General features: G+C 45.7%; 1 long non-coding RNA gene across 1 annotated transcript; it reads right to left on the reverse strand.

The window, feature by feature from the left end:
- Positions 1-29,159: 29,159 nt before the first annotated feature.
- LOC147711244 (uncharacterized) lies at positions 29,160-37,722 on the reverse strand. The gene is made up of 3 exons (XR_015295674.1): positions 37,562-37,722; positions 32,316-32,372; positions 29,160-29,480 (listed from the first exon to the last, which is right to left on the reverse strand). It is a non-coding gene; the product is annotated as an uncharacterized LOC147711244 (long non-coding RNA).
- Between the last annotated feature and the right edge of the window lie 34,367 nt (positions 37,723-72,089).

Raw genomic sequence — 72,089 nt, forward strand, 5'->3', positions numbered from 1 at the left:
GCTTTGTGGACATGTTGAGAAAAATTCATGCCAAGAAGGAGATCTGAGAATTCCACCGAAAGGTTGATTTCATGGGTATCTGTGGGCCAGTATTTGAAATCCCCAATGATGATAATCCTGGCATGATTAATTACTAGTTGTGAAATTAGGTCGCCAAAGAGCTGGGGAAACAAAGGCATATAGTTGGGGGGCGGTAGAAAAGGGCACAAACAAAGGAAGACTTTCGAGAGGAGAATTTCAAAATAAGGCTGTCGACCTGAGGAAGATTGACCCGTTCTAGAATGGTGAATTTATATTGTTGGCGAATAATAGCTGCGACTCCACCACCTGATTTGCCCTGCAGCCTGTTAGTTTGAAGTATGTAATACCCAACGGGAATCGCTGCTAGGATGTCGGGGGTGGAGTCGTCTGTCAGCCAGGTTTCCGACAGAAGAAGTATGTTGATGTTGTTGGCGTCTAGTAAATGAAATATCTCAAGTTGGTGCTTCACCATAGAACGAGTATTGAGATAGGTGATGACAAGAGGGTCTATATCCGAAGATTTAGGGTAGGAGAGTAACTGGGAGGGCTCATGAGGCAGGTAGGGGACGCAGGGCGCATGTGAGATGGAAGGGACAATACAAGGAACAAAATGCCAGATTTTATAGCGGCCCACCTGGCGCTAGGGTTAATGGGCCCGTTGTGCTGTAGCTTATAGAGGTCAGAGGAGGTATAGGTGGTCAATTGAGCATTATGACTGGCCCCTGGTCCCGGCTGGGCGCGGACGGGCTAGCCTTTGGCGCGCCCGCTGCGCCCGTCCGCTGCACCTCCGTCTAATCTCCATCTTAAATAATCCCAGTGGGGGAAAAAACTAGCCCGCTAACCAGCGGAAGTGAGGGAGCAGGCAGGAAGTTGTGGAAGTAGTGGCGGTCCCTGTAGGACCCACCACTCAATCAGCACTTTGCTGCGGCGGAACGGGGTCAGGAGCGAACAGTGCAAAGGTTGCCAGGTAAGTATTTTAAAAAGTACACAAAAATCACACAATTAAAATAGCGATATTACTCAGGCAATGGTTTTAGTCAAATGATCAGCAGAGCGCTATGCGCACGTCATGCGGCCAAAATCGCCGCGTCCGCAACACAGGCGCTCAAACAAATGTCTTGAATAGACAAGATTTCATCAACAACTAGCCCGCTAACCAGCGGAAGTGAGGGAGCAGGCAGGAAGTTGTGCAAGTAGTGGCGCTCACTGTAGGACCCTCCGCTCAATCAGCACTTTGCAGCGGCAGAACAGGGTCAGGAGCGAACAGTGCAAAGGTTGCCAGGTAAGTATTTTAAAAAGTACACAATAATCACAAAATTAAAATAGCAATTTTACTCAGGCAATGGTTTTAGTCAAATGATCAGCAGAGCGCTATGCGCACGTCATGAGGCCAAAATCGCCACGTACGCAACACAGGCGCTCAAACAAATGTCTTAAATAGACAAGATTTCATCAACAACTAGCCCGCTAACCAGCGGAAGTGAGGGAGCAGGCAGGAAGTTGTTGAAGTAGTGGCACTCACTGTAGGACCCTCCACTCAATCGGCACTTTGCCGCGGCGGAACGGGGTCAGGAGTGAACAGTGCAAAGGTTGCCAGGTAAGTATTTTAAAAAGTACACAAAAATCACACAATTAAAATAGCGATATTACTCAGGCAATGGTTTTAGTCAAATGATCAGCAGAGCGCTATGCGTAGGTCATGCGGCCAAAATCGCCACGTCCGCCTGGGTGTTGCCTATACTCAATTCTATTACGAAATATGAACCACAAAAATATCATGATATACAAATATCAGTTGAAAATATTGAGTAGCACAATATCAATGTTCCATTAAAAAAGGCTTCATCTAGTTCCAGAGCTCTGAAGGAATAGTGCTTAAAGTCTACGTGCATAGAATACCTGCTCACTGTACAGCCCAAGTACCCTCTGAACCAATTTTAAACAGAACAATATTGAGGAAAAGAGGAAGAGAAAGAATAGTTATCTCAACACCAAAATCTTTTTCAGAGCTAGATGTCACAAATGTCTCATTGTAACCCACACCAGAGTGTATGTCATACCATATGGTAAACTCAAAAATACAAACATAGCAATCATGGCTCATGAATGGAAATTTTAAGACAAGACCACCTCTGTTTGCCAGCAATACACCATCCATGGGCAATTACAAGAAAACAATAAAGCCCCTCGTACAAAAATATACGATCCTAAGTACAGGATACAAACTTAAGAAGCATAATTTTGGCTCCATCCTATTACATTTGACTAGGCCATATATATATTTACATTGGGCCTTATGTGCTCTTGTGATTCACTAATACTATGGAGATATGGTGCACCAAAGATAAAGAAAGTGCATAAATGGTGTTTTATGACATTTGTGTGTGCATATTAACATTTTCTTTTTCAGAGACATCTGGTTTGTTGATCTTAATTTTCTATAGGTTTAGATTATTAAACAGAGTGCTAAAATGCAAGTAAAAGAGTGCATTTGCCAAGAATTAGTACGAAAGTTTCATATGTGTGTTTCATGCTTTCTTTCTAAATTGTGAGCAGTTGTTGTTTTTGGTTAATAATACATGTATTAGTATATTGTGCTGCATATAAGAGTACAGTATAAAATAGTTTATTTATTTATGAAAGATTTAATTTATTGGATTATATGTAGGTTGTAGAAATAATATGCATTTATTGAGAATTAAGTTAGCACGATTGTCCGACTTGAACTTACAGTCGAGACTTTTATCATTAACATGACAGTTGTTTTTCTGTATGGTTTTCTTCTCTGCAGGTGCAGACCAAAGGCATGAATTAGTCAGTGGAAATCACATTGTATTTCGGAGATAGTGAGACATGGAAAAACTGGCAAGGTCAATTGATTTTAATGAAGAACAAAGTAAGTGTTACCAGTTGGTACTATCTGATGAAGAAAGGAATCCAAGGACACCTTGAAGGCAGAGACTGGAATAAAGGAATGTAGTGTTCAAGGTGCCAAGTTCATTCTTGGGAACTGGAAAATTACTGTGAAGTGTATGAGGATATATTTATCGAATGTGCTTTGTCAATTTTAATGAGTGAACCCACCATGGGTTAGTAAGAATCCCTCTAGACTTGGAGAGATACATACCTCTCTTGACATCTCTGATTGTGTGGCTTAATGCTATACTTGACCCTTTACTTATAAAACGTCTGCAGAGGTTCTGATTCTGACGCCTTTCTGGCTTCCTTGATTCAATAGGGTTTCACCTATAGTTAGGTTAGTGTAGGGTTTAGTGGATGCTGCAAATCTTTTCCATGTATGGCGAGATCCATATATATTCTTTGCTGTTGAGGACCAATATTGTAAGACACTTTGGTCTCCCTTTGGTTATTCTATACTTTTTTTACTATGTTTTTGAGATTGATTTATATTAATCTGGCTTTGAGTTTGTGATAAACCTGCTTGACTGAAAGTTACTGATTCAGATTTTACTGTGTGGTCTAATGAACACACTGTACTTTGAGATGTAAATAGTTTTTAACCCATCTTCCTCTTAAGCTACAACAAAGCTCTTTTGACCAGAGTTGATTTGGAGGAAACGGCCCCAGACTTTCTAATTACAAACAGCACATTTCACTTCCAACTAAAAACCAATTTGCTCCGGCTTTGAATTACCGAAATAAGTGATGAGATACTATAATGTAATAATAGGAATTTTTCTAGATTCTTGCAGATTCGAGTACTTTCCCTCCCAAAAAATGGGAGGGAAATGTGGGTTTTGGGCAAACATTTGAAGTTTACATTCCATTGTGGGTAAAAAACCTAGTGGGGCCATGCAAGTCAGATTATCTTGCAATCCTCTGGGTGTTAGAAATGTCTGATTTTGGTAGGTTCCCCTCAGTGGCATCCAAGTCCAGACCAAAAATTCCACAGCTGTCCACATCACCAAAAAGAATAGTTTTTGAAGCCTACAATTTTATGTCTACCAATTGTGTTTTCGGGTCTTTCCTTTCATGGGCACTAGATCCAAACCCGCAAGAGGGATACTGCTTTCATTGGATGAAGAGTGGATGTGCTGGGTGGTAGGAAGTTTGCATAACCTCACAGATTCCCGAAGTTTTCCTTAAAGAAATATGAGCAAAATGTGCAATTCTATCAAAAGTCTGAGGATTGTAAGGCATTATCGTAAGAGAATGTAGTTGGATCCAGACATGCCAGAGCACTATTGACATCCCTGGGAGCCAGTTTTCAGAAATGTCTGGGTTTAGTAAGTTTCCCTGAATGGGGGCCGAGATAGGGTCCGAATGCCAACGCTAACCACATTGCCAAAAAGGGTCATATTTGATGCCTAACATTTGATGTCTCTGCATTATGTGTTCAGGCCTTTCCTGTGTATAAAAGGGGGTGGTGATGAACGGAGCATCTGAACCAATCAAACACTCACACCCAGTCAACAGATCTGGGTTTAATCCATCACCGTTCTTTAGCCCACTCTGCCACCCCAGTTTAGACATGACCATATGCATATCAGTCTGACCCTGTGCCTCATGGGAACAGTCCAGCCCGAACTGCCAAGCCATGCCTTCCCTGGACCGGAAACAAGCTTCCTAGGACCAGTTTGTGGCATTTCAGCCGTCTTCAGCCAGGCTTGCTTGAATCCATTGGCAAAGTGAGCAAGGGACTCACGTCTGAGCATGCCCTGCCAACTTAAGGCGAACAAAGCAGTTCAAAAGGGGGTGGCGATGGACGGAGCATCTGAACCAATCAAACACTCACACTCAGTCAACAGATCTGGGTTTAATCCATCACCATTCTTTAGCCCACTCTGCCACCCCAGTTCAGACATGGCCATATGCAAATCAGTCTGACCCTGTGCTTCATGGGAACAGTCAAGCCCGACTGCCAAACCATGCCTTCCCTAGACCGGAAACAAGCTTCCTAGGACCGGTTTCTGGAATTTCAGCCATCTTCAACCAGGCTTGCTTGAATCCAGTGGCAAAGTGAGCAAGGGACTCACGTCTGAGCATACCCTGCCAACTTATGGCAAACAAAGCAGTTCAAAAGGGGGTGGTGATGGATGGAGCATCTGAACCAATCGAACACTCAAACCCAGTCAACAGATCTGGGTTTAATCCATCACCGTTCTTTAGCCCACTCTGCCACCCCAGTTCAGACATGGCCATATGCAAATCAGTCTGACCCTGTGCTTCATGGGAACAGTCCAGCCCGACTGCCAAGCCATGCCTTCCCTGGACTGGAAACAAACTTCCTAGGACCGGTTTCTGGCATTTCAGCCATCTTCAACCAGGCTTGCTTGAATCCAGTGGCAAAGTGAGCAAGGGACTCACGTCTGAGCATACCCTGCCAACTTATGGCGAACAAAGTGGTACAAAAGGGGGTGGTGATGGACAGAGCATCTGAACCAATCAAACCCTCCCACCCAGTCAACAGATCAGTGTTTAATCAATCACCATTCTTTAGCCCACTCTGCAACCCCAGTTCAGACATGACCATATGCAAATCAGTCTGACCCTGTGCCTCATGGAAACAGTCCAGCACGAACTGCCAAGCCATACCTTCCCTGGACCGGAAACAAGCTTCCTAGAACCAGTTTCTGGCATTTCAGCCATCTTCAGCCATGCTTGCTTGAATCCAGTGGCAAAGTGAGCAAGGGACTCACATCTGAGCATACCCTGTCAACTTATGGCGAACAAAGCCGTACAAAAGGGGGTGGTGATGGACGGAGCATCTGAACCAATCAAACACTCACACCCAGTCAACAGATCTGGGTTTAATCCATCACCGTTCTTTAGCCCACTCTGCCACTCTAGTTCAGACATGGCCATATGCAAATCAGTCTGACCATGTGCCTCATGGGAACAGTCCAGCCCAAACTGCCAAGCCATGCCTTCCCTGGACCGGAATCAAGCATCCCCGAGTTGTTATTGCATCTTTCTTGTGTATGGCACTCTTAGTCCAGATATGTAAGTGGGATACAATTTTTAATGGGAGACACATGGGAACGCCAAATAGTGAGGAATTGTTATTACCAATTGGATTTCTCTTTATTTTTGGCTTCCAAACATAAGCCAGTGTGCAAGAAAGAAAAGATTTTGCAAAATGCCTTCAAAATCACCTGGTGGCATGCGTAGGTGTACCATATTCCTCAACTCAGTGTCTAGTGCACATTTAGAAATAATATATAGCTTTCCATCATACCTTTTTTAAATTCAGTTGATTTTGCTATATGATACAATATGCATGGTTGGTACACATTGAAAATAATCATCTTACTCTGTATCTTAGTCATTGGCTCTGGGCCGAACTGCCAAGCCATGCCTTCCCTGGACCGGAATCAAGCATCCCCGAGTTGTTATTGCATCTTTCTTGTGTATGGCACTCTTAGTCCAGATATGTAAGTGGGATACAATTTTTAATGGGAGACACATGGGAACGCCAAATAGTGAGGAATTGTTATTACCAATTGGATTTCTCTTTATTTTTGGCTTCCAAACATAAGCCAGTGTGCAAGATAGAAAAGATTTTGCAAAATGCCTTCAAAATCACCTGGTGGCATGCGTAGGTGTACCATATTCCTCAACTCAGTGTCTAGTGCACATTTAGAAATAATATATAGCTTTCCATCATACCTTTTTTAAATTCAGTTGATTTTGCTATATGATACAATATGCATGGTTGGTACACATTGAAAATAATCATCTTACTCTGTATCTTAGTCATTGTTTATTTTTGTTTCTGGAAAACTATGAACAATCTACAGAAATGAACCCTTGCTGAATTTGGAATGTACCTAGTTTTCAGAAATGTATAGTTTTCCTATCCCCCCCTTTGGCTTTCATATCTGTTTTCTAGTAGGTCGAGACTACAAAAAATAGGAAAAATGGCCAACAGAGAAATGCAAAATACATATTTTAAATATATGTATACTGTCTGGCACAGCAACTTTCTCCTATGATATCCAAAGAAAATACAATTTTGTGACATTTTGACTATTTTCTCAGTTCTCTCCAGGAGAAGCACCAAATACTGGACATTTTTAGAATGCTCTACATGCATGGAAGAAAGACTTACATTTGGCTTGGGTACCTTTGACGGAAATGCGTCAGGACTGCCGTGCTGTTCTAAAAATTAAAAGTTACTGACAGCCAGTTTGCGAGTGCAGCTCTCTCATTTCTAAACGGGGAGAATGGTTTGATATTTAGCGTCTTGGTTCTGCTGCAGAGCGATGCACCACCAGCAAGAGCGCCTCAATTGCCCACCTTGGAACCATCTGTGTGGCTCGCGAAAGCGGTGAATGGCATTGGGCTGCGCTGAAGACTTTCTATCGTATGGGTCCCAGCAGCCTTGAAAATGGGATTGTACATGGAGCAATGGTGAGCTCAATACTTGAATTTTTAAAATATAAAAAAACTGGAACGGAAAAAAAATTGCACCGTTCAGTGGAGGGATTAACAGCCCGATTCATCATCGGCATGTTTTGCGAGTCTGTAATAGCGAATAACAAGGAATCGCTATTACAGACTCGCAAAACGGGATTCATGTAGTACACATTCCTTATTTGCGATTAGCAAATTGTTAATCGCAAATAAGGAATAACTCCCCATTCATTCCTATGGGCCCAAAGGCCCATAGGAATAAATGGGGAGTTATTTCTTATTTGCGATTAGCAATTTGCTAATCGCAAATAAGGATGCGATTTCAAGTGTGCTAGGGGTGTCCAAAGGACACCCTGTAGCACCCCTGAAATGCAAACTACATTGGTGTTGCGCACACACATGTCCAAAGGACATGTGTGTGTGCAACTTAGAAAAATGCATTTAAAAGCATTTTTCTAAGTTTTCGCTATTTACCACAAGGTTTGACCTCGCGGTAAATAGCGGCCCGAAATTGTGATTTCGCAATTTAAAAATGGTTATTGAATTGCATTTAAGGAATCTCAAATAGAGATTCCTTAAATGTAATTCCTCGCAATTTAGCGAATTCGCAATTATCGATTTTTGCATTTGGGATGATGAATCCCAAATGCAAAAATTGTGCTCGCAAAGGGCCAGATTCTCAGAATCTGCAGCCTGATTCATGTACATGCCGTTTTGCGTGTCCCTATTAGCGAATAATAGCGACTCGCAATTGAGGAAACGCAAAACGGCATTCATGTACTTTTCGGGGAAAAAATAGCGACTCGCACGCGGGCGCTAAACCCGTTAGCGACCTACAAAAATCGCAGAATAATCGCAATTTCCGGCCACCAGCGATCGGGATTGCGACACGCAATCCCGATCGCACGGGATTGCGACTCGCAATCCCGTGCGATCGGGATTGCGAGTCGCATTCTCGCGGGATCCGGAAATATGGGAAGACGCATTCCGAGCACCGTGATGACATCACAACCAGGAAGCAGCCAAATCCCACCCCCAAACACCACAGTGACGCTACCATACGAGTGAAGACGACGGAAAGCTGACGCTAAACCTCCGTAATCGACTCTCGACCCGGGGCAAATAGCGACCGCCATGTCGGACGAACCTGAACCTCAGCCTGGCCCCAGCAACAGCGCTGGCCGCAAGCGCAAACTCAAGTTCTCCGAGCAGGAGCTGGAGAACCTGATAGAGGGGGTGGTGGCCAAACACGACCAGCTCTTTGGTGCCAACTCCAAGAGGGTCCCAGAACAGGAGAAGCGGAGGATCTGGGTGGGGATTGCCTCCAGCGTAAACTCTGTGGGCGTTGCGGACAGGTCGTTGGGGGAGCTTAAAAAGCGCTGGTATGACCTCCGAGGGCGTGCAAAGGAGAAGGTGGCGGCGCGGCTCGGTGAGACATCAGGCACTGGAGGTGGTGGACCGACTGTCCCACCCAACACCCCACTGGAGGACCAGGTAGAGGACACCTTGGAGAGGGAGGCGTGTGTTGGCGTGACCACTCTGGACTCCTCCCGCCCCACACAAGACACCCAAGGTAAGTGGCATGCGACTGCGACCCTGTCCCCTATGACCGTCCCTGACCAAATAGGCTCACTCATTGGCCCTTAATCATGCCTATGTCGTGCATCAGGAAATGCCCTGAGGCATTGTGGGAGACGTAGTATGTCCACAATGTAGTAGTACCACAATGCGGCAGGAAAGGCTCCTAAGTGCGCACATCCACAGCCATCCAGGGAATGTCACCCAGCATGCATGTAACATCTGCACGTCTGACAGTCACATGCACCTAATGAGTATCCACTTACCCTCACAGGTGCGGATGACAGCAGTGACAGCGAGAGGCTGGTGATCAACGAGGAGGCCCAGGAGGAGGAATCCCTACCCGCTACTCAGCCACCAGCCCCTGCTGCAGCGCCAACAGCAGCAGCCAGGCCCCCCACCTTACCTGCTGCCAAATCTGCAGGCCCACCGGCTGCCAAGGCCAGGCGCCCCACCTTACCAGCTGCAAAATCTGCTGGACCACCGGCTGCCAGGGCCAGGCCCCCCACCAATGTGCCACCAGTGCCTGCCGCACCTGCTACACCAGCTGCAACAACACCTGCAGCTGGTCCTACACGATCTGGGCCAGCCACATCCGCCACACAGCGGCGGCACAGCAGGAGGGGCAATGGGCATCGCTATGCCTGCATGAGCGTGGAGCGGCGAATGCTCCGTCTACACCACCGCCAGTCGCAGCAGCAAGGAGCCATCCACCTCCAGCTGCAGAAGATCGGCCGCAATGTGGCGGGAGTCGGCGAGCGGGTGGACCGCATGACGGCGGCCATGGACCGCATGACGGCGGCAATGGAGGCCAATACTGCAGCGCTGGGGAAGCAGCGCAGTGTTGCACGCAGGCGCCACCACCAGCTGGTGAGCCAGCTGTCGACCTATAGTCGATCAAATTATGTGGCAGCAAATGCCACCACCCAGCTGTTGCGACGCTCAATGACCCAGCAGCACCAACTGGTCCAGTGCTGCGAGGAGATCACCCGGGTGCTGGAGCACTTGACCACCGCCGTGATCCCACTGCTTGCACCTGTCCTACCGGCCATCGTAGGGGGAGATGATGCGAGTGAGGCTGCCTCCAGCGTGAGCAGCAACTCTGCTACGCAGGCCCCCCACCTAGGCGCAGCACCAGGGCTACGCCTGGTCCAGCTGCCCAGGATGAGGAAGAGCCTCAGAGGCGCCTGGGAAATGTGCGCCGCAAGCACCAATGACATTGTGTCAGGGACACAGGCCCAGGCTGATGGTAAGCCTGCCATGTACCTTTCAAAGCAGTATGCTGGAATACTGGATTTTGTAAATAGTTTGTACCATGAGCCTTTTTTCTTGTGATTGAAACAAATACATTTATTTTGCAGCAGACATTTGCCTTGTGTAATCATTACATTCTGCATGCTATTGTGATATGTGGGGTGGGGGAAGGGGGTGGGCTAGAAACTGTTCACTGTGATGTGGTTGCGACGTCTGTGGCCTTCAGCTGGGTTCTCGCCGCGTGCATGGTGCGCATGTGCTGGTGGCCGGTCGTCCCCCTCAGATTCACTGCCTGAGATGTCAACTGGTATCCGGCGCTTGGTTGCGATGTTATGGAGCATTGCACAGACAGCCACAATGCGGCAGCACACTGCAGGACTGTAATACATGGCCCCACCTGTCTTGTGCAGTATACGGAACCTGCTCTTGAGCAGGCCAAATGTCCTTTCAATACAGTTCCTTGTCCGGATGTGCGCAACATTGTATCGCCGTTGCTGAGGTGTGGCAGGGTTGAGGTAAGGGGTCAGGAGGTATTCCCGTAGGGCGTAGCCACTGTCACCTGAATGAGAGGAGCAGATGTTGATTGCCTGTGCAGCGCAGTTACTTCATAGCAATGTGACATTGTCGACAAAGTGTACTTACCAAGTAGGTGTCCTTCCCCAAACTCTCCCCTGATCAGTCGTGTGTGGAGTCCGCTGTGCCTGAAGATGAAGGAGTCATGGGTACTCCCTGGGTACTGGGCCACAATGTCAGTGATGATGGTCTTGGCATTGCAGACCATCTGTATGTTGAGGGAGTGGTAGCACTTCCTGTTGCGGTACATATACTCCGTGCCAGCTGGTGGGCAAATGGCGACGTGGGTACAGTCTATACAGCCGAGGACATGGGGAAAATGGGCAACATTATAAAATTGTAGTTTGGTGAGGTCCAATTCCTGTTGGCTCGTGGGGAATGTGATGTGCCGGTGGAGCTGGCTGAGCATGGCGTCAACAAAAGTGTGGAGGCAGCGTGACATGGTGGGCTGGGATATCCCCCCAGCAGCGGCTGCTATGCCCTGGAAACTGCCGGAGGCCAGGAGGTGCAGGCTGCACAATACCTGCACATGTGTGGGCACAGAATTGTTTCGCCTTGTTGGGTGCTGCATGATGGGGTGGAGTTCTTGTATCAGCCAGGTGATTATTTCCCCATTCAGCCTGTATTTTGCATAAATCTGTTCTCTGGTTTGGCCCAGCAAGGTGACCCGCTGCCGGTAAATCCTTGCCTGCCTCATGCGTCTCCTCCGTGCTGCTCGCTGTAGCCTTCGCCGCCTCACCACCATGTACATCCCAGGCATTGTGGAACGCCTAATGCTGCTGCTGAATGTCCTTATGTGTGATTGGTCAGGCCTGGACCTGTTGGTGATTGGCTAACAGTTTTTCAAATTTGGCTTCATCATGGCTTTTATGGTTACCACCTGCTTTGAGTTGTCCTTAAATTGCGCCGCGCAAACGTGCGATTTTGCGCTTTTTCGCAAATGTATTTCTTTCATGAATGCCGATTGCGACAATATTGCGGTTCGCTAATCATTTCGCAGATTCCGTGGTTGGTCGCTATTTCCGTGTCGCTAATGCTCGCCTTCCCGGAGTCTGCGACTATTACTGCGTAATCGCTATTCCAATCGCTATTATTTTTTAGCGATTTCGCTATTTCGTACTGGAATGCCGATTCCGTGTTTTGCTACCGCAATAGCGTTTTCGCAGCCATTGCGGGCGCTATTTCGCTCCATGAATCGGGCGGCTGGCCCTTTGAGAGCCGATTTTTCAATGATGAATCTACCTGTTAATGTACACTGCCTGACGGATCACATGTCCCAGCATGCCATTTAAAGACCTATCAGGGTGTCCACTAGAAGACAAAAAATATCAATTTAGGCAATTGTTTGTGGACGCTAGCAGTGTTAAAAAGGACTGCCGTGCTGTTCTATAAATAAAAAGTTGCTGACAGCAAGTTTGCGAGTGCATCTCTCTCTCTTCTCTAATGGGGTGAATGGTTTTATATATATATATATATATATCCAAAACACCTCCTCCCTAGAAAAGAGTGGAGGCCACACGGGGGTCGTTCAGGAAACACTTTAATTGAGTAAAAACGGCATGATGCATTTCGGCCGACACTGGCCTTCTTCCAATGCCTTAATGTTCAGGCGGCTTTGAAACACCAAATATGCAGGTCCTGCCACTTCCCCATTGGTGGGGATCTGCTCCGCCCCTTTCCTCATGACTGCTCACCAAACCACAATTTGAAGAAACTGCAGGTCCCAGGATGCACCTGTAGTTCAGGTAGGTGCTGCATGGGGGGGGGGGTTTCTGACCACAGTGGAATAGAGGGTGCAGGTTCAGTCCACGGTGTGTCAAATGCCAATTTCCTGTGGATGATGGTCTCGCCGTGTCTCCTTATGTCCCCGAACACCGCTGCAGCCCCGTGCTCCAGGTCACGATGCAGGCAGAGGCAGGAGTGTGAAATACATCCCGCCCTACATATCGCTGCCTCCCAATGCTCCTGGATGTAGAGGCGGGCCACGGACTTACCAATACCTCGGACACACACAAAACCTGCCGGAGCAGCTGCCAATAATGTCCGCGGCCAAGCTTGCGCAGCGGGGGCCTCCAAAGCACGTTGCTGGCAACCGTGAAATATTCTGTGTGGCTCGCGAAAACTGTGAAGGGCAATGGGCTGCCGCTGAAGACTTTCTACGGTATGGGTCCGAGCAGCCTTGAAAATGGGATTGTACATGGAGCAATGGTGAGGTGATTACTTGATATGTTAAAATATACAAAACTGGAACGGCAATAAAATGGCACCGTCCAGTGGAGGGGTTTATTGTATAGTGCCTGACGGATCACATGTCCCAGCCTGCCATTTTAAGACCTATAGGGGTGTCCACTAGAGGACTAAAAATATCAATTTAGGCAATTGTTTGTGGACTCTAGCAGTGTTAAGTAGTGCTGAGGCTTACCTTTGAAAAAGGACTGCTGTGATGTTCTATAAATAAAAAGTTACTGACAGCAAGTTTGGGAGGGCATCTCTCTCTCTTCTAAATGAGGGGAATGGTTTGACCACAAGCCCTAAGCTGCCCTGCGGTAGGAAGCCGCTCCCGGGATTTTTCGCGCCAGGAGGCGCTTGAATTTGAGTACACTCCCGTGTCGCGGGACAGCGCGCGTGCAGCGCCGGGCTAAGCCCGGGCTAAGGGCGGGCCCGTTTCAGCCCGTTCCTGACCGAGCCGGACCGGACCGGGCCCACCCTCTTACGCCTGTGGTATTCTTATCTTATTACATCTGCCCACAGTAAGTACTGTTGCTGGGGAGTCGCCTACTATTACAATGGCTGCTCGGGAAACAAGAAGTAATACCATGGCCAGTAGAAGACAGATTACTGGTACGCTGGACAACTTAATTATTAGAGCGAACTCAGTTATCGACCAGGGCATTACTCAAATGGAGCGCAGGGTATCGCAGGGCCTGGCAATGGCTAAGCGCTCTTCTATGGGCCACCTTGCCAATGCACAGACGCCTGTACAGGATATTTGTGCTAACATCACCTGCGTCCCAGTCCTTGTACACGCCCCATCGTCTCCTCAGGACCACGACTATACCTCAGCAATCATAAGCTCTCCAACACCTGAGGCAATAGTGGTCCTCGATGCTCCATCTTTGCCCAACTCACCGGAAAAATTACCGATAAATCCACCGAGGGGTAAACGAAGCGGGGCAAAAAACAAGAGGAAGCGAGTTGTCACCACAGTCACTGGACGCAGGAAGTACAAACCAGCAAAGGGGCTGGACTGCAGTGCTATACCATCAAAACCCAAGGAGTGCCTCGCTCTGAATGACTCGATTGGTCCAAACCCATCCCCATCATTAGTAGTGTTACAAGAGTCTCCCTCTGTAGAGCTAGTCCAGTGCACGAGGGGGGCAAATGGGGAGGAGGATCTTTTACTTGAAAGACTAGGGGCCCTACTAAAGACCTCACTCGATCCATCTGTTTGCTCGCTGGACCTGGCTGGAGCTGTTTGCTGCTAAGGGCTGCCTTAAACCCACGACTTGCGGAACCCGCTCCGCGGGTCCCGCTGCGGATTTCACCTCACCGTTTGCTGTTGGTTCGTGGTCTCCTGCCTGGCTGCTCTGTGGGGGCGTGTGAGGCTTCAGGGCTGCGAGCGTGAGGCTGAGTCACCTGGCCCCGCTCTCCCTGAACGCCCCGCCCCCACCTTCCTACAATCAAAAAGGCACCTGGACTCTCCCCTCGTGGGACGCTGTTTGCTCGCTGGACCTGGCTGGAGCTGTTTGCTGCTAAGGGCTGCCTTAAACCCACGACTTGCGGAACCCGCTCCGCGGGTCCCGCTGCGGATTTCACCTCACCGTTTGCTGTTGGTTCGTGGTCTCCTGCCTGGCTGCTCTGTGGGGGCGTGTGAGGCTTCAGGGCTGCGAGCGTGAGGCTGAGTCACCTGGCCCCGCTCTCCCTGAACGCCCCGCCCACACCTTCCTACAATCAAAAAGGCACCTGGACTCTCCCCTCGTGGGACGCTGTTTGCTCGCTGGACCTGGCTGGAGCTGTTTGCTGCTAAGGGCTGCCTTAAACCCACGACTTGCGGAACCCGCTCCGCTGGTCCCGCTGCGGATTTCACCTCACCGTTTGCTGTTGGTTCGTGGTCTCCTGCCTGGCTGCTCTGTGGGGGCGTGTGAGGCTTCAGGGCTGCGAGCGTGAGGCTGAGTCACCTGGCCCCGCTCTCCCTGAACGCCCCGCCCCCACCTTCCTACAATCAAAAAGGCACCTGGACTCTCCCCTCGTGGGACACTGTTTGCTCGCTGGACCTGGCTGGAGCTGTTTGCTGCTAAGGGCTGCCTTAAACCCACGACTTGCGGAACCCGCTCCGCTGGTCCCGCTGCGGATTTCACCTCACCGTTTGCTGTTGGTTCGTGGTCTCCTGCCTGGCTGCTCTGTGGGGGCGTGTGAGGCTTCAGGGCTGCGAGCGTGAGGCTGAGTCACCTGGCCCCGCTCTCCCTGAATGCCCCGCCCCCACCTTCCTACAACACGCCCCATTGCTCTTGGCCCATAAAAACCAGAGAGAGACGCTGCGCGGGAGCGCCCGGGGCTAAGACCGGGCAAAGAGCGGGCCGTTTGAGGCCGTTCGAGGACTGAGAGGACTGGACTGGCCCACCCCTCTTGGCTCAATATTTATTGGTAGCTAAAATATCAATTGAGGGGAAACAGACCCATCTTTGTCATAGTGCTACAATGCTATGGATCCAAGGGTAACCCGTAGCAAGTCTTCTAAACGTGGGTCACAAATCAGTGGCCCCATGGATTTCATAACCCGCACCAACATAGCCATAGACGGCGAAATATCTAAGCTTCAAGCCCGGGTCTCGCTTGAACTAGATGCCGCAAGAAGACTGTCCCAAGTAATTGCACTTTCCAAGAAATCCTCCCTAGGCCACATAGCCACTTCTGTTACCCCTGAGCGCCTAGCTCGCCCACATTGCATAGTCGCCCAGGTAGATGTCCACCACTCACCGACCCCGGCTATTCTCCAACCTGCCTTAGGAAGCAAGGATGAGGAGACTTTATTGACACCTCTTAGTGTGCACATCCCTGCTCCCATTGTATCCCTCCCGAATCTGTCTCACAATATCTCCAGTGGCAAACAACCAAAGAGGAAACGCAATTCTCGCTCAGCTTATTTCCGTAAGAAAGCGAAAATTGCTGTTCCAAAAGATCTGCCCACGAATAACATCACAGCATCTAATGCTGGAGCTGAATTCACCCCTAATACCCAGTTATGTAGTGAGGGTCAGGGAAATAATCCATCTATTCCCCTCCTTAATACCACAGCAGGCGAGGACCTTGAAGTAGGTGGGCTAACCAATACCAATAAAGAATTTATTGAGGTGGTTTGGGACACACTTAAAAAACTTTTGTCACCTCTGGACCTAAGACTATCAAGGATAGAAAATAACTTGTTAGAAATGGAGAAGAGCATTATCGCGCTGGCCACTCTTGGGTTAAAAAGTCTGGAAAACCAGGGCATTATTGCAGCTGACCCAATGCCACAACCTACCGCACCCCAAATCAATCTAGCCTCCTCTTCAGTACCATCTATAATAAAACCTGTTCCCAAACCTAGGACAGTCACGGTGGAGCAAGCTCGCGTTAAACCAAAGGCTTCTCCACGAGGCTCCACACGTACCTCGCAACATCCTAAACACGAAACATCAATTAGACCGATTCCTAGTGAAACCCACGTCCCTCCAGCTAAAGACAACTTTAGAGGTGGCTACATTGACCTTCCCCCAGAGGCAAACGACTATGTCGTTGTCTTAACTGGAGTTCCAACGTTAGGTAATGGCCAATCTGAAAATCACTGGTCACTTAAAAATAAAATAATGCACTGGTTGAATGTCAACAGACCCATCCCCAATGGCAGAAGAAGTAGGGTATTGATGGTTCGCAGAACTCCCTGGGTAGGGCCAACGCTGAAATCTAGTCCAGGGGACTGCATAGTAGTGACCTTCGAAGATCCACACACGGCGCACCACATTTGTAGTTGGCCCAGTAATGATGACTCCTTAGTCAAACCCAAGCTACTATCTTTTTTCTATCCTCCTCGACCAAGTTGTAACCAGGGGGACAATTGGACATTGGTCCAGCACCACCAACGGCCAAATAAGTCCTGGGGCCACAGGGAGACCCTGCTACATTGGAATGGGCTCTCTACCTATAATAGATTTGGTGGTTTAGAGGAGGTGGATTGACTCCCTGTGCAAGTAGCCAAGCAACCCCGAAGGGAATTCTTAACTTTCCAAAGGCATTATTCCATTGATTGTCCTGCCTCTGAATCCGTATCAAGCCGTGTAGGACGAACCAACAACGCAAGGATTGATGGGGTGGCTACATTTTCGGATATAATAGCAAATAGTGACAGGGAAGATTGGCCAAACCCTCTCTGTGTAACCCCCCTTGCACCTACTTCCTTTGAACAGTCGGATCCTGTTTGCCTTGCTCCCTATGTGACCTCGAGTCTCCAGCAAATCGAGCCACTTGTGAGGTCTACAAAACCTGTGGGTGCGATTGTTCCTTCTATGCCTAAGCCTATTGACCCCACCAAGGTCTCTCCATCAGCTGACTCTGTTTTAAAAATTCTATCTTGGAATGTGGCTGGTCTTGGTCGTAACTTTGACATCCCCGAATGGAACGACTTCGTGGAATCCTTTCACATCTGCCTGTTTCAGGAAACTTGGTGCTTGGAGCCAAGACACCGAGTGGGATTCTCCACCTTTTTTATCCCCGCAGTCCAGGAACAAGGGTCCAAAGGTCGCCCGTCAGGCGGCCTTATTATATGGATTAGTATTGCTCTGGGCCTCAGGGTAAAAGAAAGAAACACCCAATCCTCGGATCTCCAGTGGCTAACGATAACACACAAAGGGGGAAGAAGTATGGAAGTCTTTAACATCTACCTGAGGGGTGCCAAAGGCGGTGCATCTCACCTACCATCTACAGGTCTAAACCACAACCTGGCTGCCTGCGATGCAGATTCCCATATAATGCTTGTAGGGGATTTCAATTGCTGCTTTGAGCCTTTGGCCAGTGAAGATATCTTGGACACTTTTGAGGAGGACACCAGGAGAGGTATTCCCATTCTGAATCTTGACCCGATTCCCAAATGGTCGCAAAATGCAATAGAGATCAATGCCCTGTGCATGGAGCATAATTTGCGACCGACAAATGGCCGATCTAAATCTGACCATATGGGCGCTCACACCTACAACAGACAAGACCATACGTCTAGGATTGATTATATCATGCTCAATTACAACCTCTGGCAACACCACCTAGATATGGAGGTTATAGTATCAGGCGATAGCGACCACAACCCCTTATCGCTATCTATTTCATCTCCTTGGCAGGCTGGAAGGCAAGGCCTAACCAGCCATAAGTGGAAATCCTCCCATGAATTAGTCCCCGCAAATTGTAGCAGGCGCTTAAAGTGGGCAAAAGTCTTAGCCGATGATACAAGGATGGCCCAAGCCGGGACAATTTTGGAAGAGGTGGAGTCCCGGATGACCACCTTAAGCGAAACCGATAACAAGATCCTACCTCTATTCATTGAGACTGTACTGGCGCTGAGTGACTTATTTATTGTTCCCCAAACCACTCGAAGGGGTCTTTTGAAATCATTGCCCAAACAGTCAGACAAGTGGTATACTCCAAAATGTCGTGAGGCTAAGAAGGAACTTGTTGCGGCATTAAAGTCCAAAGACGCAGTTGCTATTAGGGCTGCCAGAAAATTCTACAAAAAAACCATAATTGAAGCTAAGCAGATTTATGATTTTAATTTTTGGGGAGATCTAGTAGAGGCCAGTACTAGGAAGGATGCTAAGAGGTTTTGGGACCTATTAAGATCCAGGGAAAAGCCCATTGACCAGCAGCTAACTTGTAACATTATAGGGGGTGCATGGTTCGACCACTTTTAACAACTGTACTCTGCTCCCTCAGGCCCAGTCCAGGTAGCTTGCCCACCTATGGGTCTTACAACCAATTTCCCGTGCTATGATGGCCTATTTACCAACTTAGAAGTAGAAAGAGCAATCCAATGCATTGTCTCGAACAAAGCAGCGGGTCCTGATGGAATCCCAGGAGACCTAATCAAGAAATATCCATCTCCTTGGAGTAGATTAATTGCCTCGCTTTTGAATGAAGTGATGTTGGGTGGAGTCTTTCCTGACTCATGGAGGGGCGCTGAGGTCGTACCTATTTTTAAAAAAGGCTCTAGGGACGACCCAGCGAACTACCGCCCAATAAGTTTATTAGACTCTTCTCAAAAGGTAGCAGGGAAGGTGGTATTGGGCAGGATCATGGAGTGGGCAGATGAAAATCACATCCTGTCAGATCTCCAAGCGGGCTTCAGGACAGGAACAGGCACAATCGAGCAGACGTTCCGCCTTTTAATGATCTATTGGAAGGTGGTGGTGCTGGGAGGGGGCAGTCTGTATTTAGTCTTCATTGACCTGCGGACTGCCTTCGACCTGGTACCACGCGCGCTTCTATGGAACGTCCTCGATGGGTTAGGCCTCCCCCCCTATTTACTGTCGCTGCTTGTAAAATTCCATGAAAGGAATTTTGCCCAAATTAGATGGGGTACACAGGGAGAGAAAACACCTCGTATCCCCGTGGACAGAGGCGTCCGCCAGGGGTGTGTGCTTGCCCCCACTCTGTTTTCTCTTTATATTAACGGAGTGGTGGAGCATCTTTTACAACAACCATCAGATGCACCCACCCTGGCTGGAAGGAAGATCCCAACGCTTCTGTTCGCGGACGATACCCTTCTAATTTCAAAATCGCCGATGGGTATCCAATCACTGCTTTCCAGCTTTCAAACCTTTTGTAATGAAAGGGGTTTGGCCATAAATATAGGCAAAACCAAGTTTTTAGTCCTCAACCCGCCAAAAAAATCTGTTTATCCCCCGGTCCTAGATTCTGTCCCACTTGATTGCGTGAAAGAATTCGACTACCTGGGTATACGCATCAGTGACACTATGAGCTGGAAGGCACACCATCAAAAAGTTTTTCTTACACACAAAAGGGTGGCAGGTGCGCTGCTCAAGGAGCAACGAGCGTCATCATTAAAACCTATTGGGGCTCCCTTAGATATCTATAGGGCTAGGGTTGTAAGCGCGGCACTTTATGGTGCTGAGCTGTGGGGCACCCAAAAAGTTGACACTCTGGCCCATCTTGAGAACAACTTCCATAAAGACCTAATGGGTTTGCCCCATAGTACGCCAACAATCCCATTATTGTTAGATGCAGGTACCCGGGCAATCTGTGACCAAGCGAAACTACGCCCACTCCTGCTATGGTCCAGAATCTGGAATGTGCAGGAATTAAGTAGTTATGCAGATGCCTTGAACGATATTTTGTCATTACCGGGTTCTCACAAAATCATCTGGCTCAGGGAGGTTAAAAAGTTGCTCTACAAATTAGGCCTAGGAGAGGCTTGGTCCAACAAATCTGCACCCACGAAACATCAGTTAAAGAAGGTGTATTGGGCATGGGTAGACAGCGAGAGGGCCCGAAGCACAAACCATTGTAGATCTGCAGCCCTGTTTTTGTCAGCTAAAGAGTTACCGTTAAGGGAACCTTATCTAGACACCATTCAGAGCTCAAGGGACAGAGCACTGTATATCAAGTTCAGGTTGGGGGTGCTTCCATTATGTGAGTTCACGTCCACTTGGAAACCGCCCGCTCAAACTGTACCCTATTGCCCTTTTTGTGATCTAAGGGTAGAGTCTATGTCCCACATGTTGTTCGAATGTAGTGTCTATGTAGCCCCGAGACGTAGGTGGTTGAAGCCCCTTTGCAGAAGTCTGGGAACTCGCTCTCACTTGGAAGCCCTGCGTATTTTACGTACAGATGCTAGACCCTTCTTTTCCACTTGCATGGCAAAATTTTTGGGTTGGGCTTGGCGCCTAAGAACTGCACGAAAACTGTTAATCCAGTGAACGAGCCCACCCATCCAATAAGCTGTTCTGGATATGAAATGTTTTTATGCTTATGATTGTTGTTAAAAATGTTTTTTTTAAAGATGTGTAAATGCTTTTATGATATGTTTTTATCGAATAAAGCTATTACTACTACATTAGAGAAGAGACTTGTTCGTATGGAACTCCAACTTTCTCAGTTACAACAAGCCGTGACTGGGAACGCGGGCAAAAGAAAGATAAAAAGCCTGTATTCGGACATAGCTCAAGCCAGTTCTGCGCCCACTGGGTCTTCAAGCCTTGTTCTTCCCTCCACTGCCGGACCTTCTACCATAGTTGCCAACACGATAGACAGGGCCGAAGCTGTTGGTACTGGGACTGTATTGACTGATAATCCGAGTATGCCCATTCTATATCCGGCAGTGAAATCATCAGAGAGGGGCCAGTCTCCGTCCGGTCCAGCAAGTAGTAGTAAGAATTGATCTACCGACTGAAACGAGCCCATATCTGGTTGTTTTGACAGGTATTCCTGACATCAGTAATTTAAGACATGAATCATTTATGTCATTAAAAAATAAAGTGACCCATTGGCTCAACTATAATAGGCCCCTACCGCATAATGTCAAAAGTGAAACATTGATGGTACGTAGGATCTCTTTGGTTGGTCAGAGTCGGAAAACCATTAAAGGCAACTGTGTCCTGGTCAATTTCAGGGACCCTCGCACAGTGGAGTACATCTGCAACTGGACCCACGATAGTGTAGGGTCAATGATCCAACCTTATCCTCTGTATTTTTTTTACCCTCAACCTGTAATGTCAGACTGCGCATCGGACTGGTCCTTGGTGATGCATAGGCGGAGGGGAGGGTAAACAGGGATGGGTATGGAGAACCAATTAACCAGAGCTATCCACTGACCCATAAGAGGTTTAGCACCCTGGAAATGGTGGATTGACTTCAGATTGACAGGGAGAATAGGATGGGCACCTCTCAGCATAGGAACCTTGCCAAGCCCAGTGAAAGGGTGGAGTTGCTTGGTGGAAGTCCAGTAAGACCCTCTTCAATTGCGCAGACCCATACCCAGGAGCTAAACCCCATAAAGGGGTTTGCCAAACATGGAAGTGTGGTGCTGCAACTGCTAGCTCCACCACACGTGCGACACAAAGTGAAGGTGAGATATTGGGGAGCGTCGCAGACACCAAAGTTACCACTACATCGAAGTCAATCCCAATATTATCATGGAATGTGGCAGGTATAACACATAAGCTAAATTGTACTGAGTGGGGATCCTTGGTAGACCCGATAGATTTATGTCTCTTTCAGGAGACCTGGGCCAGGGACGAACACTCCAGAGCGGGATTTGCCACATTCCATGTACCTGCGAGGTGGGGTGGAAAAGGAAGACCATCAGGGGGTCTGGCTATATGGGTTGCTCTTCACTTGGGTTGTGCCGTGGAAAATGTGGCCACATATTCAGAAGACGTCCAGTGTCAGTCCTAAAATGGCCGAATGGGTTCAAACTAGCTATTGTTAATGTCTACTCCCGACCAGTACGGTTGGGTCTTGAATCATCTACAATTGATGACCTATCCTGTTTTCTGAGCACATTGCCCGGGGATTGTAGGCTTTTGGTGGCAGGGGATGTGAATTGTCAATATGATCCATTTTTTGGAATAAGTGAAGGTCCTCTAATGGGAGAGGACGATTATTGGGCCATCCCCCAATGTCAGTCCCCACGCCCAAACTATGGTCCCCGTTGGCAACCCAGATTACATCCCTTGTATTAAATAATTCCCTTAGGGCTAATAACGGACGTACACCGTCCGACAGACCATCGATGTGTACCTATAATAAAAAGGGGCAGGAGTCTTGAATAGACTACATCATGGTAGAAACCCGGATGTGGTCGAAGGTTATTGATTTTAGGGTAGTCCAGAGGGCGGATAGTGACCACAACGCACTATGTCTGGAGTTGGCGTTTCCAGGCCAAAGGATTTGGATTTACATAGCACTGAAAGGGATAATGAGGGCATTGGTCTTACACTATCAAACAACAGACGTAGGGTAAAGTGGGGGAGAATAGCAGAATCCGAAGAGGACCTAGCAAAAGTATACAATATAGTTTTACCTCGACTTCTGGAGGTTGAAACTTTAATTTCCCAAGCTTCTTCTCCGGATCTCAATGGAGAAGTTAGTTTGACCCACTCAGATCTGGTTAAAAACTTGGCTGATGTCTTTTACCCCCAGGTACCTATGAGAAGGTCAAGACAACCAGTTTCATCTTGGTATCATTCGGCATGTAGGAAAGCAAATTCCAGTCTTGTTACAGCGATTAAGGCTGGGTCTCGCAAAACTGTGATCCAAGAGCTCAGACTTCAGTACAAAGAGGTAATGGGCCATGCAAAAAAAGAATGGGACATGGAAAGGTGGCTGAATCTAAACTTAGCCTTGGCAACTAAAGACGATCGTAGATTCTGGTCACTTGTTAACTCTGGTTCGGTGAACCAAAATCAGCTATAGAACCCAATATTGCGGCGTCAGCATGGGAGGCTTATACGGGGATGAGCCTGTTCTGGGCAGCATATTGGAACTATCAGTCCCAGAAGGGCAGCATGTACCTCTGGAGTTTACCTTAGGGGAGGTGACAAGTGAGATAGGTAAATTATTAGTGGGCAAGGCCCCAGGACTTGACAAACTCCCGGGGGATCTCTTCAGACATCAACCTGGAATTTGGGGCCCTTACTTGCTTGTGGTATTTAATGCCATTTCGAGAGGCATGGAAATACCCTGTACTTGGCTGGGGGCAGAGATAGTCCCGATCTATAGGAAGGGGTCGCCTCTGCTCCCAGCCAATTACAGGCCCATTAGTTTAATAGATGTTCAACAAAAAATATTTGCGCGGCTGGTCCTGGACCATTTGTTGACATGGATGGAGGAACACAAAGTACTGAGCCCCTTTCAGGCGGGATTCAGGAGGAATAAGTCCACAATGGACCACATTTTCCGACTGATTCTGCTGTACTGGAAAACGGCAAAGGTAGAGGGTGGCAGCCTCTACATTGTCTTCGTGGACCTCCGGTTCGCGTTCGACTTAGTGCCCGGGGCAAATTGTGGGCTGTTCTCCAGGATCTGGGTGTCCCGTATCAGATTCTAGCGTTACTGATGAGGCTACATGAGGGCAATTTTGCCAAGGTCCGATGCGGTAAGAATGGGGCGCTGTCACCAAGGTTCCCCGTTGGCAAGGGGGTGAGACAGGGTTGTGTTTTGGCACCGACCCTGTTTTGCCTCTACGTCAACGGGGTAATCTCTCATTTGGATAGTGTCCCTGACAATGATGCACCAAGGCTGGCTGGTAGGAGGGTGCCGGCGATATTTTCGCAGACGACACCCTCCTACTCTCCAAATCCCCTATTGAGATTCAGAGGATAGTGAATGGTTTTGGGGACTTTTGTCGCAGCAGAGGTCAAGACAAAATTCATGATATTTAACCTGCCGGCGTGCACTCGCTCAAATCCGACTCTGGGCAGCATGTGTTTGGAAAGGGTTATGACCTTCCAGTATCTGGGGGTCACTATTCATGAAAATCTGTCATGGGGTCCACAGAAGGCAAAATCTCATATGAAACTTTCACAGTGGTCAGGTGCCATCTTAAAAGTCTCAAATACATCAAGTTTCAGGCCAGTGAGCCCTGCCCTGGAGGTCTATAAGACCCAAGCAAGGGCAGCTGCTCTCTATGGGGGGGAGCTCGGGGGTCATTCTAACGCCTCTGAAATCGTTAAAACTGAGTCTAAATTTTTACGGCGACTACTATCGCTTCCTCAGAGCACCCCTCTAACACCACTGAGGCTAGACTTGGGACTGTCACCCATTTTGGACGAGCTAACAGTAAAGCCCCTTAAGTTCTGGCATAGATTATGGTCTACCCCAGATCTTTTAAACTACAGGGAAGAACTCAAACCGATTCTTAGTTATAATTGCATAGGTAAAATTCCCTGGTTGTCGTTCATCAAACGTGAACTGCTAAGTATAGGACTGCAATCTATGTGGGAAAACCCGGATAGGGCCTGTGGTCAGAGATCCCGCAAAATGTTCACTAAAATTTATAAAGAAAAAAAGTTGGAATCCCTAATTTCTTTCTCTAATCCTGGTACCTTGACCAATTCTTTTTTAGAATTCAAAAGTTCTTATTATTTCGAGGACTTCATGGATGTTGTCTTCCCAATTTTAGCGAGGAAACTTTTTATTCAATGGCGACATGGCACTTTACCTCTCAAAGTTATAACAAGCAAGTGGTCGGCCTCTTCTAATAAGGCGTGCCCTGGTTGTAGCTGTGACACAGAGGATGAGCTTCATGTACTCTTCTTCTCTCCAGCTTACACCTAATCAAGAAAATATTGGCTGTTACCACTGTGCAAAAATGTAGGTTTTAAACATTGTTTAAATGCTTTTAGAATTTTTAGAACTAATACATCGAGTCCTGTTGTCTTTGCACTTTCTAAATTTTTGTTAGCTATGTGGTGCAAGCGGCGACAACTAACTGATATTGATTGCTAGCTCTAATGTCATGAATTGATTGTTCTGAATTTACTGTTATTTTAAATATCTTAAAATGAGATGGTAACCTGTCTGTATGAAATTACTGCCATGTGCATGTAAATAAATTTTACATAAAATTTTTATTTTTTCCTATTTTCATGTTTTATTCTGTACTCTTTTATGGCCAAATTGGCCGAAATAAAGAAATTTTGAATTGAATTGAATATATCCAAATGAGTTTGACGCCAAAAGGACGCCCTTCCTAGCAGATCTGGGCTCTTGAGCAGAACATCACTAGCCCCATTAACATGATACATACGATTAAGAGCCAGAAGGCTCGAAACGCGTTATGTAAAGAACTCTCTGCGAATTAAAGATGTTTTGCAAGCTACTCACTGGCTGGTGGGCTCGATTGATCCTTGGATGCAAGGGTTTTCTCTTTTGGAATATTTTAGCAGTCACGCTCTGCTCACAAGCCCCGATCCATTAGAAAGAGCATCCTTTTAGCATCAAGCTCATTTGGATTTATATGGCAAAGGAGGCCCGCCGCTGAGGAGTGAAGACAATGACAATCATTGGAAGTAAGGCTGTGTCAAAAGTAGAAATGTTGACTTTGGAAAACACTTTCTATCAGCCAGGATTATGGGTAACTGACCTCCATACGTGCCAGGAGCTTTAAAAGAATAATATTGCGCAGAGGTTTACTTGGAAGAAAGGTAAAGCTCTCTGAGAGAACCAACAAACAACTCCAAATGCACAGACAGAAAAAACAAATATTTTGAATGCAATAGGTCTCTCATTTGCAAGAGTTTAAGATACTAACATTGCAAATGACAATGCCTTTTATGTGTTTTAAAAACCAAAACATGAATAAAAGACATTGTAATATACAATGCAAATAGCTCAAACTTACGTAAATACGAGACCTATTGCATTGCAAATGCTTGTTAAATCTTACTACCAATTTAGTTTTCTAAGAGTCTGGAACCACTCCAATTTATGAACATTTGACATGCAGATCATTCCAATATCTAGATCCCTGGAACTCAGAAAAGTCTCTAGTGCCTCCGTCTCCTAGTAAAGTCTATGGATTCGCAAGAGAACCTATATAAAATTGTTCAATTCAAGTTACGTCACCTGTTGTTTGAATAATGCCTTGCATAGTTCTTCCCATGCAAAGCCATTTACTGCGTTCCAGGAGGTTCCTTCGTCATTGAACAACTGAATATTTTCCTACTAAAAATACCAAAATCTAAAGGAGGAACTCTTTGGTGCCTTATGTATGTCAAAAGTAGGTCTGTAATGTTACACATCGTTCACATAGAACACTCATTCATTGTGCATTATTGCAACAAGGGCAGTAGTAAGCAGACTGGATGCCTTGTGCTGTGGTGCTTCTAAATAGATTCAAACTCTCTGTGGGTCACAAAGCGCTTGGATTTCCCTTGGGCACCCCCCTGTGCGTCTATTTCAGAGTGCACATTTGAAAGTGTCAGGTCTGTCAAGTGTGCACTTTGCATCAAAAAAAAGTCTCAAGATAAGAGAGCAGGCTAGTTTGCATGGAAAAGGTCAGGCTGAGGGGCATTTCCTGCTCAAAACATTCTCTTGCTCGTACATCTCAGGACTGTTAGGGGTCCACTCACTTAAAAATTGAAAATCATATGACATACAAGCAAACCATATGCTGGCCTGAAAACATAATTTCATAAAACACAGAGCGACCCATAATGCTATAAATATAGAATTAACTTGTTTTCTTGTGCTCAGACCACAGGTGGGAAAAAGAGTGGTGCTTTTGGCTGAGCACTGCCTACACAACATAGGACATCTTGAACTCCACTCCAGGCCGACTCCGAGCCCTAGGCTTGTGTTTGTTTATGCCTTTGTCCAATTAGCCAACTTGCTACAAACAGGTTTGTTTTCTAATTGCCACGGCTTGTGATTATTTGGCAGCTTCCCGAATTGGGCAGCCCACCAGAAATATTGTATATTTGCTAACAGCTTTACAATTCCATTCTTTTTTTTAAAAACATTTTTATTAACTTTTCATATTGCAGCCACAGAACAAGCATGTCAGTTTCATACATCACAATCCTCCTTGCCACTCCCCACCCATCCCCCACCTCCTTCACTGATCCAACATAATCTTCCATATCCCACGCTGTCCTCCACCCCCCTACCCTAAGGCGGTAGAGATAATTTCTGCAATAGCTAGCCGTCAGCATATCTTGTCCATTACAATTCCATTCTTGAGTGAAACGTAGAATCAGAGGGATGCACAGGTCTGGTTACTTTCCCTTAACAGGATGGTTCTGGGCACTCCGCTGCCGACAGCAACAACAGACTGCTGCATTTCTCACTGTTGCGACTTTCTTCTTTTGACGGAAGGCGGGTAGGGGACTGGTCGCTGCTCTCGGGCATAGACCGAGATCGAGAGAAGTAGGGTCTATGGTTTTAGGAGTCGTTGATATTCATTGTCGCTTTTTGACGGGGTGCAATAGTTTGCCCCATCATACCTTTTTTTATGTACGTTTAGCCATACATTGCATTTCAAAGCCAGACATCAAGGCCCATCCCACGCCCCTCCACCCACATTCAACAGATTGGGTGCACCATGAGACTCGAGGGCCCCTTTATACACGAGAGAAAAGGCGCACTGCCTGGAAGGCAACTGGTCCTTTTCATCCCTGCCACGGAAGTGCTGCAGTTAGTGTGTTTTAGCGTGGGTGAGGGCACCACAAGACCCAGAAATGCAAGGCCTGGAAAAACACAAACCTCAAAATAGCCAGGGTGGTTCCGTCAAACACTAACAGTGGTATCCGCAGCGCCCGCTCTGGCTAGCATCGAGCACAGGAAACAAAGGCATTCCTCCTGCATTACTGGACCAACACGGCGCTGCCCGGCTGCCACAAACCTGCCTCGTTCTCGGAGGTCCAGAAGAGATAGCAGACTCTTCCCGACCTACCTACGTAGGGCAAACAATTCATAATTCATTCCACCACAAACCTTGGAAAAATGGTATCAAGCTAAATTACAGGGCGAGAGGTCTACACAGTGGCGTAACGAAACTTAAAATAAAAGGAAAGCTGCAAGTTAAGAAAGTAAAAGTGGGGAATAAAGAAAGTGAAAGCGCGCTGTGCGCGCAGTGGGAGCGTGTGAGTGCGCGGTGGGAGTGTGACAGCCAGAGAGGAGCCGCAAACATGTACTGAAAGCTAAATCAAGCGCGCGGTGGGAACGTGTGAAACAGAGAGAAAATGCCATGGGCGCGCACATCACCTGTTTGGGCGAGCACATGTTTTGTCACCCTTCGCGCACCAAACCGACAACAATAGGCTTGCTAAGGCAATGCAGCACATGCGCTGCATTCGCTAGGCGAGACCTAAAGAGGAAACAGGTAGAAAATGTGGAAATTGTATTAAATGTTCAGCTTCACAGGCCCTCTTTATAGGTGCATTCTTAATTCTCATGAAGCCAGTAACAACAGTTACCACCCAATCTAAGTGGGGACACTGAGGATCGGTTTTAGTTTCACATGAGGTGAACTTCAGGGAGAAATCAGGATTTAAATGTATGGGGTTGGGCGAATCGAACCCAGAACGTATATGTAATTCTTCATTTCTAATGGGGCCACCAGAGTTTCTCATGCAATCCACCAGTAATTAATTCCCTGGAGTCACCAGTACTCTATTATAGTATGTAACTCCAGGAAGGAGTTACAGGGAGGATTGCCCAGCTGCTTTGAATAAGGCCCTAGGAGGTTTTCCCATTAACAGCCCTCAGCTGAAAAAAGAACTGATAATATATTGAGTCTGATGTAAACAGTATACCACTGAGAAGGTGATTCGCATAAAAGACTAGCAGCATGAAACACTTGGAGGCATACATGAGTGGCATCGGTAAGTTTAATTCCTTAGAAACAGTGGCAGCAAAATCATCGTTAGATTGGAGAGTCAGGTACAAGTATACTGAGAGAATGTTGAGGGCTTGAGTGAGATCTTTTCTTTTTCAGGATAACAGCAGCGTAAAGGGATTTCTGTTTCAGGTATCCAATTTCACATTTCCCTTCACCTTGAATGGTACGTGCGAGCAGGCTTCCATATTGATGGAGCCATCCCAGTGTGGAGAGTCTCACTTCTTACACCCACCCCCGTGGTGAGAGGATCTACCATGGTCATGGTGTTGAGGAGGGCAGGGGCAGCATGGATCTAAGAGGGGGAGAAAGGAAACAGAGTGTTAAGTTGCATCCGCTTAAACATTACACACAGATTCAAAACGATTTCTGCATATTCTGAAAATGGAATCACAAAATCGGAATAAGGGCTGTCGTTGATTTGTCCCCTCCTCAGAGAGAAACACATCTGCCTACCAACAGCTGATTTTTTAGTTGGACATCCTGATGTCTGTGTGAATTACCTTGTGTAATCTTATGTTACCACCAACTTCAAATTGGAGGTAAAATGCGAATATTTTGCGACCGCATTTCGGTTGTAAAACATTCTTCCATACAACTCCGAGCCGCTATTAGGATGCGACGTCCTTAACACACCCCTTCCATATAGAGAATCGCTAATCCGATTCCCGAATCGCAAAATGGTCCTTTTCTACATAGAAAAATGCTTTTTTCTGGTTGCAAACATTCCAACTCTGCGAATCTGGTGTTTGTAACATGAAAAAGCTACGTACATGTGACCATGCATGTGTTAATATGAGGTTATTACTACATTTGCTGTAAATAACGTTTTTACTGGGCCACAATTATCACATTTATTTTCACTAGTGTGACATTCATGTTAAGTAGGACATAATGTAGATAAAAACAAAGATTCTTTCTGTGATATTTTACACTAATGAATACACCTCAAACTAAACAAACTGAAGGTGAATCATTCAACAATATAGATCCCATGATATCAAAAGGTACGTGCAGTGTAAATTATATTAGCACATGATTAAGCAGAGGGGAGCCCATTACCCCTACCAGCACCGCCAATGACAGTACCAACGCAACTACTAACCATAACACACCTAGAAGTGGAACAGTTCAGAATATTCCGAGCCCTAAAGCTATAAGAATAACTTGGGGGCAGATATGGGTAATTTTATTGTATATTGAATTCATAACACAACAACAGTAGTTTATGAATTCAATATACAATAAAATTACCCATATCTGCCCCCAAGTTATTCTTGTAGATTTAGGGCTCGGAATATTCTGAACTGTTGCACCTGTAGGTTTGTTATGGTTAGTAGTTGTGTTGGTACTGTCATTGGCAGTGCTGGTAGGTGTAATGGGTGGTGCAAGTGACAGTGTCCTCTTGACAAGGGCCTGGTCACTTTTGTCATTAATGATTTCACTTCAGAACTAGCACTTAAGTACTTCGGAAAGCACACTTTAAGAAACAAAGGCCTTTTGAAGCAGATTTTTCATGTTTGTGACAGCCGTGCCAAAAGTACCAACCGAGTTATCATGAAAAAGTGGGGCGTCCGTTAATTCATTTTCAGCGAAAGGATTTCTGCTGTGTTGGGGCTTCCAACATCCCAGCAATCAGTCAGCCTGTGACTGTCCATCAAACTTCAAATGCAGCCATGAACTTGCACGAATGCAAATTATCAATTAGAACACGGCACAGAGTACCCGATCCACTTCTAGGAAGTAGAGAGTTCTGGGGGTGCAAAGTTTGGCACCTCTTTCCTTGTCAGGAGCAGCTGTGCCAATAGCTGGGCTCTATCAACAGCTGAACACAGGAGGTCAGTTTCCAGTTCTCCTCAGTTGGTTTAAGATTCACCACCATGCAGCAGTCAAAGTGAATTAAATTAAGTATGGGAACTGTGAGATCCACAGTGCTATGGGGGCAGGGTCAGAGGGTATGGGGACGAGGTCAAAGACGGTGCTAAAACGAACAAAATAGTCTGTAACTATTTTGTTGGTGTTTCACTTTCAGTTAACTGTCTATAAAATAGCACCCACCTTAAATGGAAAATAAATTCAAGTAAACTAATTATTGGGAAATGCACTACTTGAGTTGAAGAAAACTCTATTTGATAATGTGATCACTGAAGATGTCTGTCTATGGAGCCGAATATTTGACTCCTGGTTTGCGCAGTGGGGAATAGTGACAGGTATGTTTTCAGTGTTACAAGGTCCCAGATTGTGACCAAAAGCACAATGAATATGAAAGTTATTTTTTTTAACTTGCATTACACGCAGTATAAGATAGACTGCCACAAAATATCGAAACATATATGTTTAAGTTGAAAAAAGTGCTTCCAAACTATAAATTTTAGTAATATGCAGATTGTGCCCAGTGCAAACATTTTTCATAACTTTCCATTGAAAGCACACATGAGGTAGGTCAGCTGGTAATATCCAATAATACCAATCAGAAAGAGTAAATATTTGGCATCCCAAATCTTCAAGAGACTTCATCAATTAAACCAATACAAAATTCCAAGCAACCCTTACATTTGCATATTAACCCGTAGCACACACTTGTATTTCTTTCTGACAGAATGCACCCAGGCAAGAAGGAATGCTTCTTGTTTTAGCTGGTTATTCCCCTTCTCAGCTTCACAGCACAAGAGACTCCTTTCCTTTCACTTAAGTTGAGGCTTCCTAACTCTCTGTTTTAAGGCCTGTGTCAGCTGTCTTGTAACTTAAAATTAGGAAAACTGTTTTTGGTAAATTAAAAAGTATAAGCACTTCGTCCTCCTGCATAACCCACTAACTTTGACTAATGCCTCCATGGGAGTGAAAGGCTCAATAAGAACTCAAAATCTGTGTCACTCTCATACATGAGACTGGGGTTTTCCAGGAGCTGGTAGCCTTCGATGGATGACACCCAACTCTCTGATGTCACTGCTTGAACTAGCCACTCTGGAAATGTTCCTTACATGTAAATACAGCAGGTTAGGAAGCCAGGCTCAGTATAAATAGTTCCTATTGGGAAAACCCCTTAGGTACCGGGTTGCAAACATGCATTTAGAGCTGCACATGGGTGATATATGATTTACTGAGGTTACAATTTCTTCACATTGCATACCTGGTCTGTCACACTTGTAGCCGTAGTCTTGACCCTGGTATTGCCCTGGTCTGCATGCTGAAAAGAAAAAGATTACACATTTTAATTTGTCACTTTTTACATTACTATTTTTTTAGTCACATCTCAATATCATTTCCTGCAGGTGGAAAGAATCTGTTATTGTATCATGTATTTTTTCTTCTGGGTGTATTTCACAGAATCTGAAACGTTTTGTGAAATTGTGGAATGTTTTTCTCCACCCCTATGCATGCAGTACTTAATTTTGTTTTTAAAAAAAAGTTCAATGGCATAAGGTATATCTCAGAGGCCCCACTCTAGCCTGCCCTACCTACTGGCCTTATCTGAGCTGGCAAATGTAGGTACAATAGCACCTACTAACCATCAAACTCCCAAAAATGTGAAAATATGGACTATTCCAATTACCCAAAACTGTAAGAATGGCCTTGGCTTGCTGGCATTATTTATTCCAACATGCGTCTACAATCAGTCCGCCACGGCCAGAACTCTGATCATGAGTTACAATACTTTTTGGAAACATGATGAAATTTGGACTATACATGGATAACAATGATTTTCCAGCTTCCCGCAGTCCATGCTCATGCCTGACGTCTCATGGGCCTATGGCCTCATATCTTTATCATCGTTTCAGACATCTTGTCATAATATTGTATGAATTTTCCAAACTTTGCCAACATTGTTTGATTCTGAACATGATGCCGATTCTATTTGCTGTTATCATATGCTTCCTGGCATTTACTCTTTCTGTTGCCGCACGTACATTTTGTGTCAACTTTGTTTTTCTTATAACACACACGTAACTTTGAGTTGCCAATGTTGAAATTTTGTGTTCCACAATGTTGCTCTCTGCTTGTAGCTTGACTTTGTACATGATTGAAATAGTAATGGAGCTTTACTAAGAATAGTCTGGTGATTTGTATAGAAGGTTATGCCTATTAATATTCTTTCTCATTACTTTCACTTATTCCATTTTTATTACTTTTTTTCTCCTTTATACCTTTTTAATGCTATCAGCACCCTTGATTACATTGCCATCCCCGGGATTAACTTTTCTCTCCAGTCCATCCACACTCAGGCAGGTTAGCGGACTAGTTGCCCAGTCTCAAGCGATCTACATTTAGCCCCTTTTTTTATGTTGATGATATTGGTGATTTACTCACGTCCTGTTCCTGCACGGGTTAGCGGTCTAACGTTCTAACTAGGCACCAGGTTTCCCCGCCCTTTTCCATTATAACTACTGAGTACCGGCACCTCCCTCACTTGCCAGCCCCTTAGGAAGACAGGACCCGTCTCTCCGCTGGCATATCCTAGGTAAGAGTCCCCCCACATAACAGTACTTGACTACACCCCCCTGTTTGACTCTTATGCAGGGCTAGTCTGGAATCTCATGCCCTCATTTTGACTTTATTTTGCTAGGCATTAGCTGGTTTGAGACGGATGTACCCGCCCATCTCTGAGTCCACAGTGACTCACTATAGCTGATTCTTTCAACCCAGACCCCAGACGCCGGGTCGGAAATATCACCGGCTATACGGTGAGTCAACGTTTCATGCCCACACGTCTTAACTTTCTTGTGGGTTCCCTGCCTTCACCTGTTACTTACTGCCCCCCCTGCCTTTTCTTTACTTTCAACTGGACCGTTACCCCATTTGTGCTTACAGGTATTTCTTTCGCCTAAACTTTTGATGCTGCGCCAGTATGCTCCCACCCGCCCACCCTCCCTTTTTTCTTTTTCTACGGTAGCCTTACCGTTCTTTCTTTACTCACCTCGTGGCCGCAATTAGTTCTAAAACCTTTTTTACATAAACCATGTGATCACTTTTCGCTCATGGATTTCTGGATTTAGACTGGTCTTAACAACACCATTGCAACTTTTGTTTTTCATCGAGGCCATTGATTACCTGTGCATGTAATTTATCGTTTGGGTACCTAGACTTTCTTAAGCCTGACTTGAATGTGAACCTTTTGTTGTAAATTAGCAGCTATAGGGTTAGCATTCGCTGAAGCTACGAGTGTTTTAGCAATATGTTGACTGGTTTTCGGAGGCCATTTCATATTCACGGCCTCCATTTTGAGTAACTGAACTACCTCGTGGTCACCATGCTCTTTGTCCTACCTCTTCGCTAGTTGACCACATGGTCTGCAAGCAACAGGCTATATTTAGCCCATCGTCAAGGTCCGGGCATTCGCCATTGAACCACATCTGTTATTAATCGATCACCATTGAAAGATGTTTTCCCAAACTGGTCAAGTTGTTAAACTCCTCCCACATGCTGGATGTGACCAACAAATGTCCTTATATGTACATAAAACCGTCCTATGTGTGTGCCGCCCATTTTCCACATCAGTGGATGTGTATAAAAGAACCGCGTGCCATCTGTTCGGTGTGATACTTCTTGCATTACCGAAGGGTGCTGTTTGAATGTACCACCACCCCATGGGGTTCTAATAAACATGTGTTTTGTATTCCAGTTTCCGTGCCAACTTCTATCCTATGACAATAAGAGTTAGTTGCGGCATATGTAGGCTCACTGAAACTCAATACGACACTTTTGTTTGATTATCTTAAACATTAACACTTTCTGCATGTCATGTAAGTTATATGACCTGATAATATCTGTCTCTGACTGCCCCTGGATCGTTTTAACACTGTTCTTTCACTAAGTAGTAATGTTTTGCTTTTAGTGCATCGTCCGGGTTTTTACCCTTCTCCATGAATGAAATGTTGATTGAATTTCTCTGTCTAACTAGCCAATCTGCTTTTTCTTTTGAATGGTACGTCTTTTTAATTTTTTCATTTATGTTGCCGGCATAACTGATGAGACTTATTTTTCAGACTGTATGGTTGTTGTTTTTCTAAACCTATATAATTCTTACTGTTGATACTGTTACCTACCAGTACAATTCTCACCATCTCACGCGTCACGTTATCCTCTTTTTTGGGTTCCTAGCCAGATTACCGACTCTGTTCTTCTACATTATTGATATTGGTTGTTTTTTGATTTCTTGTGTTTTTTCTCGCTTTCACATCCATAGGGGTTTTCACTCACGTAAGGTGATCTTCTGCGCTATGCACCATTTCACAGACAATACGCCATGTACATATTTTTCCATACTGTACTATGTTTTTCATCTCACCCCCAGCCCTGAAGAGTCACAGGCTCCTTGCTCGCTTGACGAAACACGTGTCGGCTGGTCATTTGCTTTTGAAGTTACCTTTCAACAAAGGAAGGTCAAATACAATCCTTTGAAGAACAAAAAGACTTTCTATTGTGTCCACTTTGTTCCATTTACTACCTATTGTGTTCTTTTGATTAAGCATGATACATGTATACACCTCGCTTAACTTGTGCACAGGATTCTTGTCATAATTACAGAGTGGACCCTGGCCACTCTCTGCAGAGGTTTCGGGGTCTCCTCTGACCTTGCTGCACCGTCTTCATTATTGTTGTTTTTTACCTAACACACACCGCTACCAGTTAAGGTGCCACACGTCCTGTACACGTCAAAACCCTCCACAGAACCCACGGTCTACTCAAAGATAACTGAATCAATATTCACCAATACACCAATGATACACAACCCGACTTGAAAGTCTCCTCTGCTTTCGACTTCCGGTGTCTCAAGCTCTGCTTGCACCACATCCAGATCTGAATGTCCAGAGCTACCTGAAGCTCAACCTAATTAATCATAAAATTTGTCAAGAACAAGAAACAATGTACAGTACAAACTTGTCTAAATGACATAAACGTTGAAGGTTTTGAACAACAAATCTCACTGAATCTCATATCACTTGGATTCAGCCTGGACACCAACCACTCCCTCAAAGAGCACATTGCCAAAAAACACAAAGACAGCCTGGTTCCAGCTCCCTCATCTGAGGAAAGTCAAACTGTTTCTTTCACAAAGTGACCCCAGAACTGCTGGTCAAGCCCTTTTTCTCTGGTATCTGGATGGTGGCAAGGACCTACTTCATGGCCTCCTAGACTGAGCACTGGTACACCTTAGATGCATCTTACAAGCAGCACAGCTCACTCAGGGCCAGAAGAAATATGATCACATCACCCCATCCTGTTGGAACTCCATTGGTTCAGATTGCTGGCCCACACCATCTTCAAAACCCGCTGTAATATTTATTATTATTAGTATTACTTTATTCGGTTACTACAACCATCAAAATATACATCCAACGTAAATCTACATCAGTTAAAAATAATAAATACACAGAACATACACCAAGATACTGTATACCATTTCATAGCGCCCTGGGAGCTAGTACTGTCAGCAGGCAGTAATACAGAACAGATGAAGCTATTGGGAACTGTCTGCCGATAAATCTCCATACAATGTGAGGTATGTAAGAATAAGATAACGGGATAATACCACTACAACATTTTAAAGCAATCACGACCCAGCACCCCTGCTTATCCCTCGGACAAGCTGACCATACCTGCCGGTTCTCAACACACCCGCAGCTAGGACACCATCACACAGCAGACTACGAAGGGTGTAAAAAGAAATAAACAAGACAGCAGGACTTTTGCATTTATGCATCCAGGATCCATCAGGACCGTCCCAACGCTACTTCAGATAAGGAAAGAGTTGAAGACTCGCCTCTTTTAAGAATACTTCATCATAATGCGTTAACCAGCCACGAATAAACCTACTCTCTTCTTACTTATTGAGTTTAAGCTTGTCTTTGACCTTGTACAGTGCTCCGTTGTCCATTGGATTGGTTTGGGCTATAGAAATACCTCACACGTACAAGCAAATGTATACATGATAGAATTCGAATTGTTCGTTTTCAAACCCGTAGAGTATAACCAGTCTGCTGAGAGCAAACTTGTAAGGTCAAAAAAATGTTTTTCATTATCTTACTATGCGTTTTTACCTACATTTTTGTGCATATTAAATGTCATGTGTATATATTAAATGTATGACCATTTACTGCGCTAGGGCTGTGGCAACAAACGTTCCAAAAAACAAGTTCCCTTCATGTTTGCTAGACATAATTACAAACAATAACAAGAGAAGGTTCTAACTCTCCACATATTCGCAGGCCAGAATACATACTACCGACATAAGAGAAGGTCAAACTATCGCAAAAGCCCTCTAAAACGTTTTCTGACACGATTATAATTTTAAGAGAGTCAACTGGGCCGTAGATGGCACAATGAGCGCTATATAAATGAAAGCAAAACAGCAGAATAAATTGACGGGACACTTACGGTCATAACAAGGCTGGTAGGGCCTGTCGCAGGGGTCCTGGCTGCAGTAGGTACCTTGGTGGTGGTGGTGGCGGTGGTGTCCTTGGTGCGACATTGCTGCCTCGGTGAAGCGCTGATGACGGTATCCAAAGGCCGGTCACAGAAGTTTCCTGGTCCCGTTTGCGGTATCGGAGCTCCGGCAGGGCTTTATAATCGAGCAGGGACCGGCCCTGTGCTGATTGGGCCCCAGTAGCCTGTGTCCCTCCAATCAGATTTTAGAACAGGGTAATTCCTCCGGAGTCAGTCATTTGTTTATTGCCTCGCTCACTGTCATTTATTTGTATTACTTTTATTGTTTTGTTCGTGGACCCTGCCTGGGCGGCTCTCTACATTACTCAAAAATAAGAATGGGTTCCAGATTTTATTGTTCGTGGACGGTGATTAGTGTGCCAACTCATTTTTACGAGCGCCCTTGTGGACGACAGTTTGAAAGCGGCATGCTGTAAAAATATGGGCTTGTGACACAGTGTTTGCGCATCCCTAACTCATTCACGAGGTATGTAGCCAATGAACACAATAGTGAACAAAATATGCATAACTAAGTACTCCGTTTCAATGGTAAATAAGTGTTATCTTCAAAAAATTTATTATTTTTTCTGGAAATCTGCCTGAATCCAAAACGTATTTCTATTAATTTTCTATACATTTTTTAATTTATTTTCCTCTCCTATTCTCTATTTCACTGTTATAAATAGATAGCATGCTGCATGCTACATAGGAGAAACACAAATGTTGGTTTAGTGCTGCTGACTTACACACAGAAATAAACGGTGAACAGTGCATCGACTGCCATAAAATGAATGGTTGAGACACACTTTCAGGTTCCATATTGTCATTAAATAGCACTTGTATGGTAAAATGTGAAGCAAGTACATTATCCCTGCTTTTTGCGCATGGTTTTTGTGTAGTGCAATAAGGAGGCGCGGAGTTTGGAGTAGAACACCTCCAAATAAATGTTTTCTTGGCGTGATAGTTGGGTCTGATAGACATGTATTTGCATCCCGCTTTGCGACGCCACAACAAATACACACTGATCCCAGCGCCTCGCTTTCCCTCACAGTCCATCGTTTAAGGTACTTTGCATCAGGCACGCGACGCGGTCCTGTACCATCGCTTGCCTACACCAGTGGCTAGTCCTACTGGAATCTTGGCCTTATTCTTCCACCTCCATTGTACCTTACAAGGACACGGTGCTGCGGTCATCAAACAGGCGGTGCAGGGTCTAAATATAGAATTTTTTTATTTCGACCTACAGAAATATCGAGATGGAAATATCGAAGGGACAGAATATCGACATCAAGAATATCGGTGACCAGAATATCGAACTGAAGGTAAGAAATATTGTTTTTGTTTATATCGAAGTCAGTAATATTGTTACTGGACATCCCTTGCCAAGCTCACATTACCGGCCACCTGAAAGACCTCCACTGGCTTCCCGTCAACAAGAGAATAACGTTCCGTCTTCTCACCCACGCACACAAGGCCCTCTACAAACTAGGACCCGAATGCTTCAACACACAACTATCCTTCTACACACCCACCCGCCAACTAAGATCTTCCAACCAAGCACTCGCCACAATTCCGCGCATCCACAGATCCACCATGGGAGGAAGATCTTTCTCCTACCTGGCGGCCAAGACCTGGAATTCTCTCCCCACTCACCTCCGCATCACACAGAACCACTTTTCTTTCAGAAAGGAACTTAAAACCTGGCTATTCGATAAATAACGCTCCCCCTCCCACAAGCGCCTTGAGACCCTCTGGGTGAGTAGTGCGCTATACAAATTCCTGAACTTGAACTTAGCAAAAATATCGTTGTAAATAATATCGATGTTTATTTTAGTGTTTTGTATTTTAGTACGTATTTTATGTGTATGGGTTCTATATTGTTTGTTAAATACTGTATTTTGTTTTTAAATATATTCATTACATTTTTAGAAGTTTCTGATTTTTTTTAAAGTAATTTTTGCGTTTTATTACCCTAGTGGGTTGTGGGTTTATAGAGGAATAGGGTGGGAAGTAATTTAATTATAGAAAATTGAATGTTAGTTTTCAGAAATTATTAAATATGTTTTCAATAAATGTAGTGTTTTAGTTCTGTAGCGGGTTGTGGGTTTATGGGAGAATAGGGTGGTAAGTAATTTAATTATAATAAAGTAATAATCAATTCTCATTTTGTGGTATTGATAATGAATTTATTGTAAATGAATTCGCAATTGGTAATTAATTAATTAATTAATTAATTGATAATTATATTAATTATGTTATTTTATTTTAGTAACGGGTGTGGGTTTTTAGGGGGATAGGGTGGCAAGTAATTTATTTGAATACAGTAATTATTACTTTTTATTCATTAGTATTGATAGTTTATTGTTAATTCATTATTAATTGGTAAATCATTTTTATTAATTGATTAATTGATAATTTTTTTAATTATGTTAATTTTTTGTGGGAGCGGGTTATGGGTTTATAGGGAAATAGGGTGGGTAGTAAATTAATTATAATAACTTAATGATAAATGTGTATTTCTTTGTATTGATAATTAATGTCTTGCTAATTAAATATTAATTGGAAATTAATTTTTAATAATTGATTAATTTATAATAATATTAAATATGTTAATTTATTTTAGGAGCGGGTTGTGAGTTAATAGGGGAATCGGGTAGGAAGTAATTTAATTATAATAAAGTAATTAATACATTTTATCTATTGATATTGATAATGAATTTATTGTTGATTAATTATTAATTGGTAATTTTTATTAATTGATTAAGTGATTATTATATTAATTGTGTCAATTTTTTTAATGAAAGGATTGTTTTTTTAGGGGAACAGTGTGGTAAGTAAATTAATTTTACTAAAGTAATTATTAATTTTAATTTATTGGTATTATACATATTTTATTGTTACTTAATTATTAATTAGTATTTAATTAAAAATAAATGATAGGCATGTTAAATGCAACCCTCTGCTATCTAAACTTTCCCTACAGTTACCCTCTCTGGAGTTGAAATAGTAATTTATACCCCTATGCTATCCAACACTTTCCCTACTGTTGCACTCTCTGGAGTGGGAATAGTAATTTTTACCCCTACACTATCCAACACTTACCCTACTGTTGCACTCTCTGGAGTTGGAATAGTAATTTTAACCCCTACACTATTCAACACTTTCCCTACTGTTGCACTCTCTGGGGTGGGAATAGTCATGTTTACCCCTATGCTATCCAATATTTACTGTTTTACTTAATGTAGTGTTTAATTTATTTAAAAAATGAATTTTTAATTTGTTATGTATATTTTTTATATTTTGATTTATATTATTATTACATGTGTATATATATGTATTTATAATTTATAATTTTATTTTTACAATTTATAAGTTATTACAATAATTATTTATAAATATTATTAAGTAAGCATATATATTATATTTTATATGTATATGTTTAATTTATTTCAACATTATATATACTTGTTATAATTTTAAACATTTTAAAATATTTTTAACTATGTTTCTTTTAATTATACATATTATTTACTTTATTTTTGAACATTTTTAAAAAAATGATATTTCTAACAACAATATTTTTGACAACAATATTTTTTTCTCGATATTTTTGTACTTACCATATTGTAGATAGGACTTTGATATTTCGCCTTCGATATTTTTGACATCCATATTGCTGTAGTCGATATTCTGTCAGGGATTCCAAATTGTCATGTCAGTTTCAGTTCGTTCTTACAGCAATTTTATTCAGGCATGACATTACGTCCTGATGATGATCCCATAAATGTTCAACAGGGATCAAAACGTCATTGGCTCTATGTACACCGTAAACACTTTTCTAATTGATATTACTCATGTGTAACGGTGTCTTTACACATTGCTTTTTGTCCTATTTGAATGAATGATATACAAGCATTCGCTCTGCCTGAGCCTTTGTTTTTGTTTATGTTTATGTTTGTGCTTTATATACACTTAGTAGGATGCAGGTTTGTGTCCCACTTTATTTTTTGTGATTACTTTGAAAGTTAAAACTATTCCAGCCCGGGTGGACAGCTTGAAATATCGTACTGACACTGAGTCTATATTCATCTTTCTTCGCTTCTATTGTCCTTGTTCAGGGACCAGTGTGATTAAAACTCATTACTTCCCAAGGTCCCTGACCATCCAAATTGGGTTCCCTTGTTCTTTATAGCATTTGTTTGTAAGCAAAGAAATGTAGAATCATTTTGCTATAGGGTAAATGGTCAGGTAACAGTTGCACTGTCAAGGAAACTGGGTTTCATGACCAGATTCAATCAGGAGTTTCCTAAAAGTAGAGGTGGGAGTAGCTGGCGTAATTAATTCTAGACTAATTACTCATAATTACTTCAAAGTGATCCATAATTATGTGAGAAGTACAATCCAGTATTTAGTGCGATTTTATTAGTGCTATTTTATTAGTGCAAAATGCACTCTCACATCTATTGTGGTCTTGAGGATACATTTTGCTCTAGGAAAATAGCACTAAATGCTACCTAACATGAACAGCAGTAGCTAGCCTCCGCTCACACTCTCGTTGTTCTTGGTTAAGGTGGTTCTTCAGTGGGGGGGACAATAAGTGCTGCAGGCCCACTAGCCACATTTAATTTACAGGCCCTGGGTACATGTAGTACCACTTTACTAGGGACAAACAAGTAAATGAAATGTCCCAATCAGGTGTAGGCCAATATTTACATGTTTAAGGAAGAGAGCACCAGCACTTTAGCATTGGTTAGCACTTGGGATGTACAGAGAGTCCTAATGGCAACAAAATTAAATTCAGAAAACAGGAGGGGTGAAGGTAAAAAGTTTGGGGGACGACAACACCAAGAAGGACAGATCTAACATGTGTCCCGTCCATCTGAAAGTAGGGCTAACTGCCCACTCCATGGGAGTTCTCATCACTAAGCATTAAGAAACTGGAGAAGGCATCAGCATTGGCGTTGGCATCCCAAAAACGGTGTTCCACTCTGAAGTCCTTGCCTCTGGGAGATAGACCACCTCAAAAGTTTGGGATTCTCACCCCTTATTTGCACAAGACATCTGAGGGGCCTGCGATCTGTCTGAACCTAGAAGTGAGTCCAAACAGGTATTGTTTCAATTTCTTCAGTACTCAGACCATAGTATAAGCTTCTCTTTTAATAGCATGTCACCTCTGTTCATTGGACAGCAACAGCCTACTGAGAAAAGGCTACAGGTTGGTCTAGGCTCTGTTTATTTAGCTGTGAGAACACAAACCCTATGCCATGATCTGAGGCATCTGTTTGTACAGCACATTCTTTGGAGAAGTCAGGTACCTGGGGTACAGGTGCGGTACACATGGCCTCCCTCAGGGTGTGAAATGCTTTCAGGCAAGTCTCTGTCAAAACCACAGTCTTGGGCTGCCTCTTAGAAGTCGGCTCAGTTAAGAGGCAGCAATGGTGCATAACACTGAACAAACCACCTGTAATATCCAGTGAGACCCAGGAAGGCTTTTACTTCAGTCTGAGTTTTGGGGCTTCAAAACCAGAATAGTCTCAGTCTTGGCTTGGTGGGGCTGCACCTTGCCTCTGTCCACTAGGTGTCCCAGACACACCACGGATCCCACCCTATCTGGCATGTGTTCGATTTGATAGGCAGGTCTGCCTGTTGCAAGGCCTGAAGCACTTCCTGGAGGTGAAACAGGTGATCCTCTTAGATGGAACTGTAAACTGCAATGTAGCCCAGTTAGGTGGCACCGATCCCAACTAGTACCCTGTTGACCAACCTCTAAAAGGTTGCTAGGGCATTTTGTAACCCAAAGGGCATCACTTTGAATTCAAAGTGGCCCTTTGGGGTGGAGAATGAGACCTCTCCTTAGCTCGCTTGGTTAGGGTAATCTGTCTGTACACTGATGTTAGATCAAAGACACATAGTATCTTAGCAGCTCCCATGTTATCTATGAGCTCATCAGTTTGGGGAATGGGTTGAGCATACGTTTTTGTAACTGATTTGAGCCCCTCTAGTTCATATGCAAACTGAGTTCCGAGACAGCATTTGGTGAGGCGGTTTTGGGCACCAACACCACTGGGCTGTACCATGGGCTGCTGAAGTGCTTGTTAACTCCTAATTCCAGCCCCTTGGACACTCCCTCCTTGATACTGGCTCTCACCTTGTCAGACCGCCTGTACATGGCATTCTTCAAAGGCGTTCGGTCTTTAGTATCAATATCATAAATATACAGATGTGTGAGTCCTGGGGTCGGTAAGAGTAAGGAGGCTAACACAAACTGCCCCATGCAAGTGGCTACACCTCCTCTGCTGTTCTGATGTCAATGTAGGGGAGAGGTTGACACAATTCAATGACCCATCCTACTCCCTAGAAGATAGAGGTCTGGAAAAGGTGCACTCTCCTCTTCCACCCCATCATCTGTTACCAGAAGCATAGTGACTTCAGACCTCTCATTGTGGGGTTTGTAAACCTTGAGGACCCTTAAGGGGTTCCTTGGGTTCTTGCAGTCCACCAGCTAGGGGACCTCCTTGTTTCTCTCTTTTACCTCATAAGGCCCAGACCATTGTTATTGTAGGGCCCTGAGCTCCACTGGCTCTATCACCCACACTTTGCTGCCAGGCTGAAACTCGACCAGAGTGGCCTTCTGGTGAGGCCAGAACTTAATCACCTATTTGCTGGCTTCTAGGATCTCAGAGGCCTTCTTGCAGAAGTGCTATATCTGAGTCCTTGGGCCAACATATAGCCAACTATATCCGGGGGAGCTTCTTGGGAGCTTTCTCCCACCCCTCATTGATAAGTCTGTCTAAGAGGTCCTGTAACAGGGTGCCATGCAGGAGTTCAAAAGGACAAAACCCAACTCCTTTTCTATGGCACCTCCCTGCAGGCAAGGAGAAGATATGGCAACAGGAAATCCCACTTCCGTCTCATGGGCTCAGTCAGGCCCATAACCATGCTTTTAAGAGTCTTGTTGAAACTTTCAACAAGCCCATTGGTCTGGGGATGATAGGGTATTAAGAACTTATAGGTTACTTCATGCTCATCCCACTTTGACTTCTTGTAGGCTGACATAAAGCTTGTACCTCTGTTAGACACTGCCTTTATGGGGAACCCCACATGGGTAAAAATCCTCATCAGGGCCCCGGTCACTGCAAGAGTAGTGATAGCCCTCAGATATATGGCCTCTGGGTATCTAATGGCATGGCTTGGCAAGTCCAGGATAAACGTGTTGCCCACTGAGGGAAATTGGTTACTGGTTAAGGGGAATGAAACACTAGTCAAGCAGCAACCACAATTCTTGTCAGGGCCACACACCAAATTTACCCTCTTGTAGCTTGACACAAAAGCAGTCAGGCTTAACTTAGAGGCAATGTGTAAAGTATATACACTGCACACAAACAATAATAAAGTTAAAACACAACACTAGAAAAGTCCCAAACCAATTTAGAAAAATAAAGTAAAATGTAATACCAAAAAAAAAAACCTCCAATTAGTAGAACTGGGGACATAAAGTGCCAACTGTGGTCATCTGGTAGCACCAGACCGGGACAAGGTCACAAGTATAGGCCGATCATGATGGAGCGGGCGGCTAGAGGGACCAAGTTTGGCCCATTGAACAAAGTGCATTAAATTCTGGTTGTGGAGCATTGCAAGATTGTGCTTCTAGGATGCGTTACACAGGGGTAGCTCTGAGGGGCTGTGATTCAAGATTTGCTTCAATGATACGTCATGTAGTGTCGGCTCCAAGGAGCTGTGAGACTGCGATATGAGGTCCTGTGTGAAGATTCATTGCACATTAGTGTTTCTGAGGAGATGTGAGGTCCTACGGTAAGATGTGTCATGCAGTGGCAGTTCCAATGAGCAGTGGAGTGATGTGTCTCACTGTATCAGGTCTTCTGGGACCAAAGCTGGACTTCCAGAGCACCCTTAAGTCCACTTCAAAGAGACCAGGACTTGCATAGCAGAATTTGACGGGGCAAGACTCACAGCGTCCAGGTGCAGGGTTCAAGGTGATTGGACCCTTTCTGTCCCTGAGGCTCTGATCAGGTTACCAGACAATTACGTCTTTGAGTCACTCTGGTGGTCTTGGGCTCAAGATGCAGGCCCAGTTCTTCTCTCACATGCAGCTGGACAGCACAGTAGCAGTCTTTTCTGTAGCATAGCAACACAGCAATACTTTTTCTGAGTCTTCCAAAGGTTGAGAAGTGTACTGAAGAGTGGGGTCTGAGGGTCCAGTATTTGTATTTGGCGCCAGCTTTGCAGTGGGAGAAGGTTCTATAGTTCTTCCCCTGCAGAGGTGTCTGAAATTTCTTGCCTCACTGCTCTGGTCTTAACTTTTCAGAGGACGCAAAAGACTAATGTGAAACCCTTTCTGAATTTGCTGACGCAGAGCCTTTGTGATGTGCAAGTGGGCAGGTTACAGCTCATCCCCCCCCATCTTGACAGAGATAGCCCATCCTTGCAACACATTTTCTCTGTTTGTCTCACTGTTTGGAAGTAATACACAAAGACCAATTGCAAGCTACATCTAATCATCTGACCTAGGATAAAGGCTGTATGCACCAAATGGTTAGGGCAAGTAAATACCAACTTTGTAAAAGTGTCATTTTCAGAATAGTGATTTAAATTCTAGCTTTACCATTAAAGAAGATTTTAAATTGCAATTCTTTAGAGACTACATGCTCATACCTGCTCCCAGTTAAAAACTGTCACTTATTAAATGCAATGAGGTAACCCAATGGTATCCTATGGGAGAGGTGGCCCTGGAGCAGTGGAAAACGTATTTAACGCCTTACCCGCGGCGGCGATTCCGCCGTGGGGCGGGCGTTCTAAAAGGTGGCGGGGCTGCGATGGCCAACGGTCGTTCGCAGCACCAGAAAGAAAGTGGCTGATGGGAGCACGGAAGGGGTTAAGAGTGGTTAACTATCAGGACATTTTAAAGTAAAACATACACTGTACCCTGCCCTATGGGCTGTTTAGGAGCTACAGGAAGGGCAGCTTATATGTATTAAATAGAAAGGTTTAGGCCTGGCAAAAGGTTTATTTTGCCAGTCCCAAATTGCACACAAAGGCTGGGGTTGGCAGGCCTGAGACAGGTTTAAAAGGCTAACTAAATGGGTGGCACAATGAATGCTGCAGGGCCACTAGTAGAATTTAATCTACAAATGCTTTGTATAGGTATTCCCAGTTTACTAGGGGCTTACGAGAAAATTCAATTTGCCAGTTTGGTGTAATCCAATTTCACCACATTTAATGGAGAGAGCACAAAGACTTTAGCACTGTTTAGACGTGGTAAAGTGTGCAGTGTCTAAGGCCAACAGAAATTAATTCAGCTAAAACAGGGGGAGTAAGGCAAAAAGTCTGGGGGACCACCCTGAGGCTGATAGGTCTAACCTCCACCATTTGCCTGGCAGGTAGGGCATGACCTACAGAATTCATCTGAGGCCACCTTCATCTGATGGCAATAAAAGTGTGTTTGAAGCCTGGTAAATTTCTTGTCTTTCCCAAGATGGCCAGTCAGAGGTATGTCATGAGCCAAACCCAGTAAGAAGACTCTATAGCACTGGGGGACCACCAACACATGGTTTGGCCCATGCACAGGAACCTTAGGCTTACGATACCAGAGGTCATTTTCCCAATAAAGCAGGTGATCTTCAGAGGTGCCGGGTCTCAGCCTCTCACCTGAGACCCTTAAGGGTAGATCACTCCATCTGAGCGTTACAGATCTCCTTGCTCCCTTATGGACCCTTCATCAGCTAACCAACCAATCAGCTCAGGCAAGTCCCCCAGGGCAGCAATGTCCTCCCCTGTAGGTTTTGGGGATCACCCCTGTGAGAAGTTGGCCTGATATGTGATATCCACTATTCTAGTGGGCACCCTGTATCAGTCCAAGCAACCCTTATGGTGATGGTTGTAAAGTCAACCTTATAGACCAGCTATCCTAGTGGTAGCATGGACAAAGCAGTCTTAGGCTAATACTTCAGAGAGCATGTGAAGCCAATTGTTTTACCAATAATAACCCCTTGAATACCAAATTAAAGGACACCAAACAAGGTATATATAAAATATATATGTATTTATTACTAACACAACCCCTCTGCACTCTTTATGAGGTCAGAGTTTGAGATACAGCACAAGTGACTCAATAAGCATACTATAAGTTGCACAAATACAATTCTGCCGTAGGGGCCTCACGAACCATATACTAAGTAAGTGATATAAGAGCCACTTCAGAACAGGGGAATAGGCCTAGGGAATCGCTGGGTCTACACTGAACAATCACAGGTTAGGAAGTAGGATTCTCACAGGATGCATGTTCAGTGTCTAAACACACACGCTGGTTCTCATAGACTTTCAATGGGAACATAAAAGTTAGAAACTAGTTGATTTCGGACAGTCCGGGTGGACTTGCGGGGAAACCCAATTAGAATAGGACACTTGGATAGTTATTACCCACGGGAGCACCGGAGTACTCAAGCTACCTCACCCAGGGAAGCCGGGTGCATAGGTGTGAAGTTGTGTCGGGTTTCGTCGTCGATTCCTATGGAGAGCTGCAAGAAGATGCCGCAGGCTACCAGAAGGAAGATGTCCCGATGGATCCAAGGGTGGATCGGAGAAGTGAAGAACCTGAAAGCAGAGGGGACAGAGTCTGGGTCACTAGCCAGTGACCAGTAAGGAACCAGGCAATGTCGAGCTGCAAACTGGTGAAGAAGTGAAGCTTGTCTCTGCAGCCATGTGGACCAGGAGTCATCGATGATGACCAGGAGCTGGATACGGACTGTCCCACGAAGGCTCTCACTGTTGGCGGTGTCGGCTTCCGGAATGGAGTCAACAAGCGTTGGCAAAGAAGGAAGTGAAGATCGGCTTCTTGTGCAGACCGGCAAGGTGTGTGGAGCTTCCCCTTTACAGGAAAGCAAGAGCAAGCTCAAAGCAACCAGGCAAGCAGCGTTGTTTCGAAATGGAGTCTTCAAGATGGCCACTAGCCAGCGGGCTAACAACCGCGAAGACGCGTCAGAAGGAAATGCAAGAGCAGGCCCCACGCGGCACTCGTGGAGTGTGGAGGACTGAGCTTCAGTGTACTTACGACTCGGTGTTGGGGCTTCTAAAGTCCCAATGCACAACTTCAAGGATGCCTCAGACGCTGCACAATTTAGCAAAGAGCAATAGGGCCTGATGTCCGGTCCCACGTCTCTCGTGTCCCCCACGGGTCTCAGCTTTGCTGGAGGTGTGGGTCGGCGTCGGAGAAGTCTGGAAGTCCAGTCCTGTGACATAGAGTCGTCGGGATCCTTCGGGAGCATCGCCAAAGCAAACTAGAAATTCGCTAGGTGGTGCATGTTTGCACAGGGTGGTCACTCCTTGACCACAAGGGAGATTCTTCAGTCTTCTAGTTGCAGTAGAATGTTGAAGGTCCAGAGTTTCGTTTCAGAGTTTCAGTTCAGGATAATCTAAAGTCTCTAGACTCAGCTCCTAGCTTTATACGAATTAAAGGGGCTGGATTACCTGCTAGGTCCCTCCTATGGGTGGAACCAGGGAAGGGGTTGGTTACACCCCTTTTCCTTTGTCCAGTTTCGTGCCAGAGCTGGGGCTGGAGTGCCCCGGCAACTGGTTTGAACCATACTTTGCATGGAGCACCTTGTGTGTCCCAGGCAGTGTCTCATTTAACTCAACCCACCCTGCCCCAATACACTATAGCCTGTCTGGGGAGGTGCTAGCATCTCTGAAGGCATAAAACCTATTGTCCAAGCCTCCCTCGCTGGAAGGGCTCCCAGCAGCAGGAGGTCAGACTTGTGTCTGTGGCAGCAGCATCCATTTTGTGATGCTGAAGCTCTGTTTAACTTTAACCGGGTAAAGCCACAACTACATGTCTTCTCCCTCTAGAAGGGTGGAATGCTATCCCATCGCCAGAATTGGCGAGGAGGTAGAATTCCAAAGCGTATGACACCTTACATGACATGTTTTGATAAAACCAAACCAAAGTTAGCATTAACCGCAAGGATTATAATGCACTTAATAGTATATGGTATGGCTATATCATAATACAGCTATAAGGACATGGTTCCGAAAGCTGCAGACAGGCTCAGCTCATGCTAGAGCACCATCTCACATAAAACTAAGCACTCTGCCTTCAGGATTGTTAAGGCCTGCCATAGAAGTGACTTATAGGTGCATATGTGTCTATATATAAGGTTATATATAGGAATACTATATCTAAGCAAGGGGTGATTACACGACCTTGCCCCAGCTGAGTAATCAGCCAGTTGTGTCAATTTGTATGGCCAGCCAGGGGTGGCATAATACATGCTGCAGCCCCTGGTAGGCCTTGGATGCACCTATGCCCAGGTTACCTATGGTACACTATACAGGGGCTCACAAAGGTGACCCAATACCCAATTGGATATGTACCTAACATACATGGTATGAATTAGAGAGAGAACAGCTGGGCTGTTGGACTGATTAGCAGGCCCACAGCCACACTAAAGTTGAGAAACCAGTATATCCGAGCAAAAAGTGGGGGTGACCATAGGAAGCCGACCCTACTCTCCTACACAACCCCCCCCCCCCAAACACATGGACATTAAACTAACCTTGACCAGTTGAGTCTTCTTGTTCTAAGTGGAAATATATGGAGAGTCCATCTGCTTTGCCATGGTCAGTTCCAGGTTTATGTTCCACTGTAAAGTCCATACCCTGTAGGGAAATGGACCCCCTGAGTAGTTTCGGATTTTCACCCTTCATCTGATTTAGCCACAAGAGGGGTTTATGGTCTGTCTGAATCTTGAAGAGAGTACCAAACAAGTATGGCTTCAGCTTCTTCAGGGCCCAAACCACAGCAAAGGCCTCCCTCTCAATAGCTGACCAACGTTTCTCTCTAGGGGTCAGCCTTCTGCTAATAAAATCAATGGGCTGGTCTTGACCATCTTTATTCAATTGTGAAAGAACAGCTCCCACACCCAACTCAGAAGCATCTGTTTGGACAATTAATTCCTTGGAGTAATCTGGACTTTTCAGAATAGGTGCAGAGCACATGGCCTGCTTCAGGTCATCAAATGCCTTTTGACAGCCTACTGTCCACTGAACCTTTTTTGGCATTTTCTTTGAGGTTAAGTCATTAAGTGGTTTCACAATGGACCCATAGTTATTAACAAACTTTCTGTAATAACCAGACAGGCCTAAGAAAGCTCTGACCTGTGTCTCGGTGGTTGGAGGAGACCAGTCCTTGATGGTCTGGATCTTACTCTCCAGTGGTTGAACCTGACCCCCACCTACAAGGTGGCCCAGGTACACAACCTTACTCTGCCCTATCTGGCACTTAGTAGCCTTGATAGTCAGGCCTGGCTTTTGCAGGGACTCCAAAACTTTTTTCAGGTGGATCAGGTGATCCTCCCAGGTGGAGCTGAAGACAGCAATATCATCTAGATAAGCTGCACAAAAGTCATACAGCCCAGAAAGGACTTGGTTCACCAACCTTTGGAAAGTGGCAGGTGCATTCTTCAAGCCAAAGGGCATCACCATAAATTGGTAATGACCTCCTGGGGTTGAAAATGCTGTTTTGGCTTTTGCATCATCAGCTAGTCTGATTTGCCAGTATCCTGCTGTAAAAAGTAGGCAGAAGCCAATCTGTCAATGAGCTCATCTGCCCTGGGTATTGGATGGGCATCTGTCCTAGTGACAGCATTGAGACCTCTGTAGTGCACACAAAACCTCATCTCTCTCTTACCATCTTGGCTGTGAGGCTTTGGCACCAGGACTACTGGACTGACCCAGGGGTTCTCTGAGGGCTCAATAACTCCCAGTTCCAACATCTTTTGGACCTCTGTCCTTATACAGTCCCTGACATGGTCAGGTTGCCTGTAGATTTTACTCTTCACAGGCAGACTGTCACCAGTGTCCACCTCATGGGTGCACCAGTTTGTCTGACTTGGGGTCAGGGAAAACATATGCTTATAGGCCTGTAGAACTTGTCTGCAGTCAATCAATCAATCAATCAGAACAATTTGTATAGCGTGCTACTCACCCGGAAGGGTCTCAAGGCGCTGGGGGGAAGGGGTCCGTTACTGCTCGAAAAGCCAGGTCTTGAGTTGCTTCCTGAAGGAGAGATGTTCCTGGGTCAGCCACAGGTGGATGGGGTGGGAGTTCCATGTCTTGGCCGCCAGGTAGGAGAAGGATCTTCCTCCGGCGGTGGTTCTGTGGATGCGTGGTACGGTGGCGAGGGCGAGCCTGGTCGATCGCAGCTGGCGGGTGGGCGTGTAGAAAGTGAGGCGTTTGTTGAGGTACTTGGGGCCAAAGTCGTGGAGAGCTTTGTGTGCGTGAGGGAGGAGTCTGAACGTGATCCTCTTGCTGACGGGGAGCCAGTGCAGGTCTCTCAGGTGGGCGGAGATGCGGTTGTGGCGGGGGATGTCCAGGGAGAGTCGTGCGAAGGCGTTCTGTATGCGTTGAAGTCTTTTCTGTAGTTTGGCGGTGGTTCCCGCATAGAGAGTGTTCCCGTAGTCCATTCGGCTGGTGACGAGTGCCTGGGTGACCGTCTTCCTGGTTTCAGTGTGGATCCAACGGAAGATCTTTCGAAGCATGCGCAGGGTGTTTAAACAGCATGACGATACAGCATTGACTTGTCTGGTTATTGAGAGGGCGGAGTCCAGGATGAAGCCCAGGTTTCGTGCGTGGTCAGTTGGCTTGGGGGTGGTGCCCAGGGCAGGGGGCCACCAGGAGTCGTCCCAGGCGGAGGGGGGTGATCCCAGGATGAGGACTTCTGTCTTGTCTGAGTTCAGCTTCAGGCGGCTGTTCTTCATCCATTCGGCAACATCCTTCATTCATTCCCTCGTGTAGGCTGGCTCTGGCGTTGGCCATGTCGTTGGTGAGGGAGAGGATCAGCTGGGTGTCGTCGGTGTATGAGATGATGTTAAGGTTGTGTTGGCGTGCGATGGTTGCAAGGGGGCTCATGTAGACGTTGAAGAGGGTGGGGCTGAGCGAGGATCGTTGAGGTACTCCGCAGATGACTTCGGTGGCCGCAGATCGGAACGGGGGAGGCAGACTCTCTGGGTTCTTCAGGCGAGGAACGAGGTGATCCACTCCAATGCTTTCCCTTGGATTCCGATGTTGCTGAGGCGCTGTATTAGAGTGCGGTGGCAGACTGTGTGGAATGCTGCAGAGAGGTCCAGGAGGATGAGGGCAGCTGTTTCCCCATTGTCAAGCAGGGATCTGATGTCGTTGGTGGCTGCGATGAGGGCGGTCTCGGTGCTGTGGTTGGCTCAGAAACCGGACTGTGAGAAGTTGAGGCATCCGTTCGTCTCGCGGAAGGCGGTGAGCTGTATGTTGACAGTCTTCTCGATGACTTTGGCAGAAAAAAGGGAGGAGCGAGATGGGGCGGAAGTTCTTGAGGCCGGTGGGGTCCACTGTCGGTTTCTTCAGGAGGGCGCTGAGCTCGGCATGCTTCCAGCTCTCCGGGAAGGTGGCGGTGTTGAAGGAGATGTTGGTGATGTTCCGGCGTTGGAGTGCGATGAAGGAGCCGGCCTTGTTGAAGTCGTGGTGGGGGCAGGGGTCGGTAGGGGATCCGGATTGGATGGTGTATATCGTGCGGGTGGTGTCTTCATAGCTGACCGGGATCCAGTTGCAGAGGGTGGTGGTGGGGGCCGTTGTTTCGGTGGTTGAGTGCGTGGTTGGTGCGTCGAAGCTGTTGTGTACGTTGGCGATCTTGCTGTGGAAGAAGGAGGCGAGTGAGTCGCAGAGGTCTTGCAAGGGTGTGATGTTGTTGTTTCCGACGCTGGTGTTGGAGAGCTCTTTGATGATGCTGAAGAGTTCCTTGCTGCTGTGGGTGTTGTTGTCCAGGCATTCTTTAAATGATGTCCTTTTGGTGGTGCGGATCAGCTGGTGGTGTGTGCGGGTGGCGTTCTTGAGGGCGGTCATGTTTTCTGTGGTCTGGTCGTGGCGCCAGGCTTTTTCGAGGGTGCAGCAGTTTTTCTTGGATGTTTTGAGTTCGTTGGTGAACCACAATGCTTTTTTGCTGCCGTGTCTGCTGGGAGGGTTCTTCATTGGTGCGAGGTCGTCGGCGCTGTTGATGAGCCATTGTGTGAAGATGCGGGCTGCTACGTTGGGGTCCATCGTGTTGGTGGGAGGGTTATGGCTGAGGGAGCTGGTGAGCTGGTCGGTGGTGATCTTGCTCCAGCTCCTGATGGGAACCTGTTGCGGGTGGTGGTGGGTCGTGGTTCTCTTGAAGCTGAAGTGGACGCAGCTGTAATCAGTCCAGTGAAGTCCGGTGGAGTGGCTGAAGGTGATGTGCTTGCTGGAGGAGAAGAGGTGGTCAAGCGTGTGGCCAGCATAGTGGGTGGGGGAGTTTACCAGTTCCTTGAGTCCGAGGTTGGTGAGGTTGTCCAGCAGGGTAGTGGTGTTGCTGTCGTTGTTATTCTCCAGGTGGAAGTTGAGGTCCCCTAGGAGGATGTAGTTGGAGGAGGCGAGGGCGTGCGGGCTGATGAAGTCTGCGATGGCTTCGCTTAATTGTGTGCGTGGTCCCGGGGGTCTGTAGATGAGAGTGCCTCTGAGGGTGGTCTTGGGGTCGGTGTGTATCTGGAAGTGGAGGTTCTTGGCGGCGGTGAGGCTGTCCTCGGAGTTGGTCGTGAACGATGGCGATGCCTCCTCCGGTCTGGTTGACGCGGTCCTTCCGGGTGATCTTGTATCCGTCCGGGATGGCTATGGCGATGTCGGGTGCTGAGGAGGCGTTCATCCATGTTTCCGTGAGGAAGGGAACATCTGCAGATGTTGAGTCGAGCAGGTTCCAGAGTTCGACGGAGTGTCTGTGGACAGAGCGGATGTTGAGTAGGATGCACTTGAGGTGGTTGTTCCTGGTGCCTGGTCTTTCGGGTGCGGTGATGGTCCGGAGGCAGGTGAACTTTCAGGCTTGGCAGGTGAAGAGGCAGTGGGTGCGTTTCGGTGTGGCTCGGTAGCAGGAAGGGTTCCGGTCGGGTTTGAGTGAGTTGAGGGTGGCGGCGTTGTACGTCCGTCGTGTAGGCTGGCATCGTTGAGGACCAGGGGTCCTGGCACTGGGCACGGTCCAGGCGCGGACGGGCACAGATGGGCTTTCCTTTGGTGCACCTTCAGCGCACAATCGGTGCGCCCGCTGCGCATGGCCGCTGCGCTTCCATGCGGCGACCTCCATAAATGGCGAAGTGGGAGGGCGGAGCAGCTGGGAGGCGGGAGCAGGGTGGCCAATGGGTGGGATACAGAATGAAAAGGGGGTGGGCCATAAGGGAGCAGCGGCGGGGAGCGGGGAGGGGGAGAAGCGGCGGTAAAACAATCACAGGTACACGGGGACAACAAAGTAGCAGGGGTACAGCTAAGAAAACAAGAGACTGGCAAAAACAGGGGCACAAACTAATATAGAACCAAGAAACTGACACAAGTTACTAACATAAGCAATCCAGGTGCTCAGCTGGAGCAAGGCATCAGCAGAGGGGTCAGGGGTCCTGGCACTCACGGGGGGAGCCGCGCAGTGAGTTGAGCGACCGGCCCTGCAGGCAGGGACAAAGGTCACAGCTCACCACCGTGCGGCGACCTCCATAAATGGCCAAGTGGGAGGGCGGAGCAGCTGGGAGGCGAGAGCGGGGTGGCCAATGGGTGTGATACAGAAAGAAAAGGGGGCGGGACGTAAGTGAGCAGCGGCACGGAGCGGGGAGGGGGGGAAGCAGCGGGAAAACAATCATGGGTACACGGGGACAACAAAGTAGCAGGGGTACAGCTAAGAAAACAAGAGACTGGCAAAAACAGGGGCACAAGCTAATACAGAACGAAGAAACTGGCACAAGTTACTAACACAAGCAATCCAGGCGCTCAGCTGGAGCGAGGCAGCAGCGGATGGGTCAGGGGTCCTGGCACTCACGGGGGGGGGAGCCGCGCGGTGCGTGGAGCGACTGGCCCTGCAGGCAGGGACAAAGGTCACAGCTCACCACCGTGCGGCGACCTCCATAAATGGTCAAGTGGGAGGGCGGAGCAGCTGGGAGGCGGTAGCGGAGTGGTCAATGGGTGGGATACAGAAAGAAAAGGGGGCGGGCCGTAAGGGAGCAGCGGTGGGGAGCCGGGAGGGGGAGAAGCGGCGGGTAAACAATCACGGGTACACGGGGACAACAAAGTAGCAGGGTTACAGCTAATAAAACAAGAGACTGGCAAAAACAGGGGCACAAGCTAATACAGAACGAAGAAACTGGCACAAGTTACTAACACAAGCAATCCAGGCGCTCAGCTGGAGCGAGGCAGCAGCGGAGGGGTCAGGGGTCCTGGCACTCACGGGGGGGGGGGAGCCGCGCGGTGCGTGGAGCGACCGGCCCTGCTGGCAGGGACAAAGGTCACCTGTTGCTGCTGGTCAGTGAGGCTGCCTGCCAAGAACACTCCATCAACTGAGCCATCATCAGGGTTCTGAGAAAGCAGGTCTGGGAGAGGGTTACTCTCCTTCGCCTGTCCCTCATCTGTAGCCATGAGCAAGCCCATGTCTGCCCTGTCAACATATGCCTTCAGTCTGTTGACATGAAGCACCCAGTGGGGGCTTATGGGAGTCCCAAGATCAACCAAGTTGGTTACCTCTCCCTTTTGCTCGACAGTAGTGTGGGGTCCAGACCATTTGTATTGGAGTGCTGCTGGGGCCACTGGCTCCAATACCCACACTTTCTGTCCTGGCTGGTACACAGTCAGCACAGCCTTTTGGTCATGCCAGGCTTTTTGAAGTTCCTTGCTAGCATCAAGGTTTTTAGAAGCCTTCTTCATGAACTCAGCCATCCAGGAGCGGAGACCAAGTACATAGTCCACTATGTCTTGTTTAGGCTTTTTGAGAGGTAACTCCCATCCTTCCTTCACCAGACATAGGGGTCCCCTTACAGGATGTCCAAACAAAAGTTCAAAAGGGTTGTAGCCAACTCCCTTTTGTGGGACCTCTCTGTAAGCAAACAGAATGCAGGGCAGAAGGATATCCCATCTTCGCCTAAGCTTTTCAGGTAAATCCTTGATCATGCCCTTCAAGGTCTTGTTGAATCTTTCCACAAGATCATTGCACTGTGGATGATAGGGAGTGGTGAACTTGTAGTTCACACCACATTCCTTCCACATAGCAGTTATGTACCCAGACATAAAGTTTGAACCTCTTGAACCTCTGTCTGAGACAACCTCCTTCGGACAACCCACTCTTGAGAAAACACCCAGGAGGGCTCTTGCCACAACAGGTGCTGTTGTGGTCCTTAGGGGAATAGCTTCTGGGTATCTGGTGGCATGATCCACTACCACCAGAATAAATCTGTGCCCAGAGGCTGTTGGGGGATCCATTGGTCCAACAATTTCTATCCCAACTCTCTCAAAGGGAACCCCCACCACAGGTAGTGGTATAAGGGGGGCTTTGATGTTCCACCTGATTTGCCACTGGCTTGGCAGATTTCACAGGAGAAACAAACAAAACTCCCTGGTATCTTCTGGCATATGGGGCCAGTGAAAGTGAGGGACAAGCCTGTCCCAAGTCATGTTCTGGCCAAGATATCCTGCTAAGGGAATATCATGGGCTAAGGTAAGAAGGAAGCCCCTGAATGCCAGAGGTATTACCAATTACCTGGAAGCACCAGGCTTGGGGTCTCTAGCCTCTGAATATAGGACTCCTTCATCCCAATACACTCTGCTGGTACCTGTAGCATTCCAAGCAGCCTCAGCAGCAGCTTGCTGTCTGAGTGGTTCAAGAGAGGAGCAATCCAATTGCGCCTGCCCCAGGTCTACCCTTGAGGGCCCCCCTGTCCCAAGAAACTCAACCTGTTCAGGCTCAAGTTCTTCTAGGACAGTTCCCTCTTAGGTCTCACACTCAGCTTCCTGTGAAGCCTGATTCTCATCCTGAGCCAAGGGGGAAGACACTGCCTTGACCCTTTTGCTCTTTCTCTTGGAAGGCAACTGGTCCATAGTTTCAGTATCCAGTGCCTGTTCAGTTTGGCACTTTTTGGCCTGTGACCTGGTCACAGCAAGGACATGTGCTGATATGCCCAGCATCTCTGCATGAGTCCTATACTCCACTTCAGCCCAGACTGAAGATTCTAAATCATTGCCCAACAAACATTCAACAGGGAGGTCTGAACTTACAACAACTTTTTTGAGGCCAGTTACCCCTCCCCAGGAGAAGTTAACAATTGCCATACTATGGGTGGTAGTGGCATTGCTAGCATTGGTCACTAGGTAATTCTCACCTATTATGATCTGTCCAGGATCCACAAAGTTAGGAGTCACCATGGTGACACTGGCACATGTGTCCCTGTAGGCCTGAGCTACTTTATTGTTAATTAAAGGTGTCTGTCTGTACTTGCCCAAGTTATTGGGACCCACAGTAGAGGACATAGCCATGCCCGGATGTATGTTGTTTCCACGTGATGTATTACATTTTGGTACTTTACAACGCGTCTTTTACAACACAAGTCGTTACCACGACTTGCGCTGTAGGGGTGCTGGACTTAGGAATAGTTACATTTACTATTCCAACACCAGCCTACCTACAGTAGGGAAGGTGTTGGAATAGTAAATCTACTATTCCTTAGCCTAGAGCGCCCTCCAGCGCAAGTCATGGTTACGATTTCCATTGTAAAAGACCCGTTGTAACTGCACTGCGGGGTAATATCCGCGTTGTAAAGGATGTTCCCCCCATGCCCACATCACAGACAAGAACAGCTTGAGTTGGTACGCTGACTACGCCAGAGTCCCTCTCAGTTCCCAGGGTTAACCCTACTACACCCTTCTATTGAGAATCACCACTATTAGCTGCACTAGGGGGAACAGTTGTCTTAGGGGGAATGGTGGTTGGAGCTGTCTCCTTTTCGGTGCAATCACTGGTCCAGTGAGTATTACTTTTACAGATATTGCACCAGGGTTTTCTTTGGCCATCTTTCTTTTTAGATTTCTTGGAACCCCCATCAGTAGAAGCTTTTTGGGGGCCTGTTGAAGGCTTCTGGTCTTTTACTTTCTGATCCCCACCCTTTTGGTCTGGCTTCTTCTGATCACCACCTTGGTTCTGGTTTTTCGGTTTGACCCTGCTTCTGACCCATTTGTCTGCCTTCTTTCCCAATTATTGGGGAGAGGTCAGATCAGAGTCAATCAGGTGCTGATGTAGTAACTGGTTCTGACAATTAGTAAGTATTTGTTCTCTCATGATCAAATTATACAATCCTGTATAGTCCTTAACTTTACTGCCCAGCAACCAGCCTTCCAGAGCCTTAGTGGCACAATCTACAAAATCATTCCAGTCCTGAGTCTGTGTCTTCTGGGTATCTCTGAACAGCAACCTATACTGTTCAGTGGTTAGGCAAAACCCATCAATCAGAGCACTCTTCAGGACTGTGTAGTTGTTAGCATCCTCATCACTGACTGTGAGGAGCTTATCTCTACCTTTTTCTGAAAAGGAGAGCCATATGATTGCTACCTACTGACTTTGGGGTACCTGCTGTACTTTGCAAGCCTTCTCCAAAGCAGTTATCCATTTGTGGATATCATCCCCAACTTTGTAGGGTGGGACAATCATGCTTAGGTTTCTATTATCATAGGACCTATCTCTATCCTTTGGGATATTGCTGCCACCAGTGGGTTCTGACCCACTCAGCTTTTGCTCTCTAACATAGGCAAGTCTCTCTTTGGCTAGGGCAAGTTCTTGCCTCTCAATCCTCAGATTAACTTCTCTCAGTCTGGTCTGATGTTCCCTCCTCTCAGGGGAAGACATTCTCCTAACAACATCTGAGCCTATTGAGACACCAGAATGCTGAGACTCCATGGATGGGAATCTCCTCCTTCTGTGCTCAGGGTTAAACCTGCTTGGGGGTCTGGAAGGTACTAGGCCCTTTCCATTCCCATGTAGGTTTAGTTTAGCCTGGTTAAGTTCTCCCACTAAGACCTGGCTATTAGCATCCTCCTCAGGGTCCTCCTCTTCTACCTCATCTTCATCAACTATATTGTGATCAGGGGAATCTTCTGCTGAGGGCGGTCCCTCATCTGCATTAACTGACAGGCCTGTATTAGAGGCTTTCTGAGCATCATATTCTTCCATGAGCTCAATCAGTTGCTTGAGGGTAGGGTTGGAACCCTGTTTTAAATTTCTTGAATTGCACAAGTGCCTTTAATCATGGAACGTTAGGGTATCATATCCGGAAGGTATCCTTAAAGGATCTACCTCCACTGGGAGAGATCCATGTGGTTCTGCTATCAGAGACATGATCTAGTGAGGTGTGGTGTGTTCACCTACCTACAATAAGTGTTCCCTACTAAACCTCTCTAGGAGTTGTAGTCAGGGTGTGCTAGGCCCTTTGCTCTATAACAACTAAGTTCAGTAGAACTTAAGTTTTTAAGACTTGTTATTATATGTACCTCAAGGTACCTTAATGTGATCTTTTAAATGATATCGCAAGATATTATGGTAAAACAATCAGCAAGCTCTTACCCCACCGCTGCCACCAATGTGAGAAGTTGGCCTGATATGTGATGTCCACTATTCTAGTGGGCACCCTGTGTCAGTCAGTTAGGCTTTATTTCGATATGATGCATATCTTAAAAAGCAATACATATACATAAAAACAATAAAAAGAGCCAATGCATAGATAAAAAGCATACAGTTCATATTACAAATGGTGTGAATAATTTACATAAAAACAGTCTAAAATACATATTAAACAAGATACAAAAGCCTAGTAGATCTAATGCGCCATGCCCAACCTAGGAATTTCGCCAATCCACATGCAAACAGGTGCCGCGGGTCCGTTTTCAAAATTCGTAGGGCCTCCTTGTGGGATCTAGTCCCAAGCTCTCTACAGAGTGGTTTCAACCATCTGCGGCGAGGAACTACATAGGCCGAGCATTCAAACAACAGGTGGGGAACTGACTCTGTCCTAGTCTCACAAAAGGGGCAGAAGGGGATTGTCTGTGCCGGAACCTTCCACCTGGAAGTCAGATTCCCAACTTGAAGTAGGCCTACCCTAAATTTGAAGTATAGAGCCCTGTCCCAGGGTTTTAAGGTAATATCCAGATACGGCTCGCAGAAGTGCACCTCCTTAACCAAAAGGAAATCCACAGTGGTCCTACACAAATTAGCATTACTGTTTCTGCCATCAATCACCCAACTCCAGTATAACTTCTTCAAAGCTGACTTTGGCGGGGCAGTTCTAGTATTCCAAGGGTCTTCAAGGCTTTGCATTGCAGGGCGCCAGCCCAGACTACCTCAAGTAGCAGCTGCAGCGGTAGCAGCCCAAAAGAAATCTTCACTCCTTGGGGGCTAAGTTGGTATTAATACCGCCCATAAAAATAGTTTCATGGGGTAGGAGAAGCTTCATTGCTGGTGCCGCAAGTGCCTGTAATGATCTCCCCTTACACTTAAGAAACTCCACCAATCTCCTAACATTCAGGAAACAACTGAAAACCTGGCTTTCAACCTTTAATTGTGCCTCCACCTAAACCTCCAGAGGAAACCAGTTCGCTCCAGAACCCCTTTGGGTAACTGTTCGTGCTTTAAAAATGCTCTTAACAACAACATTAACATTGATGTCTCCCTTCATGTGCCCATACTTGTAGCACTCATAATATTTGGGGATGAACCTCCCTGAATCATTTTCCGAGACCCACTTTACTTGGGATCAGGTGGAAACTAAGACTCCCTCCCCTGAGAACTGTACTTATGAGTCTTTAGAGAATTCATTGTTTTCATTTTTTTCTCCCCCCTCTTTCTTCTGTTGGAGACAATTTCCACCATTTGGATGATCCCCCCAGGATAAGTTCTCGTGGATCCTGGTGCAGAGCCTATGGTATGCCACCTTAGCAAACTCCTTGGGGTCAGTAAGCTTACTATCCATTAGGTATTGTTGCAGCTCTGTAAAACAAATGATGGCCATGTGCTTTCTGACAATTAAATTGTACAGCCCCTAGTAATCACTTACCTTACTGCCTTTCACCCAAACATCCAGTGCCTTGCAAAAGCAATCAGCATAATCTACCCTGGGGTGTTGGAGCAAGTTCTGGTTGTCCCTAAACATTGACCTATACCTTTCAGGAGAGAAACAATACTTCCTGACATGAGTGTCCTTCATGAGGGGATACCTCATTCTGTCATTGTTCCCTACGGCTAACAGAGCTCACCTCCCTTCAATAGGAATGTGTCTCCAAAGACTGGCTAGCGAGTCCTCCTCAGGTACCCTGTGCATCTCCAAAGCAACCTCACAGGCCTACAACTGCTTGTCAATATCATCCCCCTCAACAAAGTTAGGTATCAAGTCCTTTGGGAGGATGCAGACTCTCCTGTCTTCACTGGGCACTGGAGTATTGCCACCACCATTGCTGCTTGACCTTGTGCATTGCTTGTCTTTAATGTTCAGCCTGACTCACTTCAGGAGTCATTAAGATTTTTTCCTCATCCAAGGCTCTGCCAGCCTCCTCCTGCTCTGCCAATTTCTCCTCCAGGGCAAATCTCCTCTATCAAAGGTCCTCTTGATAAAAGCCTCCTCCTTGTTTGCATCCAGTTTCATCTAGCCCAACTGTAGCATAAACTTCCTCTCAGCGTTATTGTCCTCCAGCTCCTCACGGGACAGTCTGTGGGTAGATATGTTCCTCCCTGCAGGGGACCATACTCCTGTGGGCAAGTTGTTCAGCGCCCCCTCAGGGTGCTGCAGTTCAGGGACTGTGGCTAGGTCCTCCTCCTCCTCCTCCTCTAAGTCCACTTCCTCCTCTCAGTCATCCTCCTCTACTCCTCTGGGGTGTACTGCAACCTCTTGACTTCCTCAAAGGCTATGAAGGCTTCCTGGAGGTCCACCTTGGAAGCTTCTTCTACACATTCTACCCTCTCTTCTTGCAACGCCGTTACAGCTATGCCTTGTTGAGGTTGTCAATATTGATCAGCTCAATCTTCATTGTAGCACAAAGCATCTGAGGCAAGACTTACATTTGCAAAAAGTAAAAATAACCAAATCAAAAACTAGGAGGAATTTAGAGAAAAAAAATCAAAATTGAAGTCATATTATTTTTTGAGAGAATTTTTGTGTTACAAAAATCACTGAGTTGCACTGCACAAACACAAGTACTGAATCTCACCGCCGAGTACCAATGTAATATATCCGTTTATTGGTTGGGGCGGGGGGGTAAACACCCTGATCAAGCAATAATCACAAACCTTGTCAGGGCAAACCTCAAAAGCCATTAAGAAATAATCTGTGCTTAACCGTTTGGTAGCTTGGCACAAACGCAGTCAGACCTAAATTAGAGTCAATGTGTATAGTATTTTTGAACATTCAGACAATAATAAACTGAACCCAATTTAGAAACATAGATAAATAAAATGACACCAAATCAAATTAAATCCTATCTGTACAGCACATGTTATGAATGTTTAAAGTTTTAAGTGAGAAATAGCTCCTAATAAATGAAATCACTAACTGCGGGTATCTGGTCAGGCAAGACTGGGGCAAAGTCAAAAATTAAGCTGGCTGCAATAGTGTACGGTTTGGCTACACAAGGTGGATTGGGCTTGGTCTTGCCTTAGAAAAATATTTGAAGAAAAATTCCTGAGAAAGTAAAGTTCAGTGGAGCAAGGTAGCCAGGGGAGTCTGAGGAGGAGCTGTTATTGTAGGGTAGTTGGGTGGGGTGGCTGTGAATATTTGTTTCTTTGAAAATCTCCAGCAGGACAAAGATGCAGGCTGTAGCTGATAAGGACTCATGAGGCAAGATACCTTTGATGAGAGGTATGACTGAAGACCATTTGCTGCTGCGCAGAAAAAACATAGCAGGAGCAACCGCTAAGTCACGCCTTTGCAATGCACCTTGGACAGATCGGCTGTCATAAACGTACTGGACTTATATCAATTTTTCTGGCACTTTCCCCTTGATTTTCTTCAGAGTCCCAAGTTTTAGGGTTAGGCAGGAGCAGCACCTCTAACACCATAATCAAGGGTTCAGCACCCAGTGGTCACCACTTGGGGGGTTAGGACTCACTCCTGGCAGTGGGCAGATACAGGATTTAAGGTCTCTGGAGCTTGTTATCTCCCTGCAGCGTAAACAGGTGGTCAATCAAACTTGGAGTCACTCTGGTGGTCCTGGGTTCAAGGAAAAGCTCCAACCCTCCTTCTAGCAGCAGGGCAACAGGGCAGTAAATCTGGCAATATGGCAGCAGGCATTCCTTCTTCTGAATATTCATGGGTCCAGGAGTGTCCTGAAGGGGGGGTTCAGAAGGACCAATATGTATTCCTGGTGCCGGACTTTGAAGAACATCTCTATCTTCTTGTGGTCTGAAATCCTGATGCATCCATGAAACATTTTTTCCAGTGGTTAAGTGGTGCATTTGACAATAGTGGTTTGATTCAAAATTATAAGTTCATGAGCATGCTGAAGAAAACTAGAATGGTTCAACTAAGATAGAAAACTTTAATAAAAAATGGAACGTGTTCTCGAGAAACATGTGGGAAGAATACATTCACCCTTAATAATAAAAGGACTCTCCATAAGCAGTAAATAATTTATAGAGAATGCATCAAAAGTCACAAATATTCCACAACATACAAGATGTCTCTGAAGCTTTAACCATATTTTCATAGCTATTACATAATCTAAGTAAAATTTGCAACCCTAAGAACATAACAATGGTAAAAAACACTCAAGTACTCTGTGATACATTAAAGGACCAGTTCATTGAAAAAGCGGCTAACCTTAATACCAATTTCCTCTCAAAAGAAAGCAGCAACACTCGTGCAACATGTTTCCCACGAAACCAGGTGAACACTCAACCTAAACTATGCTATTCCAAGCCTTTTTAGAAGTTGCTGGAGGCTACAATCGTTGTGGACAGTGTATAGGTGCAACCTGCAACTGTTGCAGTCTTTCTAGGCATCACCTAGTAAGACAAGTAACTGAATGGAGCAAAAGATACTTCATGTTGAGTCTGCTAAAAGGTGCCAAAGTGCGGTGAGACTCTCTTGTGCGTAATAGGGACCTTTAGCGAATGTGTTTGGGAAACAACCTTTACAACGCAACTTTTACAACGGACTACCATTACAACTAAACTTTTACAATGCAACATCCATTACATCGCATGCCATTACAAAGCAACCATTACAACGCATGACACTACACCGCATACCACTACAACGCATGTCATTACAACGCAGTCATTACAACGCATACCATTACAATGCATACCATCACAACGCATAGTACCCTTACAATATCCAACACTTACCCTACTGCTGCACCCCCTGGAGTTAGAATAGTAATTTTTTCCCCTACACTATCCAACACTTACCCTACTGTTGCACCCCCTGGAGTGAGAATAGTAATTTTTACCCCTACACTATCCAGTACTTACCATACATGCAATGTAATGGTATGCGTTGTAATGGTATGTGTTGCAAAGGTAGTATGCGTTGTAATGGAATGCGTTGTAAAGGTAGTTTTTAAAAATTCGTTGTAATGGCATGCATTGTAATAGAATGCGTTGTAATGGATGTTGCGTTGTAAAAAATGCGTTGTAAAGGTATGCATCGTAAAAGTATGCATTGTAATGTTATAGATCCATGTGTTTGGGACACCTCCACATGAACATGGACCAGTATCCTATCTACATTGCGGAGAGTGTTGTACAGGCTGTGGTTATAACTACTAGCAGAGTGGCTTTCACTTTCTCTCTTCCCCTGTGAGCAACTGTGCCAACAGCCTCTGGATTGAAGACTGGAGAAACTCAGGGAAAACCTGAGGCAGGCATAGCTCTATGTGTCCCTACATGTGGCACCTGCCTTGTGCTTGGATGGAGTCGGATTTGGACAGAAAATAGCTTGTGAAGCAAATTAAAAGTGGTCCCCCATTAGCGAATCAGATAGCTAAAAAAAAGTGGTCTGTATTTACAAATTAGGTCAGTTTTAAATTTCCAATGTATAGGTAACTGCATGTCTTTACGCCTGCTTCAGCCAATGCTTGTGATAATATCAGGGAAATAAACAGTAAAAAGCAGCCCACCAGACTATAATACAGGCCTCCGAACAGCCAGAAAACCAACCCATACCCTTCAGCCACTGCCATATTGCCCTATAGGCCAGAATGACCATACACTTAAACACTGGGAGAGTTCTGGCAGCACCAGTTTGCCTAACCTAGGTCCTACAACATTGTACCTCTTAGGCCCTGGCCTAAACTCTTTTCTGTTCAAAATAATGTATTACAATATTCTTGAATAAAAAAACAATATAGAAAAGAACACTGAAATGGTACATAGAATAATGTTCTATGGATATACAAAAGGCAGGAAGAACTGTACCTGTAACATTTAAACAGTGGAGGAGTAGGAAAAAACCTACAGGAAAAATTTAGGAAAATAAGAGCTGCTTATCAGTAAGGGAAGCACATTAAGGCCCTGATTAGCGGCTGTTAGACCACATTGGCAGCAGCATTTGATTAACCGCAGCACTGCTGGTGGTCTGACGTATAACGAGACATGCAGTTACCTGGACAAAAGACCGCTGTGGTCCAACCACCACCGACGGGGAATCCCGACGGTGGCGAGATAGGCAAATGCTTCTGTCAGAATGCGGACCACCAGTGTTGCCCCTGGCCCAATTACGAGGTGCCTTACATCCAGCGTGAATGTGGCGGTCAACCACCACATCTGAGCTGGTGAAACAGGAGGGATATAAGGCTGCAATTCACCTGTGCCCACCTCCATATGTCCTGTGTCACCCTGGTGTCATTCAACCATGTCCAGCCACTGCTTTCCCTTATGGATGATATCTAAAACCAATACCATTGCAGATGCAACCAATGGTAAGTTATACGCTTACCTGTTTCCATAGACTCCTCAGCAATTGATGCTCCGCCATGGACCTGGCAAGAGGGTTTAGGTCCCTGGGCCAAACATTTTTTGTGGGACCCTGTTTGGGATTTTGTTAATGTATAACCCACATACTACTCTATGATGGCCTCGCTGGCCAGATCACTGACACTGCATAGGCACACTCTACACAAATAGACATATGTTTACATCTCATATTCAGTGATAGTGATGTGTGCATCAAATTGTGTCACACAACAGCACCTCCACATCAATATCACATCTATCAAACTCTGTGACGCCCTCACATTGCACACATCCAAGGTCCTGTTGTGAGATCAAAGATATATCTGAATGGATATGTCATGAAACTCAAACAAACCTTCTCTGCTACAATTCTGTATTTGACTCTGACATATCACCCGCATCAAAAGGTAATGTCAGTAAATTGGATTACAAATAACCAGTGTGTGAAGCATTTAAAAAGGGCACAATGTAAACACTCTCTGCAGAATATGTATGTTGCTTTCTTTGATGTCACTGAGGTCAAAGGGTGCATGATCTCACTTTCACTCCCCCAGGCATTTTGAAGGATCAACATCCATGGTCATGGGACAACCTAGCAAGGCAGGGGGAGTCTGTGATCTATGACAGAAGGTGGCAAATGGGGAATCCTCTAAGAAATGCTCCTGAAAAGGTGTTTTATGATAAACCAGATTCCACTTTGCGTTCCATTGCTTATAGGTTTATTTTCTTCATAATTACATTAACAAAATACAAAGAAAGATGCAATTGGGCGAACTACAAATGTCTAGCATGGGACAATTTAGAAGGACAGATGAAATTCTGCATTGCAGAAAATTGCTAAGTGGAGGGATGAGGAAATTCTGTGCACAGCAGTTTTTCGCACAGGATCGGAAGAACTATCACACAGAGATTGCGGGCATCAGGATATTGTAGGAGCAGGAGGGGAAATAAAATTAATGAATTGGTTGTTTTGAATATGCAAGGGCCAACAACCAACTCCAAATACACAGACAGCAATAAAGAGCAAGCACATGTAAAAAATGCCAGAATTCCATCAAAGGTTCTGCTTCTTAGGCCCTTGTTATGAGACATCTCCTAATTTACGTGAGGTCAGTTTGTCGCAGGGATTCTGTTCTCACACAGAACTGAGCACAGAGACTTGGAACCTCAGTGAATTAGTGTGTCCCAAAACTCACCTTAGTACCCAAAAATCCCCTACCAGACTAGCAACAGTGTATCATTGGTTCTTACACACTCTTGATGTTTAGACAAACCAGAACATGGACTTAGAACACCTCAGGTAACGTGGAACACATGAACTCTCTTTCGTTATACCAGCAGATCAATCCAGAACGAGGAGTAAATGAATACATGTGCACTTTTGAAATGTTTATTTTCTAATGCAGTGTTCTCAAGCGCAGAATCTTAGCTAATACAAGCAAACATATTATAAGAAACAAAGTAATCAGCATAGTTACTAGTCCATAGAATACAAAGGGAGAAAGCATGTTAAAATGCTGAAGGGAAGAAGGCTAAAGTGCACCTAAATCTTACCCTCCCTTGCTAATGTATTATTTTATATCTAAGAAGGTCTCTTTTGGTTTTAGCAGGGCGTCCCCATACCTCTGATCCGAGTGGAAAGGGATCCCATCATCTTCCACCAGCTCTCTGCATGCAAAGCATCATCAAGTGTGTGTGTATTCTCTGTGCTAGGCAATATTAAATGCCCCTCAAGCCAGAGTTTGGCCACAGCTGCATGTATGTTACGTCTAGAATGTGCAAAGATCAGACCTCACAACAACCACTGTGTTGAAGTATCCTTGAAGGCCTCGGCACTCACTGTACAGACATAGCTTACCAAGCAAAGATGATACCGAAGCAACAACATATTATTCTTGTGTGAAGCAAAACACTCTACTAGGCTCAAAGCTAAAATAACAATATGTGCCGTGTGCAGAAGCAGCAGAAAGGCAAAATGGTGTTTAAACTCCTAATAAGCTCATGCTAACTTAACACAGTGAGTAGGTAAAGCATATCTATATGACAAGTTGTTGCGGGTATTCTGCTATACACAGAAGTATGCACAGGAAAATGGGACCTCAGTGAATAGGTGGTGTACCAACCTACCATATCCATACCCAAAACCCCTTACCAACTAGCTTTAATGTCTCATTCATTCTTGGTATACATGGAAGCTACTAATGATTAGGCAACCCAGAACACGTAACCCTATCTTGGGAATCCCGGGAGCCAGATGCTCTTTCGTTCAGTCACTCATAATTATCCACAATGCAAGCAATCAGGGACGCAGTATAGTTTGAAATGTTTATTTCAACTAACGCGCTATATGGTGCAGTACACGGGCCAATACTAGCAGCAGAATTCCATAGAATACAAACGGGGAGGTCATTGTATAGAAAACAATGGAAAAAGACGGAACGACCTAACCACCGTCCCTGTGACAAGAAATAGTTTATTATAAAACAGAAGACCTCTGGGCTTTGTCAGCAGACCCCCCATACCTTATGGCCTAGATGCAATGTTCACATCGCAGGACGAACACGGGTCTTCTCTCTGGAAAGATGCCTCTCCTTGTGTGTTAAAACAGCTTGTGTTTGCAATATTAAAGTACACGATTGCCAGAGATGCAGCTGTGTGAAGCCTGTTATATCTAGGTGCAAGGGACAGATCAGAACACAATAACAAGGGGCATTGTTGTTTAACCTTGAACATCATTTGCAGACCAAACCTCAGAGCACAGCAAAGAACCTGCAAAGCAGACAGATCTCATGTGTAAAAAGGTTCACAAATATGTATTGCAAAATAGATACTTGCAGTGTAGTGCACAAAAGCAGATTCATGGCAGTAGAGCTCATGCTAATTTAGCAATGGACCTATAAGCCTTACTACACCCTCCCTCTGATATGGCCATTGTATGTAGATCATACAAGAAAGCAAAGATCAAAAGGTTTGAGCAGATATCAAATCAGCAATATCATATATAAAAAAAAAGAAAAGTAAGGGAAACCGAGTGATGAAAAAAACATCAGTACTGCCATAACGCGAAGGGTGCACAAGAGGAGCAACGGACCTGGCACAAGACACAAAGCGGTGGAGAAAGAGAGGGTGCCTCACAGAGGGGGACCCGAAAGAGACTACATAGGAAGCTGGGGGTAAACTGAGTGGATAAAAAAGGGCAACCTAGATCTGAGCACTGAAATTACACGAGTGCGGTGGTAGGAGACATTACTACCTTTTGATTGGGGATCTATATGGGCACTGCTATTTCTGGGATGGCTTACCGCACCACTGTATAGACTACATTATAGCTGATCTTTCAGTGCCTATCTGCCCACACTACAGTCCGCTATGGAGTACTTTAACTTCTTCCTGAACGTCCTGGAGAACTTATGCCTGCTCTCTCTGTCATATGTGTCCTCTAATGATAACCCTGAAGTCCGCGAGTTGGCATGGCATGACATGGAACCTGGCAGTGTGGCACAAAGCATGTAAAGAGGCCAACATGAATACAATGGCCAAGCCCAAAGAAACAGTGGTATGCAGTGAGTTTACACAGCCTACAGGGACATGTAAGACAACAAAGCTTCGATGTAGTCATCCCACACAATGATCGTTCCTGAAATACTGCCTGTACCTGCCTAAAATGACGGCCGCAACAAACCCTCCTGCGTCTCTCCTGACCTCATCTCTCTCCTCCGCCTACCCCCTACCCCTACCCACTCTACTCTTCTCCACTTTCCTGCTACTGACCATTGCCCCCACCTGTCCTGGCCCTTAGTCCCCACCCTGTTTTTCTGTGAACTTTCCCTCGACAATAGCTATTTTGTCTGATGCCCGATGGAGCTACCTGGTTTAGCTATAGGGGAGACAGGTCAAGGATTCCCTCCTAGGACATCACCTACCCAGTCGGTCTTTAGACCGACTTCCTTTCATCTCTCCTGTCGTATCTTCCTGCATCCTCTCTCTATTTAAGTCTCTCCGTCTCTCCTCTCTCAATGTATTGAGACTGAACTATTTTGTCTGACGCCCGATGGAGCTACCTGGTTTAGCTATAGGGGAGATGGGCCGTGGATTCCCTCCTTGGTCGTCACCTACCCTGTCAGTCTTTAGACAGACTTCTTTTCGTCTCTCCTTGTTGTCTCTTCCCCTATCCTCCCTTTCTCACCTACCCTGCCCCCTGCACTACTTTTCTCTCTCCTTTCTTCCTCTCCTAATGTATTCCCTATTTTTTGATGTATTGTGTGATTGTTGATCTCTTTCTGTTACATTGTTGATTCTCATGTAAAGCGCTCTGATACCTTTGGGTCTTGCCAGCGCTATATAAAACTCTATAAATAAATAAATAAATAAATAAAGTGTAAAAAAATCAAATCCTGGCAGTAGTCAAAAGACGAGAAAGAGAAGAGGGAGTAACAGCAGAAAAACGTTGAAAGCAAGGCCAACCGATGTCTAATGGCAAAATGTACCTGATCAATCCATCTAGGTGTAAGTGCAAAATAATGCAATTCCCTCCAGAAGGATATAATTTTGGTCAGTGGAAAAGTGAGATGCCAACCAATTCAGTAGGTCGAAGGAACATGAATGTTCTTCATAGGCTTGGGCCTACATTAACATTGAAGGATAACTTGCATGGTATTCAATGTAGCTCTGCAGTATGAGATTCTTTGAAGCTTCACAGATCTCCCGTTGCGCCAAAATACCAAGTGCAGCAGCATGTGCCATCAAGCCAATTCCATTGCAATCCTGCTCATGAGCCACTAATGGGCTCATTAGCCGGTCGAAATCCGGAACTGGACATGAGGTATTGGTGAAACATAACTCCAATGCCCACGTGAAATCACAGCGGGGGCATGAAAACAGAGATTGCACGCAAGTAAAGTATGCAAAACAAAATGATAATCCATAGGACACATTGAGCGTTGCAAGAGGCAGTGTACCAAAGCATTCCTGCATCCAGTCACAGAGCAGTTGCAGCCGGCCTGGCCTGCACAGTACCACAAGAGGAGCTGCCATTGCGAAACAGGCACAACAGAAGCAGGCCACCTGCTGCCAATGCCAATAGTAATGGTAAACCGCCAAAGACGCTGGAAAAGATAGAATGAATGAATGCAGATATCACACCAAATATAGTCTGAAATGAAGTCACAAGGCCAGAACACATGTGCCAGGCGTTGTGTATGCGATGCATTAAAAATACAATGAATCAACTCCCCAAAATGTTGTGGGAGGTTTGTGTTTAAAAGTGTTTGAATATCAGAAGCCACACTCGCCATCTGGAGAAAGAAGGTTTCACTTGGGGAAGTCAAAGCAACTTCTTGTTGCATTAGAAGCGCCTTAAATCTGCTCAGCTTGTTGAAATCTGCCTTCAAAGTAGGAATTGAAGGCCACAGTGGGCTATCCCGTGGCCCATGCAGCGGTGGGAAAAGCACATTATTGCAACAAATTACGCGCTGGGAAATTGTTACAATGTAAGGAATACCAGCTTTAATGCCGCGGCATTTTTGATTAATTAAAAGATAGCTACCGTTAGTAAGCAGTGTGAACGTGGGAATTATGGCTGGAGTTGGTTTACCTTTTAAAACACACGCAAGATTTGGAGCTGAAAGGTTACAGGCTCCATGCAACTGTATATTTTTACAGACTAGGGAATATCCTACAGTGGAATCACAATCC

The sequence above is a fragment of the Lissotriton vulgaris genome, chromosome 5, assembly GCF_964263255.1.
Source record: "Lissotriton vulgaris chromosome 5, aLisVul1.2, whole genome shotgun sequence".
Classification (NCBI taxonomy): Eukaryota; Metazoa; Chordata; class Amphibia; order Caudata; family Salamandridae; genus Lissotriton; species Lissotriton vulgaris.